We start from the raw sequence: 72089 nt of genomic DNA, 5'->3' as shown, positions 1-72089 counted from the left end.
TTTGCTTCAAGTTCTTCAATTATGCATGATAGAAGTTTGGCTAGGAAAAATGTCATTCATCATATGCCTAGGAGAAATGTTGCTAATGTTCCTAGGAAAATTAATGAACCTTCTACAATTTATCATGCTTGCAATGCTTCCTTTGCAATTTGTAGAAAGGATAAGAAGGTGATTGCTAGGAAATTAGGGGCAAAATGCAAGGGAGATAAAACTTGCATTGGGTCCCTAAGGATATTGTCACTAACCTTGTAGGACCCAACAAGAGTTGGGTACCTAAGACCCAAGCCTAAATTTGCCCTGCAGGTTTATGCATCCGGGGGATCAAGCTAGATTATCGACAGCGGATGCACAAACCACATGACGGGGGAGAAGAAGATGTTCACCTCCTACGTCAAGAACAAAGATTCCCAAGACTCAATCGGTGACGGGAATCAAGGCAAGGTCAGAGGACTAGGGAAGATTGCCATTTCATCCGAGCACTCTATTTCTAATGTGTTTTTAGTTGAGTCGCTTGGATATAACTTATTGTCTGTGAGTCAATTATGTAATATGGGATATAATTGCTTATTCACAAATGTAGATGTGTCTGTCTTTAGAAGGAGTGATGGTTCATTAGCTTTTAAGGGTGTATTAGACGGCAAACTCTACTTAGTTGATTTTGCAAAAGAGGAGGCCGGTCTAGATGCATGCTTAATTGCTAAGACTAGCATGGGCTGGCTGTGGCATCATCGCTTAGCACATGTGGGGATGAAGAACCTTCACAAACTTCTAAAGGGAGAACACGTGATAGGTCTAACAAATGTAACCTTCGAAAAAGATAGACCTTGTGCAGCTTGTCAAGCAGGTAAACAGGTGGGAAGCTCTCATCATACCAAAAATGTGATGACCACATCAAGACCTTTGGAGTTGCTTCATATGGACCTCTTTGGACCCGTCGCCTATCTAAGCATAGGAGGAAGTAAGTATGGTCTTGTTATAGTTGATGATTTTTCTCGCTTCACTTGGGTATTCTTTTTGCAGGATAAATCTAAAACTCAAGGGACCCTCAAGCGCTTCCTAAGGAGAGCTCAAAATGAGTTTGAGCTCAAGGTGAAAAAGATAAGGAGCGACAACGGGTCCGAGTTCAAGAACCTTCAAGTGGAGGAGTACCTTGAGGAGGAAGGGATCAAGCACGAGTTCTCCGCTCCCTACACACCACAGCAAAACGGTGTGGTAGAGAGGAAGAACAGGACGCTCATAGACATGGCGAGGACAATGCTTGGAGAATTCAAGACACCCGAGCGGTTTTGGTCGGAAGCCGTGAACATGGCTTGCCACGCCATAAACCGGGTGTACCTTCATCGCCTCCTCAAGAAGACTTCGTATGAGCTTCTAACCGGTAACAAACCCAATGTGTCTTACTTTCGTGTATTTGGGAGCAAATGTTATATTCTAGTGAAGAAAGGTAGAAATTCTAAGTTTGCTCCCAAAGCTGTAGAAGGGTTTTTGTTAGGTTATGACTCAAATACAAAGGCGTATAGGGTCTTCAACAAATCATCGGGTTTGGTTGAAGTCTCTAGCGACGTTGTATTTGATGAGACTAATGGCTCTCTAAGAGAGCAAGTTGTTGATCTTGATGATGTAGATGAAGAAGACGTTCCAACAGCCGCAATACGCACCATGGCGATTGGAGATGTGCGACCACAGGAACAAAAGGAGCAAGATCAACCTTCTTCCTCAACAATGGTGCATCCCCCAACTCAAGATGATGAACAGGTTCATCAAGAGGAGGCGTGTGATCAAGGGGGAGCACAAGATGATCATGTAATGGAGGAAGAAGCACAACCGACACCTCCAACTCTAGTTCGAGCGACGATTCAAAGGAATCATCCCAAATTTTGGGGGATATTAGCAAGGGAGTAACTACTCTCTCTAGATTAGTTAATTTTTGTGAGCATTACTCTTTTGTCTCTTCTATTGAGCCTTTCAGGGTAGAAGAGGCCTTGCTAGATCCGGACTGGGTGTTGGCCATGCAGGAAGAGCTCAACAACTTCAAGAGAAATGAAGTTTGGACACTGGTGCCTCGTCCCAAGCAAAACGTTGTGGGAACCAAGTGGGTGTTCCGCAACAAACAAGACGAGCACGGAGTGGTGACAAGGAACAAGGCTCGACTTGTGGCAAAAGGTTATGCCCAAGTCGCAGGTTTGGACTTTGAGGAGACTTTTGCTCCTGTGGCTAGGCTAGAGTCAATTCGCATATTGTTAGCCTATGCTGCTCACCATTCTTTCAGGTTGTTCCAAATGGATGTGAAGAGCGCTTTCCTCAACGGACCAATCAAGGAGGAGGTATACGTGGAGCAACCCCCTGGCTTTGAGGATGAACGGTACCCCGACCACGTGTGTAAGCTCTCTAAGGCGCTCTATGGACTTAAGCAAGCCCCAAGAGCATGGTATGAATGCCTTAGAGACTTTTTAATTGCTAATGCTTTCAAGGTTGGGAAAGCCGATCCAACTTTATTCACTAAGACTTGTGACGGTGACTTATTTGTGTGCCAAATTTATGTCGATGACATAATTTTTGGTTCTACTAACCAAAAGTCTTGTGAAGAGTTTAGCAGGGTGATGACTCAGAAATTCGAGATGTCGATGATGGGCGAGTTGAATGTAGCATCCCAAAAATTCAAATCTTGGAATTTTCTCAAACTCGCTCTAAATTCAAAATGAATTTCAAATTTCATTTCAAAATGTTTGTTTAAAAGTTGATATCAACAAATAAATTATAGTGGTCTATATTTTCTCCAAAATTCTCCTCAAAATATCCTATAAATATTTCCTCAGTGACCCCCTCAAATTCTTTCTAGAAATACTGCCCAGATATTTCCCGAGTAATCCCCTTCAAGTTCTTTCCAGAAATATTGTCCAAATATTCCACCGATATATCTCCAAGTATTTTTCTTCTTGAGAATACCTTCAGAATGATTTTTCAAGTCCCTACAAATATTTTCTTCAAAACTTTCCTCATGCTCATACGTATACGTATGCCTCCGGTGTCATACGGTGAGCTCTACAAGCTAATCTCACTTATACAAGACAAATACATGCTAATCTCCCACTAATCCTCTCATCCTCCCACTAATCCTCTCATCCCTCCCCTAATCCCCCCACCATGGCTATAAATAGAGGGGCAAGGGCCTCCTCTCATCCCACCCCAAGCCATTTCATGGCAACTCTCTTCCCCCCCACACACCCACTCCATGTTCCACACAAGCACACACTAGCACAAGGATCGTTCGATCGTTCTTCGATCGTTCGTCCCCTGTTCTTAGTTTGTTCGTTCGTTCGTCCGATCGTTCATGGTTCGTTCGTCCGTTCGTCCGATCGTTCGATCGTTCGTCCGTTCGTTCGTCCAAATAATCTTTTTCCTACCGTTATGCTGCCAAAATTCCGATCGTTCGTTCGTTCGATCATTCGATCGTTCATCGTTCGTTCATAGTTCCTATTCATCGTTCGTTCATAGTCCCTATTCATCGTTCTTCCAGATAATCTTTGTCCTGCCGTTATGCTGCCGGAATTCCGACCGTTCGTTCGTCCGATCACTCGATCGTTCGTCCGTTCGTTCATCCAAATAATCTTTGTCCTGCCGTTATGCTGCCGAAATTCCGATAGTTCGTTCGTTCGATCATTCGATCGTTTATCGTTCGTTCATAGTTCCTATTCATCGTTCATTGTTCGTTCATGGTCCCTATTCATCGTTCTTCCAGATAATCTTTGTCCTGCCGTTATGCTGCCAAAATTCCGATCGTTCGTTCGTCCGATCATTCGATCGTTCGTCCGTTCGTTCATAATTCCTATTCATCGTTCATCGTTCATCATTCGTTCATACGACTATTCACCATCACTGTTCACCATTACTATTCATCAGTACTATTCACTGACACTATTCACCATCGTTACTATTCAGTGTTACTATTCATCATCGTTACTATTCATCATCGTTACTACTCATCGATGATATCTAGTAACTTTTTCGTCGTCACTATTCACCGTTACTATTCATCGATCATCCGATCACCCCAAATTTCAACTACTCATCCATCATGTTGTCCAGTCCACCTAAGACCAGCCAGACCCATATTTCAGTTATACAAACTCCGGTGACTGTGATTTTCCTTCCAGTGGGAACTTCCCATCTGGTCACCCATCCTAGGTTTCTCCAAGTTGAGCACGCTTAACTTGAGATTCCTTCGAACCAGGCTTCCAAACTCAGATTCCAATAATTCTCGTTTCTAAATTCTTATCAAACTATTCCCTATCCAACCATGTCATCCCTTGAGCATGGTTCATATTCCAGAAAACTCCCAAAATACTCTCGTCCCATATTCTGCCTATAACTCTCCTGTTCATACTAAGTCAGACGATTCATTCGTCACTATTCTCACCAACAGTGAACTTCATTGTGCTACACCACCCACACTCAGCTATAAATACACCCAGCTACCCTCTCCCTCTCCACACACACTCAACACCCTCAGCCAAGGCAAACACCCCACCCACTCAATTACTCCGCTCTGCCGGCTACACGCATAGTGTCGCTTTGCCTCCAGTCCACCCTCCTGGTAAGCACCTCCGCTCCACCACCAGTAATATCACAACACCACATGACACAGATTCTACTCAGGACTCTACCCATCCATATATCGCTATTTTGACCACTATACTAAATATTTGTTGGTATACTTGCTTGTTTCTATGTTTGCTTATTCATGTTGCATAGTTATCGGAGCGTTCGTGCCGTCTCGTGGAGGCCAGATCTGCAAGTCTACACCAGGCAGTGGAGCTAGAAGCCAGTTCCGCGAGCTCCCCTTCCCCCTTCGCCGAATAAGCACGGCAAGCTCACTGGATCCCTTTGATGCATAAATTACCTATGATTTTTCAACCACAACCCTCAGCCTGTTATTTTATGCATGATATGATTTTAAGACAAGTTATTATGGCCACCCAGCCGCTTGCCTCAATCAATCCCTGATATATATGTTCCAAATGATTTGAGAACAGGTGTGAGTTTTCAAAAGAAAATGCTTTTCAAAATGTGTGTGATGAAGGGTTTTCACCCTTATCACCTTGTGAGTGGGATAATCAGGGACTCCCTGGTTTAGGGGAGGGCCTAAGGTGATGGCTCAGCTGGTTTAAGCGTTAGCAGAAGGATTGTCCCCTCGTATAAGGACCGGTTTGTCATATTTCACTACCTGTACTCATGATAAGTACAACCACTCGAGACTGTGTGGGCAGTCACTCAATCTGAACTCGTACGGTCCAACCCCAGGGTTATGAAGGCTGGGGAGCACCAGGAGGATAAGGAGGGGGAAAGTTTTGTCCGGTTTCGACATGGTGGTGGCCTGACTCCTTCCGGATAACCGTTAAGGTTAGGACGTGCGGGGAAAGAAAGAGAGTCAGATTCGGGTCTCATTGGCCATGGGATCGCAGAGCCGAACTAGTGGGTAAAGTGTACCCCTCTGCATAGAGTTCAAACCTATTCGAATAGTCTGTGTCCACAGGAATGGACGAGTCTGGTATGGTATGGCAATTAATGTTTTGTTTTCCAAAAAAAAAGGTGCGTTTGAGAAAAGTGGTTTTTAAAAGGTTCGGCGGTTGTGCCGTGAGCTATGGTGGACGGGAAGTCCAGTAGCTGTTTTTGAAAATGAAAACCAGTGGGAACTGCTGAGATACCTAGATGGTTTAGTCCAGGGGATTTTGTTATAATACTGAAAAACTTCCTGCTCCTTTTGGAGAGGATGCGCTTTGCAAAAATACAAAATGTTTTTCAAAATAACTCTGCATAAAATATTGTTGTTTCTGCAAAATATCCAGAGCTCCACATATTCCATGCATTATATCTGATTTCCCCATTCCGCGGGTGAAGGTGGGCTGCTGAGTACGTTTGTACTCACCCTTGCTTATTTGTTGTTTTTCAGAAAAAGGAGATCGGGTAAGAGTTACGACTGTTCCCAACCTTGCCTGTGGCTGTTGGACCGCTGAATTGCTTCACTGCGTATATCGGGCTGCTTCAGCCCCACTCTGATGATATGTCTCGAGTTCTGGACCAACTCTTAATGTTGTTTGCCACCTTTATAGGTTTGTCTCGTTTAAGCAGATCTGGAATCATCTGATGTATAAATGTGTTTACTAGCCTCCTGGGACTAGTAATTGTATCACATTTGAGTCCCAGAGGATTGGGACGCTTCAGGTGGTATCAGAGCTGTTAGGTTGGCCGCAGGACGTAACCCTTAGCCTGATCCAAAAGTTTTGGAGTCAAAACTATTTTTCTTAAAAAAATCTTGCTCTCATCCCTTCATTTCAAAAATGCTTTCCCCCTTTCCTTCTCTCAGAAGTCAGATGGAGGTTCAGTGCCAAACCAGCTTCTGCCAGAATGAAGATGGTTTCCCCAAGTTGCTGAGAGCATGCACAGTCCGCCTCGGAATCAGGAGCCAGCCAGAGTATGATGGTCGTGAATTCATCGAGCATGGCACAAAGAAGTGTGTCGTGACTGTATACATTGGATCCAGACCGCACCATGTGGAATGGAGTGTCACTACTGGTGGGCACAGATTCAAAGACACCTGCCAAGTCGTCGCTCGCAAGGCATTGAGGGCCCTGTGTCAGATCTATGAAGAAGAAGTGGCCGACACCCCGCTCAGATTCTTTCCACCCTTTCAGAGAGACCGTCCAGTTTGGATGGCCAGGATGCGTGCATTGGAAGAGCAGAAGCTGCTTGAGGATGACCCCACAGTCATGTACCTCACTGCATACCTGCTCACCCTGGATGCCCAGTATGATTTCTTGGCCCGGCACCACCGTTAGATGATTGCCCGAGCAGAAGATGCAGAGAAGCTAAACCGTAAGCTCCATGTGGATCTCACCACAGCTCAAGCCCGTGTAGCTGCCTTAGAAAGTCGTGAAGTCATTGCTGTTGAAGCCCTGAAGCAAGCCAAGGATGAGCATGTCCAGAAGCTGATGGAGGCCTACTTGGTAACCCATAACCAACGTAGAGCCCTGCGGATCCAAGAGCCCGCTCCATCCAACCTAGTTCAACCTAGGAGAGCTGAAGACCCCCGGATTCTTGAAGGTCACCCGGTCTCTATCAGAGGAGAGAAGAAGGCTTGGGAACTCCTGGAAGGAGCCATAGTCTTGGAAGGAATTCCAGTCTCCCCTAAGGCTATGGATAAGCAAGAGCACCCTGAATCCTCCCAAGATCCCCCGCCAGAGTTGTTTGAGCCCCTCGCCATGAAGAAGATTCCAGCACCCTCCCTTGAGGTCAAAGAAGAAGCTGCAAGCACCCCGCCAGCACCGCCGCCCTCAGAGGAGCTACAAGAGCCAGTCCCGCTTGAAGAAGAGTTCGACCCTGTTCTGCCATCTCAGTCGCCGCCAGAAGAAGTCATCAACATCAGCTCCATGTTGACGCATCCAGGAGATATCTCAGATTGAAGTTGTGTGTCAGCCTTGCCAGAAGAGAAGTTGCCTGGTCTGAAGTTAGTATGCCCAGTCCTCTGCATGCATTGGGTAGTGAAGTTTTTCTTCACTTTGGCTAGAGCCCTGCATGTATGAGAGGTAATCGTGTAGTCCCGTGCCTTGAAAAACTCTGTTTGTGTGGCCCCCTAGGGCATTTCAAAATGAATTTTGCTTGATGTTTTCTCCCCTTTTGAGTGCATATGTGATGCTTTAACGTTAGTACTCATAAGTTGCATTTAGCATAGTTCTCAATTCAGGAGCCAAGCAATAGTAGTTATGCTTAGCCCCCGAATCTGAGTAGCCCGTGCTTTGGAAAAACTCTATTCTTCCCTTATTCAAAACATTTGATTTGTTTGTGCTTACCATTGCTGAGCTTGTGTGTTTTCTTTTCGATTTTCTTAAAAAGGTTTTCTCTAAAAACATAGATCACAAATTAGAGCTAATCCTTACCTTATGTTTCCATTCTCATCTTAACCCATCTGAAGAGAAAAGTGCCTTACCAAAGAAGATACCGGGAAGCTTACCCTTGAAGCCTGGATTAAGCTACAGAAGGAACCTGTCCAGCCGCTCAGTCAAAAGGACCGACCGTGAGAATCAAAGCACTGCCCCTGAGTCAAAGTAAACAGGAAAAGAGGACAGAAGGAGTTATTACCATACAGAGAGGCAAAGATTCTTGGAACCAGAGACCACAAACATCAGGGTCATTGACCCCACCACTCACCCGTGCCCCCCGCACGCGTGCCCGCCTCCATGCGCACTACCACCACCCCACGCCCCCTTTGCAGCGCACTACCGCCACCCACACCCCCTTTGCAGCGCACTACCGCCACCCACGCCCCCTCTTGCAGCACACCCACCGCCATCGTCGCCAGCAACAGGCCCCCCTTCCCCTTGTCGCACCTGCTGCCTTGTGTCGCCTCCTCCATCACTACCACTCCACACCCCCCCGAGCACCCCCGCTCGCCTATAACCCCCCCCATCGGCTCCCTCAACTCCCATCTCGCTCAAAGCAAAGCACACTCCAGATAAACCTCCCTGCCAAATAGCAAGCAACTCCATTTTCCACTCCCTCGCCCCTAAGATCACAATGCTCGGTGATTCTTGGGTTGAAGACTGTTGCACATGGTTCATAGTCTTTGGTTTCCTCCTCTGTATGATGGTAATACTCATCGATAGAATCCTCCAGTGGGAAGAGCAAAGAGAAAGAAAGAGGCAGTGAAAAGTGAAAAGTGAGAAGAGAAAAGAAGATAGTGAAGAGAAGATAAGAAGAAGGTTCTCCCAGAATCAACCCTGTGCCAGTCATCTCTCCGCAGCCTGGTCAAGCAGCAACATCAGAAGGAGGCCCCGTAACACCCTTGTTATGAGGTACTTCAAGGAGTTCAAATCCCCAAGATTCAGGAGATCTACCCTCATTCATTTTAAGTGGGGTAGTGTTCCAATAAGGTTCCTGTCATGGAGAAAAATAAGAAGGCCTGTAGCAAGCTTGTGGAGGACCAGATCACCGAAGCTTATAAGTTTCTGGATGAGAAGTGGTCACCCAAGTTCCGTTGATGAAGCACCAGAAGAACAATCAAGGAAGGAATCCATGTGGGAGTTCGCAAGAGAAAGGTTTGTGTGTTGGCATCGATGCTTCTTCAATAAGCTAGCTGCCAAGCAAAAGCTAGAAGCCTGAAGATGATTCTTGAGTAGCCAGAACCAGCATTTGCAATCAGCAACCGGATGCCCCTCAAAGGCCAGATTTTGTTGAAGTTCCATCTCCTCGAAGAGTCTGCAAAGTGAAGATATGTAGCCGAAGTAAAGCTATACCCATAACCCTTCTAAACCGAATCTCGAGGACGAGATTCCTTTTAAGTGGGGTAGATTTGTAGCATCCCAAAAATTCAAATCTTGGAATTTTCTCAAACTCGCTCTAAATTCAAATGAATTTCAAATTTCATTTCAAAATGTTTGTTTGCAAGTTGATATCAACAAATAAATTATAGTGGTCTATATTTTCTCCAAAATTCTCCTCAAAATATCCTACAAATATTTCCTCAGTGACCCCCTCAAATTCTTTCCAGAAATACTGCCCAGATATTTCCCGAGTAATCCCCTTCAAGTTCTTTCCAGAAATATTGTCCAAATATTCCACCGATATATCTCCAAGTATTTTTCTTCTTGAGAATACCTTCAGAATGATTTTTCAAGTCCCTACAAATATTTTCTTCAAAACTTTCCTCATGCTCATACGTATACGTATGCCTCCGGTGTCATACGGTGAGCTCTACAAGCTAATCTCACTTATACAAGACAAATACATGCTAATCTCCCACTAATCCTCTCATCCTCCCACTAATCCTCTCATCCCTCCCCCTAATCCCCCCACCATGGCTATAAATAGAGGGGCAAGGGCCTCCTCTCATCCCACCCCAAGCCATTTCATGGCAACTCTCTCCCCCCCACACACACCCACTCCATGTTCCACACAAGCACACACTAGCACAAGGATCGTTCGATCGTTCTTCGATCGTTCGTCCCCTGTTCTTAGTTTGTTCGTTCGTTCGTCCGATCGTTCATGGTTCGTTCGTCCATTCGTCCGATCGTTCGATCGTTCGTCCGTTCGTTCATCCAAATAATCTTTTTCCTACCGTTATGCTGCCGAAATTCCGATCGTTCGTTCGTTCGATCATTCGATCGTTCATCGTTCGTTCATAGTTCCTATTCATCGTTCGTTCATAGTCCCTATTCATCGTTCTTCCAGATAATCTTTGTCCTACCGTTATGCTGCCGGAATTCCGATCGTTCGTTCGTCCAATCACTCGATCGTTCGTCCGTTCGTTCATCCAAATAATCTTTGTCCTGCCGTTATGCTGCCAAAATTCCGATCGTTCGTTCGATCATTCGATCGTTCATCGTTCGTTCATAGTTCCTATTCATCGTTCATCGTTCGTTCATGGTCCCTATTCATCGTTCTTCCAGATAATCTTTGTCCTGCCGTTATGCTGCCGAAATTCCGATCGTTCGTTCGTCCGATCATTCGATCGTTCGTCCGTTCGTTCATAGTTCCTATTCATCGTTCATCATTCGTTCATACGACTATTCACCATCACTATTCACCATTACTATTCATCATTACTATTCACTGACACTATTTACCATCGTTACTATTCAGTGTTACTATTCATCATCGTTACTACTCATCGATGATATCTAGTAACTTTTTCGTCGTCACTATTCACCGTTACTATTCATCGATCATCCGATCACCCCAAATTTCAACTACTCATCCATCATGTTGTCCAGTCCACCTAAGACCAGCCAGACCCATATTTCAGTTATACAAACTCCGGTGACTGTGATTTTCCTTCCAGTGGGAACTTCCCATCTGGTCACCCATCCTAGGTTTCTCCAAGTTGAGCACGCTTAACTTGAGATTCCTTCGAACCAGGCTTCCAAACTCAGATTCCAATAATTCTCGTTTCTAAATTCTTATCAAACTATTCCCTATCCAACCATGTCATCCCTTGAGCATGGTTCATATTCCAGAAAACTCCCAAAATACTCTCGTCCCATATTCTGCCTATAACTCTCCTATTCATACTAAGTCAGACGATTCATTCGTCACTATTCTCACCAACAGTGAACTTCACTGTGCTACACCACCCACACTCAGCTATAAATACACCCAGCTACCCTCTCCCTCTCCACACACACTCAACACCCTCAGCCAAGGCAAACACCCCACCCACTCAGTTACTCTGCTCTGCCGGCTACACGCATAGTGTCGCTTCGCCTCCAGTCCACCCTCCTGGTAAGCACCTCCGCTCCACCACCAGTAATATCACAACACCACATGACACAGATTCTACTCAGGACTCTACCCATCCATATATCGCTATTTTGACCACTATACTAAATATTTGTTGGTATACTTGCTTGTTTGTATGTTTGCTTATTCATGTTGCATAGTTATCGGAGCGTTCGTGCCGTCTCGTGGAGGCCAGATCTACAAGTCTACACCAGGAGTGGAGCTAGAAGCCAGTTCCGCGAGCTCCCCTTCCCCCTTCACCGAATAAGCACGACAAGCTCACTGGATCCCTTTGATGCATAAATTACCTATGATTTTTCAACCACAACCCTCAGCCTGTTATTTTATGCATGATATGATTTTAAGACAAGTTATTATGGCCACCCAGCCGCTTGCCGCAATCAATCCCTGATATATATGTTCCAAATGATTTGAGAACAGGTGTGAGTTTTCAAAAGAAAATGCTTTTCAAAATGTGTGTGATGAAGGGTTTTCACCCTTATCACCTTGTGAGTGGGATAATCAGGGACTCCCTGGTTTAGGGGAGGGCCTAAGGTGATGGCTCAGCTGGTTTAGGCGTGAGCAGAAGGATTATCCCCTCGTATAAGGACTGATTTGTCATATTTCACTACATGTACTCATGATAAGTACAACCACTCGAGACTGTGTGGGCAGTCACTCAATCTGAACTCGTACGGTCCAACCCCAGGGTTATGAAGGCTGGGGAGCACCGGGAGGATAAGGAGGGGGAAAGTTTTGTCCGGTTTGGACATGGTGGTGGCCTGACTCCTTCCGGATAACCGTTAAGGTTAGGACGTACGGGGAAAGAAAGAGAGTCGGATTCGGGTCTCATTGGCCATGGGATCGCAGAGCCGAACTAGTGGGTAAAGTGTACCCCTCTGCGCAGAGTTCAAACCTATTCGAATAGTCTGTGTCCATAGGAATGGATGAGTCTGGTATGGTATGGCAATTAATGTTTTGTTTTCCAAAAAAAGGTGCGTTTGAGAAAAGTGGTTTTTAAAAGGTTCGGCGGTTGTGCCGTGAGCTATGGTGGACGGGAAGTCCAGTAGCTGTTTTTGAAAATGAAAACTAGTGGGAACTGCTGAGATACCTGGATGGTTTAGTCCAGGGGATTTTGTTATAATACTGAAAAACTTTCTGCTCCTTTTGGAGAGGATGCGCTTTGCAAAAATACAAAATGTTTTTCAAAATAACTCTGCATAAAATATTGTTGTTTCTGCAAAATATCCAGAGCTCCACATATTCCATGCATTATATCTGATTTCCCCATTTCGCGGGTGAAGGTGGGCTGCTGAGTACGTTTGTACTCACCCTTGCTTATTTGTTGTTTTTCAGAAAAAGGAGATCGGGTAAGAGTTACGACTGTTCCCAACCTTGCCTGTGGTTGTTGGACCGCTGAATTGCTTCACTGCGTATATCGGGCTGCTTCAGCCCCACTCTGATGATATGTCTCGAGTTGTGGACCAACTCTTAAAGTTGTTCGCCACCTTTATAGGTTTGTCTCGTTTAAGCAGATCTGGAATCATCTGATGTATAAATGTGTTTACTAGCCTCCTGGGACTAGTAATTGTATCACATTTGAGTCGCAGAGGATTGGGACGCTTCATTGAACTACTTCCTTGGGTTCCAAGTGAAGCAACTCAAGGATGGCACCTTCATCTCACAAACGAAGTATACGCAAGACTTGCTAAAGCGGTTTGGGATGAAGGACGCCAAGCCCGCAAAGACTCCAATGGGAACCGACGGACATGTCGACCTCAACAAAGGAGGTAAGTCCGTTGATCAAAAGGCATACTGGTCTATGATAGGGTCTTTACTTTATTTATGTGCTAGTAGACCGGATATTATGCTTAGTGTATGCATGTGTGCTAGATTTCAAGCTGATCCAAGGGAGTGTCACTTAGTGGCTGTGAAGCGAATCCTTAGATATTTAGTCGCTACGCCTTGCTTCGGGATCTGGTATCCAAAGGGGTCTACCTTTGACTTAATTGGATATTCAGACTCCGATTATGCTGGATGTAAGGTCGATAGGAAGAGTACATCAGGGACGTGCCAATTCTTAAGAAGGTCCCTGGTGTCGTGGAGTTCTAAGAAACAAACTTCCGTTGCCCTATCCACCGTTGAGGCCGAGTATGTTGCCGCAGGACAGTGTTGCGCGCAACTACTTTGGATGAGGCAAACCCTCCGGGACTTTGGCTACAATCTGAGCAAAGTCCCACTCCTATGTGATAATGAGTAGGGATGGCAGTGGGTAAGGTACCCAGTGGGCACACGAAGCCATACCCATACCCACTAGGAAAAAATTGACTTATACCCATACCCACTATCCATCATTGGTACAAAATTACGCTATACCCATACCCACCATGGGTAGCGGGTACCCATCGGGTACCCATACCCATTAACATTACAATAGATATGATCATTTGAATTGCAAAAATAAGTACCACCATAACAAATGTATCGAACCCAACATAATTTATCACAAGTTCAACAATATTCAACATTAAATGGCAACATCATGCCTTCAAATCACACAAAACATAGCACTGATTCTACAAAACTGTGGACAAATCATGCCTTCAAATCTAATTGTTCAATACACAATACTTAATATTTGAATATATTAGCGGGTTCCCCATCGGGTAGCGGGTATGGGGCAACAGAGAACATACCCATGCCCACCGTACCCGATGGGCATAACAAATGACCCAATAAAATACCATAGGTATCAAAATCCGCTATACCCATGCCCTAATAGGGTTTTTACCCATCGGGTTTCGGGTTTCGGGTACCCATTGCCATCCCTAATAATGAGAGTGCTATCCGCATGGTGGATAATCCTGTTGAACAAAGCCGCACAAAGCACATAGACATCCGGCATCACTTTTTGAGAGACTACCAGCAAAAGGGAGATATCGAAGTGTTTTATGTTAGCACCGAGAACCAGCTAGCTGATATCTTTACCAAGCCTCTAGATGAGAAGACCTTTTGTAGGCTGCGTAGTGAGCTAAATGTCTTAGATTCGCGGAACTTGGATTGATTTATAGCATACATGTGTTTTATGCCTTGATCATGTTCCTTATGCATTTTGTTGTTCATGTATGGTGCTCAAGTTGTACAAGCACTCCCCGGACCTCTCAAGTCCATTTCCAAGTGATGCACACATTTAGGGGGAGTTGTGCTACAACTTGACCCTTTGAGACTAACCATGTGCTTGAGTGTTCTTAATTTAGTCTCAAAGGAGGTTTGAAAGGGAAAAGGTGGACTTGGACCATGCAAGACTTCCACTGCACTCCGATGAGAGGGTAACTTATTCCAAGTTCATCTCCATGCTCTTATTGCCTTTTTATTCTTAATTGAAGATTTTGGTGAGGCAATGGGGTTCTAGGGCCAAGATTGATCCCGGTTTGGTGCTTGATGCCAAAGGGGGAGAAAATAAGGCCAAAGCAACAAATGGATCAGCTACCACTTGAGAATTTTGAAAATAGTAGAATAGAGCTTTTGGTTTGTCAAAAATCTCTTGTTGTCTCTTTTGTCAAAAGTTGGCCTCTTGTGGGGAGAATGGTTGATTATGGGAAAAAGGGGGAGTTTTTGAAATCTTTGATCAATTTCTCTTGGAACAACTCTCTTTATGTCTCAACAAGTGTGTTTGACTTAGAGATAGGAAATTGAGGCTGAATTGCAAAAACAAAACCAAGTGGTGGGCAAAGAATGATCTAAATATGCCAAATTTGATTCAAAACAAATTTGTGTTCTTATTTGCATTGATGTTGCACTTCTTTTAGTTGCTTTTTGTTGTGTTGGCATTAATAACCAAAAAGGGGGAGATTGAAAGGGAAATGTACCCTTGGGACATTTCTATAAGATTTTGGTGATTAAGTGCTCCACACAAATGCTTTGAGTAATATTTGTGCCAAAGACTTAAGAAGTGCAAATCAAGAGTAAAGATATGTTTCTAAGACTTAGTACATTGTTTTGGAGACTAATGTATTGTGTCTAAGTGCTAGAAACAGGAAAAGACCAATTTAGAAAAGACTTGGGTGAGCAGCCAAGACTCTGCGCAGTCTAGATGCACCGGACAGTGTCCGGTGCGCCAGGCTGGCTCTGTCGAACTGGCTGCTCTCGGGTTTCGTCGGCGGCGTATGGCTATAAATCACCGGACTGTCCGGTGGTGCACCGGACTGTCCGGTGAGCCAGCAGTCAGCCGGGCCAACGGTCGGTCGCGTAATCCGCACGCAGCGCGTGGCAGAGCCAACGGTCAGAAGGGGGCACCGGACTGTCCGGTGTGCACCGGACAGTGTCCGGTGCGCCAACGGCTCTGAATCTTCAACGGTCGGCTGCGCCAAAATAGGAAAGAAATCCACACCGGACAGTGTCCGGTGGTGCACCGGACTGTCCGGTGCGCCAGACGACAGAAGGCAAGAATTGCCTTCCTGGAATGCTCTCAATGGCTCCTAGCTGCCTTGGGGCTATAAAAGGGACCTCTAGGCGCATGGAGGAGTACACCAAGCATTCTCTAAGTATTCCTAAGCACCAAGACTCCAATTCCGCCATTCGATTCTTTGTGATAGCAAATAGAGCTCCATTTGAGTAGAGAACTCTTTGGGTTGTGTTGTGAGCTCGAGTTGTGACTTGTGTGCGTGTTTGTGCTCTGATTTTGTGTCTTGTGTGTGTTGCTCATCCCAGCCTTACTTCCGTGCTTCTTTGTGAACATCAAATTGTAAGGGCGAGAGGCTCCAAGTTGTGGAGATTCCTCGCAAGCGGGATATAGTAAACAAAGCAAAACACCGTGGTATTCAAGTGGGTCTTTGGACCGCTTGAGAGGGGTTGATTGCAACCCTCGTCCATTGGGACGCCACAACGTAGAGTAGGCAAGTGTTGGACTTGGCCGAACCACGGGATAAATCACTGTGTCTAGCTGTGTTGATCTTCTTGTGGTTATCGTGTCTTGCAAGAACTCCTCTCTAGCCACTTGGCTTTATTGTGCTAACTCCTAATCAAGTTTTGAGGCATTAAGTTTCAAGTTTTTACAGGATCACCTATTCACCCCCCCTCTAGGTGCTCTCAGGTTTTAAAAGGTCCGGCGGTTGAGCCATGAGCTATGGTGGACGGGAAGTCCAGTAGCTGTTTTTGAAAAAGAAAACCAGTGGGAAACTGTTGAGATACCTGGATGGTTTAGTCCAGGGGATTTTGTTCTATACTGAAAAACTTCCTGCTCCTTTGGGAGAGGATGCGCTTTGAAAAATACAAAATGTTTTACGAAACAACCCTACATCAAATATTGTTGTTTCTGCAAAATATCCTGAGCTCCACATATTCCATGCATTATATCTGATTTCCCCATTCCGCGAGTGAAGGTGGGCTGCTGAGTACATAAGTACTCACCCTTGCTTATTTGTTGTTTTTCAGAGAAGGAGATCGCTGATCCGGTAAGAGTTACGCCTGTTCCCAACCTTGCCTGTGGCTGTTGGACCGCTGATTTGCTTCGCTGCGTATATCGGGCTGCTTCAGCCCCACTCTGATGTTATGTCCCGAGTTATAGACCAACTCTTAAAGTTGATCGCCACCTTTATAGGTTTGTCTCATTTAAGCAGATTTGAAACTATCTGATGTATAAATGTGTTTACTAGCCTCCTGGGACTAGTAATTGTATCACATTTGAGTCCCAGAGGATTGGGGCGCTTCATACACAAGGTGACGAGTTGATGGGGGCGCGACCTCCATTGATTTCTCTTCCACATGATCAGGTTGGAGCCACACATTCTTATAATGAGAGTTTGCTGAATGGTGAGAGTGGCAATCATAGGCCATGCATGCCTGAGAGAATGGATTTTCCTCAGCTTGATGGGTTGGATGTGAGAGCACCTAGAGGGGATGAATAGGTGATCCTGTAAAAAACAACTCAACAAAAGAAACTTGGACTAATATTGGATTAGTGAAAGCTAAGGCCAAGTTCGAGTGAGGAGTATGAGCGGAGTAAACTTCTTCACTTAATTGCTCTTCACAAGGTGAGTATTGAACTTAGAGCAATAATGTAACTGAAGTAGATAGAGAGAGAAAATCGCACAGGAATAAAGACATGTGACACAGAGATTTTTATCCCGTGGTTCGTTCAAGTAGAATACTTGCCTACTCCACGTTGTGGCATCCCAATGGATGAGGGTTGCACTCAACCCCTTTCAAGTGATCCAAAGATCAACTTGAATACCACAGTTATCTTTATCTCAATAATATCCCGTTGTGCGGAATCTCCATAATTTGGAGTCTCTCACGCCTTACACAATTGATCTCAAGTGAATACAAGACTAAGGGGGGAAATAGAATCACACACATGAGACAAACTTGCAACAACAATACGCACACAAGACAAGAAACGAGCACACAAACAACACAACAGAGTAACAGCTCAAAGAAGTGTTCGTATCTCTATCATAATGAATCAAATGTGTGTTTGTGAAGTCTCGGCGTTGTAGAATGTTCAATGGGTGCTTGGTGTACTACTACATGCGCCTAGGGGTCCCTTTTATAGACCCAAGGGAGCTAGGAGTCGTTGGAGCTTCATTTGACATGCTTTGATTGCGTTCTGTCCGTCGGCGCACCAGACAGTGAACAATGCCCGATTTCCTTTTTCTAGCAAAGCTGACCGTTGCCAGCCACTGGTCTCATGGCACACCGAACAGTTCGGTGTTGCCTGCTCACCGTTAGCTGAGCCGCATGTCGCCCGCTGATCGCGCGGTCGACCGTTGGCTGGGCGTGTGCCTGGCACACCGGACAGTCCGGTGGATTATAGCTGTGGCACACTGTCCTTTTTTCCGAGAGCGGCATGTTCACCGAGCGCGCTATCCTGGGCACCAGACACTGTCTGGTGCACATTGGATAGTCCGGTGCACCGCAAGCTGGTGCAAGTCTGCCTTTCCTTAGCCAAACTTCTTCAATTTGGTTTCTCTCACTTTGAGAAGTTTCCTAGCACTTAGTAGAATAATGTTAGTACCAAAAACAATTTACTAAGGCCAGAATCATAGCTTGCTTTTCCATTTTCATCTCTTAGACTCTTGGCTCAATATAGTCATAACTCTATGTGTTGAGCATCTAATCACCAAAACAATATAGAAATGGCCCAAGGGCACATTTCCCTTTCAGGATGCCTCGTGTGTGGTTGGACAAATGTGAAGCTTATTTTGCCTTGTACCAAATTCCTGACACCTTTCAGGTGACGTTTGCATATCTGAGTCTGTCTAGACAAGCAACCCACTAGTTTCAGTCATACAAAGAGGTGGTGGATGTGATGGCATGGAATCATTTCAAGACAACAATCATCAATGAATTTGAGGTTTCTACACATCGAGATAAGATGTTTGAATTGCTTACATTGAAACAAACATCATCTGTCGTGGAATATCGCCATTAGTTTGAGCATTTGGTTTAGGACTAATTATGTGTATGCCATCAAAAATTATTTTCATCCCTTGTGTGCCATGGAGTGGCATGTAGGGATTTTTTGTGTGTATGACATGTGGGACCAGTGGCACACAAGGGATGAAAATAATTCTCGATGGCATACATGGAATTGCCCATTATGACATTTGCCTGTATGACAAATCTATTAGTGATACTTTGCTGGTTACTCAGTTCCTTTTAGGACTTAAGCAATAATTCAGGGTGTTAGTGGAGCCTCATTTCCCGAAATCTATCGTGAAAGCGGTTGGATTAGCAGTAATGCATGAGAAACTGATGAGAACATGTAACACCCAAAATTCTACATGAATAATGGTGTGGGATCATTAATATGAGATGTGTGATTTTATTTATTCAACATATAATCCCACATGTTTAAGAGATCAACCCAATTAAATAAAGAATAAAGAAGTAAACTTATGCATCCATGGTTGGCTCTTTGTTTGTTGCATCTAACTGGAAGTGGTAACTAAACCCAAGTGTGAATATAAATTCAATTGGAAATTGAAAATAGAAAACAGAAAAATTAAAAAGTAAATATGGCGCTTGGGCCGTATCTCCTCATCGCGGCCTAGCCACCGCCAAACCTGCACCGGGTCTCTTCGGCCCGACTCGCAGCCATGCTCCCAGGTGGCGCGCCGACAGGTGAGCCCGCACCACTAGCCAGACATCACGCACCGAATGGCGCCGACAAGTGGGCTTGGACAGTCAACTACACCATGCACTCGCGCCACCCCGCTCGATGTGAAGCTATTAGATGGGGCCCTTCTTGTCAGAACCTTTTTTGCCGTGTCAAGGCCTCGTTCCTTAAACCACCGTTGTGTGACCTTCGCGAACGCCTGTTGGCACAACGGACTCCCTCCACCGACTTTGCCCTCGGGTATATAAGCCCATCCGTGCATCAGCACTGCCTCGACGTTTACCTCGTGCCACCACAGGCCACTGTTAGGGGATTTCGATGTCGTGGGAAGGAGAGCATGGGGAATTCGAGCTGCCTCCATCAAACCATGCTCGCACCACCGTAGGGGTCTCAGAGTTAGGGCCAGACGCTTCATCATTGTGTGAGGAGCACATTCGCGGTGTTGGCAGGCTGCGGGGAACAGGGTCACGAGATAATTCCTCGCCAGAGTAGATACAACATCGAAGATCCACCCCACACCGTGCCCAGTCTCGTCCCTGTCATCGCCCTCGGTGAGAATTCTCCCCTAGCTTTGCCATGTTCCTCCTTACGTGTAGCATCTTTCGAGACATCGTTTTGGTAACCAGCACGCTGGGTCATCGCGCACTGGTGATGACACCGCCATTGGCTGAACAGGCGCCGTCGCGGTCTGACTTTGGATGGGGGAGAGTTTGAAGCGCCCCAATCCTCTGGGACTCAAATGTGATACAATTACTAGTCCCAGGAGGCTAGTAAACACATTTATACAACAGATGATTCTAGATCTACTTAAACAAGACAAACCTATAAAGGTGGCGATCAACTTTAAGAGTTGGTCCACAACTCGGGCCATATCATCAGAGTGGGGCTGGAGCAGCCTGATATACGCAGCGAAGCAAATCAGTGGTCCAACAGCCACAGGCAAGGTTGGGAACAGGCGTAACTCTTACCCGATCAGCGATCTCCTTCTTTGAAAAACAACAAATAAGCAAGGGTGAGTACTTACGTACTCAGCAGCCCACCTTCACCCGCGGAATGGGGAAATAAGATATAATGCATGGAATATGTGGAGCTTAGGATATTTTGCAGAAACAGCAATATTTGATGCAGGGTTGTTTTGTAAAACATTTTCTATTTTTTAAAGCGCATCCTCTCCCAAAGGAGCAGGAAGTTTTTCAATATAGAACAAAATCCCTTGGACTAAACCATGCAGGTATCTCAGCAGTTTCCCACTGGTTTTCATTTTCAAAAAAGCTACTAGACTTCTCGTCCACCATAGCTCACGGCTCAACAGCCGGACCTTTTAAAACCACTTTTCAAAAACATTTTTGGAAAACAAAACACTAATTGTCATACCACACCAGACTCGTCCATTCTAGTGGACACGTACTATTCGAATAGGTTTGAACTCTGCGTAGAGGTGTACACTTTACCCACTAGTCTAGTTTCTGCAATCTCACCGTCGTGAGATCCGAATGTCGAATCTCTCTCTTTGCTTGCACGTCCTTACCTTAACGATTATACCGGAAGGAGTCAGGCCACCACCATGTCCAAACCGGACAAAACATTCCCCTCCTTATCCTCCCAGTGCTCCCCAGCCATCATAACCATGGGGTTCGGACCGTACAAGTTTAGATTGAGTGACCGCCCATACAGTCTCGAGTGGTTGTACTTGTCATGAGTACAGGTAGTGAAGGATGACAAATCAGTCCTTATATGAGGGAACAATCCTTCTGCTCACACCTAACCTGGCTGAGCCAACACCTGAGCCCCCCCTAAACCAGGGAGTCTGTGATCATCCCATTCAAAATGTGATAAGGGTGACAACCCTTCATCATACCCATTTTGAAAAGCATTTTCTTTTGAAAACTCACACCTTTTCTCAAATCATTTGTAACAAAGGTATCAAGGAGTATAAAGATTAATTACGACAAGCAGTTGGGTGGCCATCATAACTTGTCTCAAAATCATATCATGCATAAAATAACAGGCTGAGGGTTGTGGTTGAAAAATCATAGGTAATTTATGCATCAAAGGGATCCTGTGAGCTTGTCGTGCTTATCCGGCGAAAGGGGCGAGAGCTCGTGGAATTAGCTTCTGGCTCCACCGCGTGGCGTAGACGTGTAGATATGGCCTCCATGAGACGGCACGAACGCTCCGATAACTATGCAACATGAATAAGCAAACATACAAAGCATCAAGTATATCAACAAATATTTAGTATAATGGTCAGAATGGCGATATATGAATGGGTAGAGTCTTGAGCAGAATCTGTGTCATGTAGTGTTATGATATTACTGGTGGTGGAGTGGAGGCGCTTACCAGGAGGGTGGATTGGAGGCGAAGGGACACTATGCGCGTAGCAGTTAGAGCGGAGTAACTGAGTGGATGGGGTGTTTGCCTTGGCTGAGGGTGTTGAGTGTGTGTGGAGATGGAGAGGGTAGCTAGGTGTATTTATAGCTGGGTGTATGTGGTGTAGCACAGTGAAGTTCACTGTTGGTGAGAATAGTGACGAATGAATCGTCTGACTTAGTATGAAGAGGAGAGTTATAAGCAGAATATGGGACAAGAGTATTTTGAGAGTTTTCTGGAATATGAACCATGCTTAAGGGATGACATGGTTGGATAGGGAATAGTTTGATAAGAATTTATAAACAAGAGTATTGGAATCTAAGTTTGGAAGCCTGGTTCGAAGGAATCTCAAAGTTAAGCGTGCTCAACTTGGAGAAACCTGGGATGGGTGACCAGATGGGAAGTTCCTACTGGAAGGAAAATCACAGTCACCGGAGTTCGTATGACAGGAATATTGGTCTAGCAGGTCTTAGGTGGACTGGATAGCATGATGGATGAGTAGTTGAAATTTGGGGTGATCGGAGGATCGATGAATAGTAACGATGAATAGTAACGACGAAAAAGTAGTTATAGATATCATTGATGAATAGTAATGATGATGAATAGTAACGATGATGAATAGTGATGGTGAATAGCAGTATGAACGATTGATGAATAGTGACTATGAAAGAACGATGAACGATGAATAGGAACTATGAACGAACGGACGAACGATCGAATGATCGGACGAATGAACGATCGGAATTTCGGCAGCATAACGGCCTGTCGGAGAGGGAATTCTCCGGCTGGGTGGCGGAATGCACCCGCCCTAAATCCTAAGATGAGGAAGGGGCTTAAGCGCTTTGCCTGTCTTGCTAAGCAATCACCGAGCACATGAACACGCGAGGATTTAGAGTGGTTCGGGCCGCCGGAGCGTAACACCCTACTCCACTGTGTGTTGGATTGCTGTGGAAGCTTGAGAGCTGAGAGTCTCAGTTGGGTCTAAGTTTGGTCTCCCCGAGCCTGTGTTGTAACGTTGCATGCCTCCCCTTTCATAGCTAAGGGGGGCATGCACAAGGGTACTGAGCCCCGACATGTGGGCCCAGGAACATAACGGATGTAGTACTTGGAGCTACTAATGTTCGCCGCTCGAGCAATCTTCTTGCGCCCTGACATCTGAGATCTGCGTAGTATCGGCGTGCAGGGGAAGCTTCTCGTATAAGGGATGATGGACACAGTGCGCCGCGCAGCACGGGCGCACTGTTTGACAATGGACTGGACAGGCACGCCATCTGTAGGATGGCCCTCGCGCCACCTGCCAGCGGAGTGGACAGGACGCATTAAATGCTGAGGGGGCACATCGCTTGTCAGCAGGGTGGACATGCAGCGCATCCTCTCCACAATAAATGCAAAGACCGCGTGGCCTAGAGGCCTTACGTCAGGCTCTGCCCGCTGGCTTATGTCAGGGGCAACAAGCCACGCGGCAGCAGCGGGTCTTCGCCTGAGCGGGGAGCGCAAGCGCATAGGATAAGGCCTGACACGTGTCAGCACCGGACCTTTGCTTATGCCAGAGTATCCCCTGTCCCGGGACCTCGTTGTGGCCCGGACCTTACTCGGAGGGATCTGGACCCCATCCAAGGGACCCGACATGCTTTCTTGGGAGTCCCGAACCGTAATCGGGGGTCCGGGTTGCGCGTATAGGGGTCCGGTGCTTCCTCGCGGAGGTCCGGTCCAACTGATACATACTGGGATATACCATCTTTTCTTGCCACGTGGTGCCCCTCGAGCCGTTCACGTGGCGGGGTCGGGTGCTGTTCTCCGTGCGGCTAGAGATCGTCGTACGGGCACCGTGTCTTCACACTGTAGTAAGGGGTACCCCTGATTCAGGGTACCGACAGTGGCCCCCGGGCCCGCCTCAGGGGAGGATACGAGCCTTCAGGTGGGGCCAAAGTTTGACTGATTGGCTCGCTGCTTCTGCGCGCCCGTTTGGTGCAATTACTGCCGGTCTGCCCTTGGTCACGCTGATTGCCACGCCTGTCCCCGCGGCTGACTGACCCGTGACCTCCGCACTTAATGGCTTTGTTGGGCCATGTGCGGGGTGCTCGAGTCGCTGCATTGATTTTGAAAATTTAACTTCTCCGTCTTCTGCGGCGGCCCCGAGGAGGCGTGGTACTGGCGCGAGCGGCGGTGCGACTTCTCTGTACGCAGAAACCGGCGTGCCAGGTACATGACATGTGGGCCGGGGCCCTCATGCCAGAGGTTGGACCGCTGGTTGCGGCGAAGCCGAGGGGGCGCACAACCGTGGGGCGGTTGCACGCTCCTTGTGTGGCAGTTCGCCTTCTTGACCGTTGGTTGCGGCGAAGTCGAGGGGGCGCACAACCGTGGGGCGGTTGCACGCTCCTTGTGCAGCAGTTCGCCTTCCTGACCGTTGGTTGCGGCGAAGATGAAGGGGCGCACAACCGCGGGGAGGTTGCATGCTCCTTGTGCGGCAGTTCGCCTTCTTCGCGCTTCGGGCCAGCTTGTATGACACGTGAGGCGGCCCCCGTGTCATAGGATGGGAACCCTGGTGCGCATCGGGGGAGACCTTGCCCGTGACGCTTCGGGGCGCGAGCGAGGAAATCTGCTTTTAAAAAGGGGTTCATCCCTTGAGTAGCAGCCATGCCTTGCTTCTCTCCTACTTGCGGTGCCCTTTCGCCTTCGAGCTCTCTGCGCCCCTTTGCCTTCAAGGTTTCTGCTTTGTGTCGCCATAGTTTATCATGGCCTTGTAAGTTCATCTCGAGCATGCCCAGACTGAGTGGGTGCTCGACATGGTGTGCCGCCTACTTGGATGGGATGTGCCGGCACTTGGCGGAAGGATTTGCGCCGGCGCCATCCTCCCCGACGAACTTGTCTCTAGAGAGTTCGTGCCTTTTGTCCTCCCCAGCAGGTTGGTGTTGCCGGTCTTGTCTTTCCTCTACTGGCGGTGCGCGACCCTATGGGAGCGGCGCTCTTCCACTGGTGCTTGGCTTCAAGGATGTTCATCAGCCTCGCGGTGGTGGAGAGTGAGCTGAGCCGCGGCTTCGCCTCCTACATGGGTTGGTGGCCCGCCTCTTCCTCCAACATTCAGAGGAAAAGGATGATCACCAGCCTTGTGAAGGAGGCGAACTTCGGCTACACGGTCTCGGCCAGATCGCAAGAACTGCCTTCCGCCGTGCTCCTAGCTCCATGGATTGGATGGTCTTGTCCTCACCCCCGTAGGAGGACGGGGGCGAGGACCTCTTCTCCATGGCGCGCACGCTGAGGTGGTCCCGGCGCAGAGGTGGTCGCCGCCGCTGGTGAGGCTGCACGGTGCAGAGGTGGTTGCCTCTACTGGGGAGGCTACCCGATGCAGAGGTGGTTGCCTCTGATGGCGAGCCGCTCGAAGCTGAGGTAGTCGTTGCCGCTGGTGAGCCGTTGGTGCAGAGGTGGTCGCCTCCGCTGGTGAGCCGTCCGGAGCTAGCTTCCCACGCGGCCCTACTAGTGTGGAGGTAGTTCATACCTGTAGAGTAGAGATGGAGCTAGGACTCCACTTGAAGGCGGATGTAATACTTTTGCTTTTTGTAAGGTACTTTTGAGTACTATTTATCAAGCAGTATTAGCAGTATTAGCACTTATCTGTGTACCACTTGTCCCTGTTGTGTGTGGTGTAACCGATTCCTCCTTGGTGCTTGGCCCCCCTGGGATGTAGGCTCGATTTGTCGAGGCTGCAGACCAGCGTACCTAAGAAAGAGTTAGCAATGGCCCCCTGGGCCTGCACACAGCTTCGACTAGCGAGCATTAGTAGTACACCCACAGGACCCACCATCTGACACTAGCCATCCTTTGATACATGCTCGGGACCTGCAGGGTCTAGTCTGGGAGGCCAAATTGTGCGTCTAGACCCCCTGGGATGTAGTTCTAGGTACTAGGACACCCGTTGCAGAGTGGTGGAGCGTGCAGGCCCACGGTACAGAACCCGGCTGAGCGACTACATGGGCTCCGGACCACCCCAGGAGACAAGTGTCCATTCTCTAGTTCCGGACCCCATGTTGCCAGACCCACAGGACTTATAGCTCCAAATACTAGGGTACCCGTCACGGAGTGGTGGAGTGTGCAGGATTTTAGGTACGGGACCAGGCTAAGCGGCCACACAGGCTCCGGACCACCCCATGGAACAGGCTCCCGTTCTTTAGAACCGACCCCCAGGCTGTCGGGCCCTCCTGCTTTCGCAGAGAGGTCCTAAACTGCAAGCCTGGCTGTTCAATTCGGATGTCATTATGTCTAATGGAATGGGAACTGTTTGGGTGGGTTAGATAAAACAACATCCGGAAAACTGCAAGGTAAGACCATGGAGCAGTAGGATAAAACTATCATAGATGCACATCTAAGGGGGTAAATCTTTTCTTTATAACTTGTCATGCATGGGTGCAGACCAACAGGCCGGGCTTATGAGGGCGGACCTCACCAGGTTGGCGTACACGTATGCGTTACCTAGTTACAAAAGGGAGAAATTCGACCCCTCAGACTTGCTCCTATGGATAGAACTTACAGAGATGCTCCAGTGGTCAGGAAGAGGTACTCCTTCAGTCATAGCAAGATAGTCACCCCGGGTTGGCGTATTCTCGTCACCTTAAAGGACCCTTCTCAGCTGGGGAGAGTTGCATAGCCCTTCTTGGTTTGGTTCTTGCCGTAGGACTAGGTCCCGACCCTGGGTTCCCTTCTGCGTTTGATGAGGGAGCCCTCGTCCTCGTGCTGTAGCCATTTCTGCATGGACTTGTCAGAAGCCTGGACCTGTGGGGAGTCCAGAAGGGGTCCGGGGGAAGGCAGGCTTCGGCCCCGTAGACCGGGGAGTACGGGATCCCTCTGGGGGTCCATCTAGTTGTTGCCACCAGAGTAGGAATCTCCGGCGAAGACATCCTTCAGGTCCCCCTCGGGTGACTGATACCCGAGGTCCCGTTTAGCCGCGACTAGGGCTGGATCTCGAGCCAGCTCGGCTCGGCTCGGCTCGGTTTGGCTCGTTTCGCTAACGAGCTAGCTCGACTCGAATCGTTAGTAAAACGAGCAAAAAAGCCAGCTCGGCTCGGCTCGTTAAGAGCTCGAGCTAGCTCGTAAGGCTCATGAGCCATGCATTCAAAATATAGTTATCAATGAAATATTTAGTCACAGATTCATAATTCACGAATTTTAGATGACTGCACTACATGCCAGCATCACAAATTCACAATACAAATGCCTCAGGCTCACAGTCATGAGTTCAACACAAGTCCACAAATAAGAACTGAACTAGAAGTCTAGAACTAACATTAGACAACTCACAACTAGCTGCAACAGAGCTTAATTTGTCCAGTCAAACTCCACAAAGCATTTATAGATATATAATATATTACATGTCCCTAGAATAAAATTTAGATTACAAGCATTTTTTATATTACATAACTTGGATGTGAGCATTCAGGTTTCAAAAGTGAACAAAGGCCCTTGCATGCAGCTTGTTCAAAGAGTGAGAAGTCCTGCAATGGATAAGTAATTTTAGAAAGATATTTGTAAGACAAAAATGGTGTTAGGCATCAGACATCACATTGCCATGATAAAAGAAGTAGGGCAGAAGCACATACTTAGAATTAGTTGCTTGCTACAATACATTTTGGAAATTCGATGAACCCAAACTCAACACTATCATCATTCTCTTCTTCCTGAAAATACAATGCAAATTGAAGATTATTCACTTAGACATATCACATATGCAATTACAACAAAGGGAAAATTTGAGTAGTTGTACCATGTGAATAGGAGGATTCATTTCATTTGCAGCACCTTGTATCCAGCTTGAAGAACACACAAGTGCCTGAACCATTTCTGGATTCAGAGAACTACGATAATCATCTAGAATTCTTCCTCCAGTACTGAAGGTACATTCTGAAGATACACTACTAGCAGGGACTGCCAAGAAGTTCTTTGCCATCTTTGACACTACCGGAAACCTATGTGAATTTACCTTCCAAAAATTAACTAAATTGAACTCCTTGTCATTGCATTTCACATTAGCTTCATCTAGGTAGATGAGTAATTCTGATTTGGAACATTCTGTTGAACTTTCTTCTAAATAATCTTGAAATCCACTAGGTACAAAAGAGGCTACCGAGCTGCTTGTTGTGACTTTTGAAGATGACGATGAATCAGCATTGCTCATCTTCTTTTGGCGATAGTCACTTTCAAACACTCTGTACAACCCTTCCAACTCTTCAGTGATCTCTTCCATCTCTCGAGCAGCCCTTAAGGAGTCATACATCTGCCCAAAACACCATTTAATATACCTCATCTTGAATCTAGGGTCAAGGATGGTAGCAATGACCATAAGGTTGTTCTTCTTCTCCCAATACTTGCTGAACTTTAGCATCATTGCATCAGCCATACACTTCAATTGTCTGTCTTGTGATTTTTGTGCTGCTACTAGTGAAAGCTTAACATTCACGATATAGGGATAGAACATATTAGCAGTGGGGTAGGTGGATCCTGAAAATGCAGTGGTAATTTTTGCAAATGCCTTCAATATTGGTTGCAATTTTTCATACATGATCCACTCAGATGGTGAAGGTTGCCATGCATACTTAGTGTCCTTATCAGCATAGTAACTGAATGCATGCCTATATGCAATGCATGAATCCAACATTTTGTAGGTAGAATTCCATCTTGTTTTGCAATCAAGGCATAACCCTTTTCCAATTGTGATATCATATTCATTACAAACTGCCATGAACTTGTGCAAACGGGATGGAGAATTTTTGAAGTATTTCACAGTATTTCTAAGCTTGTCTATTAAAGAGTCCACTTCATGCAATCCATCTTGAACAACCAAATTCACTATATGGGAAGAGCAATGGACATGAAAGTATGTTGGATTGAACAGTGAATTCTTCCTAGCAACAAACTTGGCCACCAATGAATTAACAACAGTATCATTGTTATTAGCATTGTCAAGGGTTATTGTCATGATCTTGTCTTCTATTTTCCACTCAACCAAACAGTCAAAGATAACTTGAGCTATGACAAGCCCGGTATGTGGAGGATCCAAATCAACAAAATTTAGTACACGACATTGCATCACCCAATTAGGATCTATGTAATGTGCGACCAGACACATGTAACCAATGTTTTGATTTGAAGTCCACAAATTGCAAGTTAAACTTATTGAGTCAACATCTTTAAGTGCCTTCTTCAAGATTTCTTTTTCAGATTCATATACCTTCATGCATTCTTTTCTTCTACCCTTCCTACCAATGTACTGATAATGGTATTCAACCAATTCATCAAGACATTGAACCAAGTATGCTCTACCATTCTAAATGGATACTCATGGGCAATGATCATCTTTGCAATTAATAGACGAGTGTGGTCATGATTGTATTCATTGGGGTTGACAACAAGAGAACCAACCTTGTTGGGAGCAAAGTTGAGTGTACCTTGAGCTTTAAGCTTTGCCAATTTGTTTAGCAATGGTGTGCACTTTCCTATGTGGTGGTTCAGCTGTGAAGTTGGGCCTCCTAGAGTATAAGCATAAGTAGTATGGCAAAATCTACACTTGGCCTTTGTCACCATAACCCCTCTCTCCTTTGATGAAGCAACCTCAATCTCCTTAAAATACTTCCAGCAATAAGCTCTCCTTCCTCTCTTAGTTGCAGGAGCTATGGCATCCTTCTAACTTTTTGATACTTCATCTCCATCCTTGCCCGCCCCTTCAAGTGAATCACATGAAGGCATGCTTACTGATAAATCATCATTCATGTCAATCCTGTTAATTTCCTCTTCATCCTCATCAACCTCCTGGATGGCCTACATAAACCACATATAAGAGTTAATTTGTAAATCTCTATAATGCACTTGCATATGATTTACCATGTGTTGAGTAAAAACTAAGTACTAACCATGTCTATGGAGGGAGTGAAAGGGAAATGTGCCCTTGGGCCATTTCTAAGTATTTTGGTGATTGAGTGCCAACACAAGTGCTTAAATGTGAATTCATGTTTATGGATGAATAAAGTGAAAATCAAGAGCAAAGGTATGTTTCTAAGTCTTAGTACATTGGTTTTGTGTACTAATATACTTGTCTAAGTATTGGAAATAGGAAGAAAAAGAAAAGAAAAGAGTTGACTGTGTACAGCCAAGAGGCTGTTTCGGTCTGGGGCACCGGACTGTCCGGTGGTGCACCGGACAGTGTCCGGTGGTGCACCGGACAGTGTCCGGTGCGCCAGGCGGCCTCGGCCGAAGTAGCCGCTCTCGGGAATTCACTGCCGGCGTACAGCTAAAATTCACCGGACTGTCCGGTGTGCACCGGACTGTCCGGTGAGCCAACGGTCGGCCGCGGATTCTGCGCACGACACGTGGCCAAGCCAACGGTCGGAAGGGGGCACCGGACTGTCCGGTGTGCACCGGACATGTCCGGTGCACCAACGGCTCCCAGATCTGCAACGGTCGGCTTCGCCATTTAAGGAAAGGAATCGGGCACCGGACAGTGTCCGGTGTGCACCGGACTGTCCGGTGCGCCCGATGACAGAAGGCAAGATCAGCCTACCAGAATTGCTCTCAACGGCTCCTAGCTGCCTTGGGGCTATAAAAGGGACCCCTAGGCGCATGGAGGAGCACACCAAGCATTCCTACAACATTCCTAAGCACCAAGACATCGATCTCACGCATTCGTTTCATTGTGATAGCATCTAGAGCTATTGTTGAGTTGCGAACTCTTTGAGTTGTGTTGCGAGCTCTTGTTGCGACTTGTGTGCGTGTTGTTGCTTTGATCTTTTGAAGTCTTGTGTGCGTTGCTCATTCCCCCTTTGCTCTGTGTTCTTTGTGAACTTCAATTGTAAGGGCGAGAGGCTCCAAGTTGTGGAGATTCCTCGCAAACAGGATTGAGAAAAAGCAAGCAAAACACCGTGGTATTCAAGTGGGTCTTTGGACCGCTTGAGAGGGGTTGATTGCAACCCTCGTCCGTTGGGACGCCACAACGTGGAGTAGGCAAGCGTTGGTCTTGGCCGAACCACGGGGTAAACCACTGTGTCGTCTCTGTGATTGATCTCTTGTGGTATTGTGTTTTGTTGAGACTCCTTTCTAGCCACTTGGCATTTATTGTGCTAACACTTAACAAGTTTTTGTGGCTATAAGTTTAAGTTTTACAGGATCACCTATTCACCCCCCCTCTAGGTGTTCTCAATTGGTATCAAAGCCGTTCTCTTCAAGAAAGGGACTAACCGCCCGAAGAGATGGATCCTAAGGGGAAGGGAATCGTGATCAACGACAAGGAAAAGGAGTCCTTCGTCAACGAGCCAAAAGATGACAAATCCAACGACTCTGGCTCGGGCCACAGACATAAAGATGGGAAGAAGAAGAAGACAAGACGTATCAAGGAGATCGTCTACTACGACAGCGACGAGTCTACTTCTTCCCACAAGGACGACGACTACGACAAACAAAAGACGGTTAACTCAAACTTTTCTTTTGATTATTCGCGCATTCCGCACAGCTCAAATGCTCATTTGCTCCCCATTCCACTTGGCAAGCCTCCTCACTTTGATGGAGAGGACTACGGATTTTGGAGTCACAAAATGCGTACACACCTATTTTCTCTCCATCCAAGCATTTGGGAGATTGTGGAAAGTGGAATGAAATTTGATAGCTCGGATAGTCCTTCGTTTATTAATGAACAGATCCATAAAAATGCACAAGCAACTACTGTGTTGCTAGCCTCTTTGTGCAGGGACGAGTATCACAAGGTGAGCGGCTTGGACAATGCCAAGCAAATTTGGGACACCCTCAAGATCTCTCATGAGGGGAATGATGTCACCTTACTCACCAAGATGGAGTTGGTGGAGGGCGAGCTCGGACGATTCGCGATGATAAGGGGCGAGGAGCCGACGCAAACATACAACTGGCTCAAGATCCTTATCAACAAAATAAGGAGCTACGGAAGCACGCGATGGACGGACCACGACGTCGTCCGCCTAATGCTAAGGTCATTTACCGTTCTTGATTCTCATCTCGTGAACAATATTCGTGAGAATCCCAGGTACACGAAGATGACGCCCGAGGAGGTACTCGGAAAATTCGTAAGCGGGCGGATGATGATCAAGGAGGCAAGATACGTGGACGACGCCTTGAATGGACCGATCAACGAGCCTCAACCCCTTGCTCTCAAGGCAACAAGAAGCAAGGAGGCGCTACCTAGCAGGGTGGCACAAATTGAGGCGGCCGGACATAATGATGAAGAGATGGCCCTCATCATCAAAAGATTCAAGACGGCGCTTAAAGGTCGCAAGGGACAGCCAAGCAAGACCAAAGCCAAGGGAAAGCGTTCGTGCTTCAAATGCGGTAAGCTTGGTCATTTTATTGCTAACTGTCCCGACAATGATAGTGATCAGGACCAAGGGAACAAGAGGGAGAAGAAGAAGAATTATAAGAAGGCAAAGGGTGAGGCTCATCTTGGCAAGGAGTGGGATTCGGACTGCTCCTCGTCTGACTCCGACAATGAGGGACTCGCCGCCACTGCATTCAACAAGTCATCCCTCTTCCCCAACGAGCGTCACACTTGCCTCATGGCAAGAGAGAAGAAGGTAATCACTCGTAATGATATCACTTATGATTCTTCTAGTGACGATGAGTCTAGTGATGATGAAATAGATTACTCTAGTTTGTTCAAGGGATTGGATAGAAATAAAATTGATAAAATCAATGAATTGATTGATGCCTTGAATGAAAAGGATAGGCTTTTAGAAAAGCAAGAGGATTTGTTGTATGATGAACATGATAAGTTTATAGAGGCACAAAAATCCTATGCTTTAGAAGTTAAAAGAAATGAAGTGCTTTCTAGTGAATTATCTTCTTGTCATGAAAACATTGCTACTTTAAAGAGTGTTAATGATGACTTAAATGCTAAACTAGAAGTAGCTAGTAAATCAACATCTTGTGTAGAAATTGTTGAAACGTGCACTAGGTGTAAAGATCTTAATGTTGATGCTTGTAATAAACATCTAGTTTCAATTTCTAAATTGAATGATGAAGTGGCTAGTCTTAATGCTCAACTTAAGGCTAGCAAAAGCGAATTTGATAAGCTAAAATTTGCAAGGGATGCCTACACGATTGGTAGACACCCCTCAATTAAGGATGGACTTGGCTTCAAAAGGGAAGCCAAGAACTTAACAAGCCATAAGGCTCTCATTCCCGCTAAGGAGAAAGGGAAGGCCCCTATGGCTACTAGTGCTAAAAAGAACCATGCCTTTTTGTATCATGATAGGAAAAATTCTAGAAATGCTTCTAGAAGTTATGATGCTTTTGATTCACATGCTTATGATTCTTATGCTATGACTGCTTCTAGTTCTCATGTTGTGCATGATAGAAAGGTTGGTAGAAGAAATGTTAATCACAATATGCCTAGGAGAAATGTTGTTAATGTTCCTAGGAAAGTCAATGAACCTTCTACAATATATCATGCTTTGAATGCTTCTTTTGCAATTTGTAGAAAGGATAGAAAGGTGATTGCTAGGAAGTTAGGGGCAAAATGCAAGGGTGATAAAACTTGCATTTGGATCCCTAAGGAAATTGTGACTAACCTTGTAGGACCCAACAAGAGTTGGGTACCTAAGTCCCAAGCCTAAATTTGCCTTGCAGGTTTATGCATCCGGGGGTTCAAGCTGGATTATTGATAGCGGATGCACAAACCATATGACGGGGGAGAAGAAGATGTTCACCTCCTATGTCAAGAATAAGGATTCCCAAGATTCAATTATATTCGGTGATGGGAATCAAGGCAAGGTAAAAGGGTTAGGTAAAATTGCAATTTCTAATGAGCACTCCATATCTAATGTGTTTTTAGTAGAGTCTCTCGGATATAATTTGCTATCTGTTAGTCAATTATGCAACATGGGGTATAACTGTCTATTTACCAATGTAGATGTGTCTGTCTTTAGAAGAAGTGATGGTTCACTAGCTTTTAAGGGTGTATTAGACGGCAAACTTTATTTAGTTGATTTTGCAAAAGAAGAGGCCGGTCTAGATGCATGCTTAATAGCTAAGACTAGCATGGGCTGGCTGTGGCATCGCCGCTTAGCACATGTGGGGATGAAGAACCTTCACAAGCTTCTAAAGGGAGAACACGTGATAGGTTTGACTAATGTGCAATTCGAAAAAGATAGACCTTGTGCAGCTTGTCAAGTAGGGAAACAGGTGGGAAACTCTCATCACACCAAAAATGTGATGACAACATCAAGACCCCTGGAGCTGCTACATATGGACCTCTTCGGACCCGTCGCCTATCTGAGCATAGGAGGAAGTAAGTATGGTCTAGTTATCGTTGATGACTTTTCCTGCTTCACTTGGGTGTTCTTTTTGCAGGATAAATCTGAAACCCAAGGGACCCTCAAGCGCTTCCTCAGGAGAGCTCAAAATGAGTTTGAGCTCAAGGTGAAGAAGATAAGGAGCGACAACGGGTCCGAGTTCAAGAACCTTCAAGTGGAGGAGTTCCTTGAGGAGGAAGGGATCAAGCACGAGTTCTCCGCTCCCTACACACCACAGCAAAATGGTGTGGTAGAGAGGAAGAACAGGACGCTAATCGATATGGCGAGAATGATGCTTGGAGAATTCAAGACCCCCGAGTGTTTCTGGTCGGAAGCCGTGAACACGGCTTGCCACGCCATCAACAGGGTCTACCTTCACCGCCTCCTCAAGAAGACGTCGTATGAGCTTCTAACCGGTAACAAGCCCAATGTATCTTACTTTCGTGTATTTGGGAGCAAATGCTACATTCTAGTGAAGAAGGGTAGAAATTCTAAGTTTGCTCCCAAAGCTGTAGAAGGGTTTTTGTTAGGTTATGACTCAAATACAAAGGCGTATAGAGTCTTCAACAAATCATCGGGTTTGGTTGAAGTCTCTAGCGACGTTGTATTTGATGAGACTAATGGCTCTCCAAGAGAGCAAGTTGTTGATTGTGATGATGTAGATGAAGAAGATGTTCCGACGGCTGCTATACGAACCATGGCGATTGGAGAAGTGCGGCCACAGAAACAAGATGAACGAGATCAACCTTCTTCCTCAACAACGGTGCATCCCCCAACTCAAGACGATGAACAGGTTCATCAACAGGAGGCATGTGATCAAGGGGGAGCACAAGATGATCATGTGATGGAGGAAGAAGCGCAACCGGTACCTCCAATCCAAGTTCGAGCGATGATTCAAAGGGATCATCCCGTCGATCAAATTCTGGGTGATATTAGCAAGGGAGTAACTACTCGATCTCGATTAGTTAATTTTTGTGAGCATTACTCTTTTGTCTCTTCTATTGAGCCTTTCAGGGTAGAAGAGGCCTTGCTAGATCCGGACTGGGTGTTAGCCATGCAGGAGGAACTCAACAACTTCAAGCGAAATGAAGTTTGGACACTAGTGCCTCGTCCCAAGCAAAACGTTGTGGGAACCAAGTGGGTATTCCGCAACAAACAGGACGAGCACGGGGTGGTGACGAGGAACAAGGCTCGACTTGTGGCAAAAGGTTATGCCCAAGTCGCAGGTTTGGACTTTGAGGAGACTTTTGCTCCTGTGGCTAGGCTAGAATCAATTCGTATCTTGCTAGCATATGCCGCTCACCATTCTTTCAGGTTGTACCAAATGGATGTGAAGAGCGCGTTCCTCAACGGGCCGATCAAGGAGGAGGTGTACGTAGAGCAACCCCCTGGCTTCGAGGATGAACGGTACCCCGACCACGTGTGTAAGCTCTCTAAGGCGCTCTATGGACTTAAGCAAGCCCCAAGAGCATGGTATGAATGCCTTAGAGACTTTCTAATTGTTAATTCTTTCAAGGTTGGGAAAGCCGATCCAACTCTTTTTACTAAGACATGTGATGGTGATTTGTTTGTGTGCCAAATTTATGTCGATGACATAATATTTGGTTCTACTAACCAAAAGTCTTGTGAAGAGTTTAGCAGGGTGATGACGCAGAAATTCGAGATGTCGATGATGGGCGAGTTGAACTACTTCCTTGGGTTCCAAGTGAAGCAACTCAAGGACGGCACCTTCATCTCCCAAACGAAGTACACGCAAGATCTGCTAAAGCGGTTTGGGATGAAGGACGCCAAGCCCGCAAAGACTCCGATGGGGACCGACGGACACACTGACCTCAACAAAGGAGGTAAGTCCGTTGATCAAAAAGCATACCGGTCAATGATAGGGTCTCTACTTTATTTATGTGCTAGTAGACCGGATATTATGCTTAGCGTATGCATGTGTGCTAGATTTCAATCCGATCCTAAGGAGTGTCACTTAGTGGCGGTAAAGCGAATTCTAAGATATTTGGTTGCTACGCCTTGCCTCGGGCTCTGGTATCCAAAAGGGTCTACCTTTGACTTGGTTGGATACTCAGATTCCGACTATGCTGGATGTAAGGTCGATAGGAAGAGTACATCAGGGACGTGCCAATTCTTAGGAAGGTCCCTGGTGTCGTGGAACTCTAAGAAACAAACCTCCGTTGCCCTATCCACCGCTGAGGCCGAGTATGTTGCCGCAGGACAGTGTTGCGCGCAACTACTCTGGATGAGGCAAACCCTCCGGGACTTTGGCTACAATCTGAGCAAAGTCCCACTCCTATGTGATAATGAGAGTGCTATCCGCATGGCGGAAAATCCTGTTGAACACAGCCGCACAAAGCACATAGACATCCGGCATCACTTTTTGAGAGACCACCAGCAAAAGGGAGATATCGAAGTGTTTCATGTTAGCACCGAGAACCAGCTAGCCGATATCTTTACCAAGCCTCTAGATGAGAAGACCTTTTGCAGGTTGCGTAGTGAGCTAAATGTCTTAGATTCGCGGAACTTGGATTGAATTGTAGCATACATGTGTTTATGCCTTTGATCATATTTCTTATGCATTTTGTTGCTTAATATTGGTGCTCAAGTTGTACAAACACTCCCTAGACCTCACAAGTCCGTTGCAAAGTGATGCACATGTTTAGGGGGAGATATGTTACAACTTGACCCTTTGAGACTAACCCTGTGCTTGAGTTTGATGCTTTAGTCTTAAAGAAGGATTGAAAGGGAAAAGGTGGACTTGGACCATGCAAGACTTCCACTGCACTCCGATGGAAAGAGTAACTTTTCCAAGTTCATCTTTAAATTCTTATTGCCTATTTTGCTCTTAATTGAAGAATTTGGTGAGGCAATGGGGTTCTAGGGCCAAGATTGATTCCGTTTTGGTGCTTGATGCCAAAGGGGGAGAAAATAAAGGCCAAAGCGATAAATGGATCAGCTACCACTTGAGAGATTTTGAAAATAGAGATTTTGAAAATAGTAGAATAGAGCTTTTTTTTCAAAACTCTTTTGTTGTATCTCTTGTCAAAAGTTGACTTCTTGTGGGGAGAAGTATTGATTATAGGAAATAGGGGGAGTTTTTGAAATCTTTGATCAATCTCTTTTGGAATGACTCTCTTTATGCTTCAACATGTGTGTTTGACTTAGAGATAGAGATTTGAGTTTGATTTGCAAAAACAAACCAAGTGGTGGCAAAGGATGATCCATATATGCCAAATTGAATCAAAATAAATTTGAGTTTTTATTTGAAGTGATATTGCACTTGTTCTAGTTGATTTATGTAGTGTTGGCATAAATCACCAAAAAGGGGGAGATTGAAAGGGAAATGTGCCCTTGGGCCATTTCTAAGTATTTTGGTGATTGAGTGCCAACACAAGTGCTTAAATGTGAATTCATGTTTATGGATGAATAAAGTGAAAATCAAGAGCAAAGGTATGTTTCTAAGTCTTAGTACATTGGTTTTGTGTACTAATATACTTGTCTAAGTATTGGAAACAGGAAGAAAAAGAAAAGAAAAGAGTTGACTGTGTACAGCCAAGAGGCTGTTTCGGTCTGGGGCACCGGACTGTCCGGTGGTGCACCGGACAGTGTCCGGTGGTGCACCGGACAGTGTCCGGTGCGCCAGGCGGCCTCGGCCGAAGTAGCCGCTCTCGGGAATTCGCTGCCGGCGTACGGCTAAAATTCACCGGACTGTCCGGTGTGCACCGGACTGTCCGGTGAGCCAACGGTCGGCCGGGCCAACGGTCGGCCGCGGATTCTGCGCACGACACGTGGCCAAGCCAACGGTCGGAAGGGGGCACCGGACTGTCCGGTGTGCACCGGACATGTCCGGTGCGCCAACGGCTCCCAGATCTGCAACGGTCGGCTTCGCCATTTAAGGAAAGGAATCGGGCACCGGACAGTGTCCGGTGTGCACCGGACTGTCCGGTGCGCCCGATGACAGAAGGCAAGATCAGCCTACCAGAATTGCTCTCAACGGCTCCTAGCTGCCTTGGGGCTATAAAAGGGACCCCTAGGCGCATGGAGGAGCACACCAAGCATTCCTACAACATTCCTAAGCACCAAGACATCGATCTCACGCATTCGTTTCATTGTGATAGCATCTAGAGCTCTTGTTGAGTTGCGAACTCTTTGAGTTGTGTTGCGAGCTCTTGTTGCGACTTGTGTGCGTGTTGTTGCTCTGATCTTTTGAAGTCTTGTGTGCGTTGCTCATTCCCCCTTTGCTCTGTGTTCTTTGTGAACTTCAATTGTAAGGGCGAGAGGCTCCAAGTTGTGGAGATTCCTCGCAAACGGGATTGAGAAAAAGCAAGCAAAACACCGTGGTATTCAAGTGGGTCTTTGGACCGCTTGAGAGGGGTTGATTGCAACCCTCGTCCGTTGGGACGCCACAACGTGGAGTAGGCAAGCGTTGGTCTTGGCCGAACCACGGGGTAAACCACTGTGTCGTCTCTGTGATTGATCTCTTGTGGTATTGTGTTTTGTTGAGACTCCTTTCTAGCCACTTGGCATTTATTGTGCTAACACTTAACAAGTTTTTGTGGCTATAAGTTTAAGTTTTACAGGATCACCTATTCACCCCCCCTCTAGGTGTTCTCAGGGAGGAGCTTCCGACGCACTGTTGCAATGGTTACTAACCTTTGCAGATTGACAACGGCCACACGTTGTTGGTCTTTTGCTAGGTGGCAACATAGGCCCCACCTTGCGCTTGTTCCTTGATTCCTCACTTGATTGCTGACCCATGGATTGTATTTTTTATAATATATATATATATATATATATATATCTGTTAATCACAAGAGAAACAAGATTAGAAGACAACAAAACACCACAAGAGGATAAAAAGTAATATATACGATCATACGAATTACACATTATTAGATTATATAGTGTGACTGGTTGTGTGTTGTCATGTCAACCTAATAGGAAACAAAGAAGCAAATAAAATATGATAATCTCAATAGCAAATTGTTAATTACATCACATGAGTTGTGTGTTGCAGACTTGCATGTCTGCAGCTAGCCTAACAGCCACAAAATGCGAACAACAAATAGTAAAGCTAGCTAGGGGACCTTTAAGCAACTACCAAGCTGATAAAAAAAGAAAGAAAAGAAAAGGGAATTGATCAGGCGCTTGCATGCATGTGTCCTGGCCGGACCTCTTTCTTCTTTATCAGATGGATAAGTGCTAAGCCTAGAGCATACCAGGACGACATTCGTCGGGTGTTGATGATGGCGCGATGATGTAGGCTGCAGCTGCAGGCGTCTGGTGTTGATGCAGGATTTGTCGCCCAGCTGTTTATCGCCAAACCCTAATCGCCGTCGGTCGTCGCCATGGGTTTGGATGCGGCGGAGTGGCGGACTGTGGAGCCTGGAATCGAGTGGACTGTAGAGTGGCCTAGGAAATCGGCAGAGACCAGAAAAATGACCACTTGGGCCTTAGGCTTTTGAGTTCGGCTTTAAAGTGGTCGGCTGATATATTTTGGCCTCTAGCTCGGTCAGCTCATGAGCAGCTTGCGAGCTAGCTCGAGCTAGCTCGTTAACACAACGAGCAAAAAAACCTGCTCAACTTGTTAAAATATTCGTCGAGCCGAGCCGAGTAGAGCCGAGCTGAAATCGAGCTGAGCTAGCTCACGAGTTTCGATCTTTTGGTCCAGCCCTAGCCGCGGCCAACTCGCCGTCGTCGACCTTTTCTTTGCCAGGTCGGCGACGAGGTGGGGAGTCGTCCTAGGAAGACTACTCGCGCCGCTCGCTGACCCGTTTCGCGAGGTCAATGATCTCGCGACACTCCGCGACGCTGTGGCGACCATTGGGGTGCACAGGGCATGAGTCGCTGTTACCCCTCTACGGCCGTGCGAGTTTGTTGTGGTCGCCCTGGCCCTCGGTCGCAGCTGCAACGACCAGAGCGGTGGACCGCGGCTTCTGGTGGCCGCGGTCCTTCTTCTTTTTCTTCTTACCGTCCCGGGGGACGGCACCCGAGCCACTCGACTGGGCAGCCCCAGTTTGTGGGGCCAAGTGCCATGCATGGCCCTCGGCGGCTCTGGCGCATTTGTTGGCCAGGGCGAAGAGTGTGGGGACAGTCTCCACATCATGCGTGGCCAACTTCTCTAACATTTTCTCATCACGTACTCTCTGGCGGAAGGCCGTAATGATGGAAGCATCGGAAATACGAGGTATAGTACCTCGCACCTTGGTGAAGCGGGAGATGAACGTCCGAAGAGTCTCCCCAGGCTCCTGCCTTACCGCGTGGAGGTGGACCTCCACACTGTGCTGCTGGTAAGCGCTAGCGAAGTTCGCAATGAACCGCGCGCAGAGCTCTTCCCAGCAGTAGATTGACCCTGGGGCGAGGTTCATGAGCCAAGTCCGGGCGGGTCCAGACAAGGCGACATGAAAACATGTCACCATCACAGCGGTGTTTCCACATGCTGTTGTGATAGCGGTGACGTACACCTGCAGGAATTCCGACGGGTTTGACGTACCGTCGTACTTTTCCGGCAGGTGTGGCCGAAACTTGGACGGCTATGATGCCGAGCGGAGATGATCCGCGAGAGCGGCGTAGCCTACACCGGCCAAGGGGACACCCGCTTGGGACCGGGTGCCCATTGGGGCCTGTGGTGCTACCGCAGCGAAGTCTTGATCGAGGTTGCGACCCTCGATGTTTTGGCAGCGCTCACGCGCCCTCTCTAAGGAGACCCGGGCGTCCTCTCCTGCACGCCTGCGGTTGAGTTCTGCCCGGAGGTCATTGGTCTGTGCACCCCTCACTGAGGGTGAGCGCACAGACGCCTACGCCTCATGTTGGCGCCAGGATGACCGTGGCCTTGACCTGGTCGAGGTAGAATGTGCCATGCCGAGCAGTCGGTCGACGTCATCCCACCACTGCTTCATGGCCCTCGGTGAGGCCGTGGAGCTTGGAGGGTGACACAGCAATTCCCTGGCTGCTGACAATACTCCTAGAGCCACCCTCGACGGAGTCCGGGATGTCTGCGCAGTTGTATGCTGCCGTGCAGCGTGCACAGCAGCAGTGCCCGGCACTGGGCAGTTGGGAACCTGTGGCATGGAAAAAACAACTTCTTCCTCCACCAGGAAATCCATTGAAGTCTCAGCGCGGTGCTCCACGATTTGCACCATCATGCTGAGCGAGGAAACAAGCAAAAACCTAATGCCTAGGCCCCTACCTGGCGCGCCAAATGTCGAAGAGGGAATTCTCCGGCCGGGTGGCGGAATGCACCCGCCCTAAATCCTAAGATGAGGAAGGGGCTTAAGTGCTTTGCCTGTCTTGCTAAGCAATCACCGAGCACATGAACACGCGAGGATTTAGAGTGGTTCGGGCCGCCGAAGCGTAATACCCTACTCCACTGTGTGTTGGATTGTTGTGGAAGCTTGAGAGCTGAGAGTCTCAGTTGGGTCTAAGTTTGGTCTCCCCGAGCCTGTGTTGTAACGTTGCATGCCTCCCCTTTTATAGCTAAGGGGGCATGCACAAGGGTACTGAGCCCCGACATGTGGGCCCAGGAACATAACGGATGTAGTACTTGGAGCTACTAATGTTCGCCGCTCGAGCAATCTTCTTGCGCCTTGACATCTGAGATCTGCGTAGTATCATATAAGGGATGATGGACGCAGTGCGCCGCGCAGCACGGGCGCACTGTTTGATAATGGACTGGACAGGCGCGCCGTCTGTAGGATGGCCCTGGCGCCACCTACCAGCGGAGTGGACAGGACGCATTAAATGCTGAGGGGGCACATCACCCGTCAGCAGGGTGGACAGGCGGCACGTCCTCTCCTCAATAAATGCAGAGACCACGCGGCCTAGAGGCCTTACATCAGGCTCCGCCCACTGGCTTATGTCACGGGCAACAAGCCACGCGACAGCAGCGGGTCTCCGTCTGAGCGGGGAGCGCAAGAGCATAGGATAAGGCCTGACACGTGTCAGCACTGGACCATTGCTTATGCCAGGGTATCCCCTGTCCCGGGACCTCGTTGTGGCCCGGACCTTACTCGAAGGGATCTGGACCCCATCCAAGGGACCCGGCATGCTTTCTTGGGAGTCCCGGACCGTAATCGGGGGTCCGGGTTGCGCGTATAGGGGTCCGGTGCTTCCTCGCGGAGGTCCAGTCCAACTGATACATCCTGGGATATATCATCTTTTCTTGCCACGTGGTGCCCCTCGAGCCGTTCACGTGGCGGGGTCGGGTGCTGTTCTCCGTGCGGCTAGAGATCGGCGTACGGGCACCGTGTCTTCACACTGTAGTAAGGGGTACCCCTGATTCAGGGTACCGACACGGCCGGACAAAGATTATTTGGACGAACGATGAATATGGACTATGAACGAACGATGAACGATCGAATGATCGAATGAACGAACGATCGGAATTTCGGTAGCATAACGATTGAACAAAGATTATTTGGACGAACGAACAGACGAACGATCGGACGAACGAACGAACGAACCATGAACGATCGGACGAACGATCGAACGATCGGACGAACGAACGAACAAACTAAGAACAGGTGGACGAACGATCGAAGAACGACCGAACGATCCTTGTGCTAGTGTATGCTTGTGTGGGAAGTGGAGTGGGCGTGTGGGAGGGGAGGGAGAGAGTTGCCATGAAATGGCTTGGGGGTGGTTGAGAGGAGGCCCTTGCCCCTCTATTTATAGGCTCAGTGGGGGGATTAGGGGGGAGGATGAGAGGATTAGTGGGAGGATGCGAGGATTAGTGAGATTAGCATGTATTTGTCTTGTATAAGTGTAATTAGGTTGTAGAGCTCAGTGTATGACACCAGAGGTGTACGTATACGTATGAGCATGAGGAAAATTATGGAGAAAATATTTGTAGGGACTTTAAAAATGATTCTGAAGGTATTTCTCAGGTGGAAAATATTTGGAGAATTATCGAAGGAATATTTGAGCAGTATTTCTGGAAAGAATTTGAGGGAATCACTAGGGAAATATTTGTAGGATATTTTTGAGGAGGATTTTGGAGAGAATATAGACCGCTATATTTTATTTGTTGATATCAACTCGCAAACAAACATTTTGAAATGAAATTTAAAATTCATTTTGAATTTAGAGCGAGTTTGAGAAAATTTCAAGATTTGAATTTTTGGGATGCTACAGAGTTCATGGTCCATTGATATCGCATCGGACTCACTAGATTAGAGAGGTGTATCCATTTGCTTGGATTAAACTCGGGTCGTTGAGATTCGATTAGAGGGTTGAAGTTAGATCGAGCTTCATAACACCAGAACCGTCCGATTAGGATCCTGAGGTGGGCGTAGCGTTCGCAAAAACTACGAACTAATCATGACCACCGGCTTTTGATCGGATGGCCAGAAACCACTCATACCCCCTTCACGGGTGCATTTTTCGTTTAGGAGCCCTTGCATTTTCACAAAATCAACCTACCATTTGTGCTAGTTTAAAGATCATTGCAAGCAAGTCCGGTACTTTGCGGAACCGACCCTAGAGTTTAAAAATATTTAAACTGTTGCCCAAAGAAATACCAGTAGAAGATAAATAGTAATAGAAAATTGTTTTCAATATAAAATCAATTCAATAAACTTAGAAAATTCATATCTCTCTCAATTTAACTCCGATTTTAGTGGTTCTGGAGCCTATGTTTCATTTCGACGTGTAGAATATTACTATGCAGTTTGTTTTCATGTTTGGTGTGATGATAATTATGTCCCTACATTGTTTGCTTGTATTGTTGTGAGTCGACGAACAAGTGATCGAGGAACCCGAAGCACCACAAGCTGAAGACTCTGAGCAGGAGCTCGTTGAAGGCAAGGTGTGCCCTTGATCACATTCTTTTACCTAATAATGTTCCTGTTGATCACCATGACATGCTTAGGCTAAAGCTGATGGGCCCTAATAGGTTACCTAATTTTGCATACCCCACACCTTGCAAACAAATAAATTATTGGGTAGTCTTGCTAATGCTCTACCTGGTTTCGGGATTAATGATATTTATTATTCATGACCATGTTCCATTATGGTGTATTATTGTTGGTTATCTATCATTATTCATGATAAGATCATTGTGCTAATTAGAACATAGAGCGACCACCCGAGAAAACAGTGGTACCACAAGGGTGGTATGGGACACCCTTGGCTAACTAATTAGGAAAGTTGTAGAGGACTACCTTACCCGAAAGGAGCAAGCGCGGTGTGTGGAGCTACCGATATAGGGAGGTTCTTGGATCGATCATGCTACGATGGCTTTTCGGATGAGGGATTCCTATATCGCCCCTTTCTCACAGAAACCATAGCGGGTTTTCTGAAGCTATTGGAACTTTGTGAAGGCCTCGTAATGCTACCCTGCCTTGTCTCCTCGGTAGAAATGAATGTGATTTCTAGACCCCTTGGCAGATGGGTAACACGGCTTGTGGGTAAAGATGTGCAACCTCTGCAAAGTGTAAAACCGATATATCATCCGTGCTCACGGTCATGAGCGGCTCAGGCCCTCACATTTGTAATTTATGGAATTAAACTTAACTCGTCATTTTCATTGCATTGTGGGATTTATTATTAATTATGATCAGTTATTTAATTGGGTTGGTATTCACTTATACTTAGTAACTACTAATAAAATTTTGACCAACTTTAAAAGCAATACTCAACCTTAACCATTTTTTGTTGATAAGCCTTACACTACACATGAGCCTCCACCGCAAGTGAGTTCATGCACATTATTTTCTACACTTACTGAGCGATGAACGTATGTGAGCTCGCCCTTACTATAATCACACCAGGAGAAGAGTAGGTACTGCCGGAGGAGGATTACTACAACGAGTTCAATGAGATCTAGGCGTCGTCTCCTAGTCAACTATTGGCGCCGAGGAGATAGTTATCTTATTTCGATTTATTTATTATCACGTATTCTGTAAGACATTCTTGTTATATAATAAATTTGTGACATTTGTCTATATAGACTAAGTCATTATATGTGTGGATCTCGATTTGGCACACATATGAGACGCACCCGGGTTTGCCCTTAAATTCGGGTGTGACAGAAGTGGTATTAGAACAATGTTGACTGTAGTGCGTAACCTAGATAGAATTGAATAAACCATTACCTACTTACCTTTACTCTGGTTTCATCTTTTTGCTGCTTTACTCTGACTACTCTTACATTTTCTATTCTAAAGACGAAAGGATTTCACACCTTGTAATTTTACACTTATGATTCATTAAAAGATAGGAGACCTAACCCTAAAAAAGAAAAATGGACTATTTTTGTATATACGCGCTTGAATGTTTATTCTTATGATACCTGTTTGATTTGGTTCTTTGGTTGAGTGATATATTTGTGGAGTTAAGTCCACAATGAAACCTAGTATAGTAGGTACATTCTAGCATGTACCAACCTAGATGTAGTATAGTAATGATAGGTAGGTGGCACTCTAATTTACTGAGCTATTTTGACCCAAAAAGACCATGTGTTCCTCACATAGCTATCAACCTTATCTACAAATCTATCTTACGTTATGTCTCTAACCCAGATGGTCGATGCTAGGACAGGAGGATGTGTGGATCTGCCTGCACGCATCCATCGAAGAAGGACAATAATTAATTCAGAACCGCAGATGAATCCTTCAAACCCTCCACCTGCTAGGTTGGAAGTTTTCTTCATGACCCAGACACAACTACTACAACAAATGGCCAATGCAATGGCCAATATGCAAGCCCAACTTAACAATAACCATCAACACCCTGACCCACACCAACCACCACCTAGAGATAAACACCGTGAGTTCACGAACCACAAACCACCCACCTTTTCCATCTACCTAGATCCAATGCAAGCTAACGGCTAGTTGAAATTTGTGGAGAAGATGCTCAATATTGCCCAATGCACCGACAGGGAGAAAGTGCTATATGCATCAGGTCGCCTTACTGGCCCTACTGTGGATTGGTGGGATGCCTATTGTGCATCACATGCTACCGCCGACACCATCACTTGGACAAAATTCTCAACCAACTTCTGAAACTACCACATTCATGTCGGGCTGATGAAGATTAAGAAGGAGTTTCTTTCACTTAAACATAGAGGGATGGCAGAGAGCGAGTACATAGACAAATTCATCCAATTATCCAGATATGCTCCCGAGGAAGTTGCAGACGACGAGAAGAAGCAGGAACTATTTCTGGAGTGACTGATCGGGCCACTTGCTATGCTCCACCACAGGGAACCCCAGTCCGCCCAAGTAGTGGGCAACACTCATATCCGTGCCCTACTCCGCAAACAGTGCAAACCACACCCCAAACACCACAAACTCGTGAAGCTAGCACCCAACCAAAACATAGCCACCCTAGCTACCCCAACAACCAGTACATGCTTCAAATGTGGTGAAGCAGGTCATTATGCTATCGTTTGTCCCAAAAAGGTTGCATACACCACTCCAGCCTGAGGCAGTAATCTGAACAGGTGGAATCAGTCTTCTAGTAATGGGAAGCAGGCTCCACCCAACAGTCACGACCAAAGAGGGTATAACATCGCCAGGGTTAATCAGATCAGTGTTGAAGCTACTGTTGATGGTTCTGACATAGTCATTGTTACGTTCTTTATTAATTCCATATCAGCATCAATACTGTTTGATTCAGGAGCCTCACATTCATTCATCTCTGCTCACTATGTTAATTCGCATGATCTGCCCCTCGTAAATATGTGTAAACCCATGGTAGTTATCAAACCTAAGGAACTAATTGAAGCAAATTTTATATGTCACCAATTAGACATAACAATTTTGGGGAGAAATTTTTGGGCCACACCCATTGTGCTAGAAAGAAGTAGTATAGATTTGATCCTTGGTATGACATGGTTGACAAAGTGCAAAGCAATTATACACTTTGTGAAAGGGACTGTAGAGCTCACTAGTCCGGACGGAGATAGATTTGAAGTTACAGTCACATTATCCCCATCCATAAAGTCTGCTATCTATCTGCTAAAAGACAAATTCGTGGGCAAAATATCCGTGTAATTAGGGACTACCTAGATGTCTTTCCAAATGAATTACCCGGTATGCCACCAAATCGTGATGTAGAGCTCATTATAGACCTTATACCTGGAGCTGCCCCTATTTCCAAAAGACCATATAGAATGTCCGTGAAATAATTAAAAGAACTTAAGAAACAATTGAAAGAGTTACAAGGTATGTGGTTTATTCGTCCTAGTTCCTCACCATGGGGAGACCCTATCTTGTTTGTTCAGAAGAAGGATGGTTCTCAGAGAATGTGTGTCGATTACCCATCTCTCAATGATGTGACCATTAAAAATAAATACCCCTTACCAGTTACCATGTATTGAGGATTTGTTTGACCATATGAGAAGTGCTAGAGTCTTTTTCAAGATTGATCTTAGGTCTGGTTATCATCAGATGAAGATCAGACCATTTCGATATTACCAAAATGACTTTCTCTGTCTGTTATAGACTATATGAGTTCACAGTAATGTAGTTTGGCTTGACTAATGCACCAGCCTATTTTATGAATCTAATGAATAAAGTGTTCATGGAATATCTATGATGAATAAGCTGGTACCTAAACTTGAGATGGAGTCTTTGCATCGGTTGACAGGGCGTGCAGTGCAGTGCAACCCGGTCTTGAGCTCCTCCTGCAGGAGATCGTATAGACAGCCCCGTGCCTCTTGAGCAAGCTCTTCCCCCTCAAACTCCTTGGACACCAGAGCACGGCCCTTGTGGATAGGGATGGCAATTTAATCCGTGGATTTGGATATCCGGCGGATATCCGACCCGACGGATTAGGATATGGATATGTTTTTTGACCCACGGGTTAGACCCGTATCCGATCCGAGATAAAGTGGGCATGGATTTGGATATTAAATCTCATCCGCGGATAATCCGTTGGATATCCGAAATTAACCATTAGTTCATTATTGAGCCCAGGCGCTAGCCCACCAAAGTAACATTCAGCGCACCAAAGCACCAAGCCACCAGCCCACCATAATCCCTAATTTCCCAATCCCCATCCGACCATCCCCTAGCCTCAATCGTTCAATCCCAGCCTCCCAGTCATCCTGCAGCCTCAAGCGCAAAAGCCACCCGTGCCGCCCAGGCAAGCCGCAACTCGCAAGCCACTCGCGTCGCCCCGGCCCCCCGCGCAGACGCAGCTCCAAGCTCCTCCCTACTCTAAGCGCCGCCGGCCCCCGCGTAGACGCAGCTCTGAAAATCTGAAATCCACCCTGCTCTGAGCTCCACCCTGCGCAGCTGCGCTGAGCACTTGAGCTCAGCTCCGCTCTGCGCGGGAGCACGGCGTGCCGCCCTTCAGGTTCGCCCCTGCCAGCCCCTCAATTCCTCCTCCACTGAAGTCGATCTCTCCCTCTCACTGATTGAGTGGCCGATGCAGTCACACTAATCTGAGTCTGTCTTTAGTACTGGGGGAGAGTAATTAGCCCACATCGTAGTAGACTTGCTCCAAAAACAATAGAAGGGTTGATGTGTATGCAAGCTTGGGCCTGAGCTGACATGTTAGGCGACCAATCCTGTTTTATAAATGCACTAATGACTTGTTTGGAGGATGAAGAGGAAGAAATGGTAACATGATTCAACTCTTTAGTATGTTCTTATATTTTGGTTATCGAATCTGATCATTTATTTAACCATTTATCTATTTTGTTGTTTACCAGGATGAACATGATTCTACTATCATTGACTAAAAAATTCAAATACAGCTACTATATCAAAATCAAAAGGCAAAAGGCAAAAGGCTTAAGGCCAAAAGCAGACATGTATTTGTTTTCATGTTGAGACATGTAGATATGTATTTTTGTCATGTTGAGAATATTTCTTATTGAAGGACATGTATATTTAAATTTTTATTCAATTTTAAGTTGTGTATGATGTTGACTTGGAAAGAAATTTGATTAATTATGCTATTCAATTGCTGAAAATGGTTTTATCATATCCGATGGATATTCGAAACCCGATGGGCATGAATATGGATATGAATTTCTACCCGTGGATATAGTCGCGGGCGAATATTATCTATGACCGTGGATATGACTGCGGGTGGATATTTTCAATATCCGATCCGAATCCGACCCGTTGTCATCCCTACTTGTGGAGGAGGTGTGACATGTCTTCAATCTCCAAAACTCCAGTGGAGAAAGTGCTCTCTCCAAACCCCTCCCTTATCTATCGTCTCCTTCCTCCCGCCGCTCACAGTCGGTGTTTCACCCCCAGCCGTCCATCCTCGTCAATCGTCATGCCTCTCCGTCTCCTCTGCCCTTTCCTCTTGTTCCACGCACGGAATTTCGCTTCAGTTTGATTCCAGGGGCGGAGAGAAAACGGCGGTACGAAAACCCTTCAGCACGTATACCTATATCTCAACATAGCAGCAAAATTGGCTTCAAACATCAAAGTGGCGCAGCGGAAGCGTGGTGGGCCCATAACCCACAGGTCCCAGGATCGAAACCTGGCTTTGATATTTTTTCTTTTTTATTTTCTGATCTGTGCAATCTTGCTGGTCGCTGAACACTTGAACAGGCGGCGTAATTTTTTTTTGGGATCGATTGATTAGATCTGTGCAGCAGTCCTGCTGGTCGCTGGAGAGAAGACACACGTTGAGCAGCCGGGCCTATTTTGTTTTGGATCAATCGATTAGAGGTAACATGTTAACTACGGCATGTGAGTGTCTACGCTATGTCTCAACAAGAGAAGAGTGAATTGAGGTATCTCGGGCGTCGTTATGGAAAGCTTCAAATCTAGCGATGTCTAAGTAATCCAGGAGATCAAGCAACGAGACCATTTTCTTTCAAGAATTAAGATTCACTCACGAAGATCGGCGGCACAACATATATGATACATGCACTTATGCTACAGGCAAAAAAAACCCCGGTTCATTGGACCACCTAAAGTAAGGTGCTTGCATTATAGATATTACTATAACTTAATAGAGTCTGAACTTTTGCTAAGAAATTTATCCTGCGAGTGAGTGAAAAAAAAACAAGTTAATAATTAAACAATCACACAGCTCGTATTTAGAGAATTTTGTTTGGACTATATACTAAGAAAAAAGGAGAAAATGGAAGCGGGCCAGCGGAGTGCGGAGGAGGTCAGCAGACGGGCCACGCAACCGCTGAGGCTCGTGGGCCTGGGATATAGTCGAATGCATATGGATATAGTAGAATGCAGATGGTAGTAAAAGCCTACTTCATGGGCGGACAGCCCAGGCCCGGGAAGGGTGGGCTGTTGCCCAGGCTTCGCACTAAAAGCCTACTACTATCCTTGGTAGTAATTCCCCCCCTTTTCCAGTAGATGCAAGCTTAACTCACAAAACATTAAATTTATTTTGTCTGTACGCAATCTACGCAGCCGCCGATCGATCTTTGTTTCGTCTCCATGGAGTCGGCGATGAGAAGAATTTAGTCTCGTCGGATTCACAGACGGAGACGAACGAAGAAAAAAAAGAAATCCTACTAAAGACTTAACACGCAGATGGTATAAACAAAAAAAAGCAAACTCAAACCAGATGTTTCTTGTAATATAAATTTTTTTTTGTTCAGTTTAAGTTTTGGCGAGGATGGGGGACATGGATGTCTTTATCCTTGCAGCACCCGTGACGGAGAATTGTCTGCTGACACGTATAGGAGAAGCACGAGAAAACACGGGACGCATCGCACACTGGACAAAAAATACTCCTCGAATCTAACTGTCTACAAATAAACAAGATTGAGAAATTGTACAATAAACATCAAAGTGGCGCAGCGGAAGCGTGGTGGGCCCATAACCCACAGGTCCCAAGATCGAAACTTGGCTTTGATATTCTTTTTTTTCTTCTTTTTTGATATTTTTTCGCTGTAATTTAAATTAGCTTTCCTTTTTTAAAAAAAAACTTTTATCATGGTGCTCGGCTCCTCCAACGGGCTCTAGCTAGAGGCATTATTAGATAATTTCAGGGTGGGTAAAAAGTTTAATGAAGGCCCATTAGAAAATGGAAATCCATGTCTAAGTAATCCATCCAGGTGATCAAGCAAGAACAATGGGTGACATATTTTCTTTGAGCAATTATGGTTCACTCATGAAGATCGCTCGATCGGCAACACAATATATATGCACATGCCCTAGCCAGGACAGTACTTATGCTAGTGTGCATGGGTAAGGAAAAAAAATGGTTCATTGGAAACCAATATAAATTCATAGCCAGCGTCACAACAGTAAAAAAAAGAAGTTTCCGACGGCCGTAAGAACAATCTATCAGACATAAGCTTATATCTGACAGCCGCTGAGCCAACGACTGCTAGACCATACCGTCGAACTTTTATCTATTTCCTGTTGCGCGTTCAGTATATATGCTGCATTAGCAGTAGGCCAGTAGCGCACACGCGTGATTGGGATCTACGGCATGAACTGTCGAGAGGGACGACATCAGACGGACTACGTGGCTTGGTCACAAGATACATGCATGTACGCATGTACCCGTGTACAGCATGCATGGGTGATCTGCACCTTATATATATCCTGTGGCGGCAAATAAAATCCTCGAAACAATTCTTATTTCTTTTTTATAGAAAAGACATAAAAAAAGAATAGGCGTGACAAATCGGTCAAAGAAACAAACAAAGAGAAGAAATCAGCATGTGTGACGGATTGGCAAAGGATGTCAACTTTGCGTTCGTACGCACGTATATCCGCCGCGCCGCACCGCACCGCATACAAGACCACCCACCCACACACCAACCTCGAGTCCGGCGAGAAAAAGGACGGCCGGGAAGCCAGCATATGGTCCGGCCCGCAATGCGAGTTGGGCGCAGGCGCAACACAAATATATATATATATATATATATATATATATATATATATATATATATATATATATATATATATATATATATATATATATATATATATATACTGTATTTATATATTACACCTGGGTGCATTCAATATAGAGAATGCACCCAGGCCGAACCTATGTGTCAGGTCCGAGCCAACCGTTCCACCCAGGCCGGTTTCGTCCCTCCCGCACGCTCCGGACAGAACCTTTTCATTTTCCCGCCCCCGCCCCTCTTTCTCCGTGAACGGCTCCTCCGCGAACGGCTCAACCTCTTCACATAAGTTGCAATCACACCAGACTTACAGTTGCAATTATGCCAGACAGCAGTTGCAATCATTGTTTTGTTTAACAGATTTTTGGACATAGTTATATAGAAGTTGCAATCACACCAGATCAGCAGTTGCAATTACACCAGACACAGTTGCAATCATTGTTTTGTTTAACAGATTTTTGGACATAGTTATATAGGAGTTGCAATCACACCAGACCAGCAGTTGCAATTACATCAGACAGCAGTTGCAATCATTGTTTGTTTAACAGATTTTTGGACATAGTTATATAGAAGTTGCAATCACACCAGATCAGAAGTTGCAAATACACCAGACAGCAGTTGCAATTATTGTTTGTTTAACATATTTTTGGACATAGTTATATAGAAGTTGCAATCACAACAGACCCACAGTTGTAATTACACCAGACTAGTAGTTGCAATCTTGTTTGTTTAACAGATTTTTGGACATAGTTATATAGAAGTTGCAATCACACCAGACCAGCAGTTGCAATTACACCAGACCAGCAGTTGCAATCATATTTTTTAACAAAATTTCTCAGAGTTATTCAGTACTTGCAATCACATAAGAGCAACTCAGCAGTTGCATCCACACTACACCAGCAGTTGCAATTACAACACAACATCGGTTGCAATCATTTTGTTTACATTTTTTAACAGATATTTGAGTAAAATTATACAACAGTTGCAATCACACATAATGCGGGCTTGCAATCCCACCTAATGCGGGGGATGGAGAGGCACGCAGACAGAGAGGCGCGCGGCGGCGCGGGGACAGGGAGGCGCGCGACGGCGCGAGGACAGGGAGGCGCTCGACGGCGGTGTGATCTAGGTTTAGAGGATCGGAGGAAGAAGGAGGAGACGGCGGCGGCGCGGGGATAGGGATGCGCGCGGCGGCGGCGGGAGCGGGGAGGCGCGCGAAACAGGACTTACGCCTGGGTGCATTCAATATAGAGAATGCACCCAGGTGCATTTTAGCAGCGCCGTATATATATATATATATATATATACTACTAATTAAGTGAGTAGTGTAGGCGTCCAACACCGCATGGCGCACGGTTCTGCCATATCGCGTCGCGGACCCTCTTCCCTTCTGCTCCCCGTCATCACCGTCGATCCGCCCTCGCCCCCCATCCCCCGCCAATCTCGGCGTCTGCGCCCTCTCGTCCGTGGCCCACATGCTCCGTCCTCGCCCCCATCCCCCGCCAATCTCGCCGTTGGCGCGCCGCTCGCCATCCCCGCATGCCATCATTGTGTGCGCGCCCATGCCCCGCCTCCGTAGCCCCTGTCATCGACGCCAGATCCGCATTCGCCTCCGCCTCAGATCCCTACGGCGCGATGCGAGGGAACGGCCCATGCCCCACGCCCCGCCCCGTCCACACGAACGCCCCTGCGTGCCCCCGCCTTCCCCCGACCGCGATTGCAGCAGTAACGTGCCCCCCATCCTCTCCCCGCGTGCACCGCACCCATCCCCGACCGTGATTCCAAGCTCGGTGTTGACTACCATTGATGGCGCCCAGCCTGCCCTCGCCCCTGCCTCGGCGTCCCCCTCCGTGCCATCCTCGCCCACACGCCTCAACGCAGGTCTTCGACCACCGCTACTTCTTCCCCCCACACCCAGTCTTCGGATCTGTGCGCGGACAGGAAGGGCATGTGGGTGTCGCCGCCACCGCCATTCTAGGGATGGCAGGGCGGGTAGAGGCGACAAGCAAGGTCAGTTGTGTCGGAAAGGAGCGCCTCGTGGTTCCCTGCACGAACTCGCTGGAGTCACGCTCGACAGCCTGGGCCAAGTTCATGGCGATGTGGGTAGAGTACTTACTTTGTGTTGTATTCTCCACTTTTGTGCCCTTGCCGAGACAGCCGCCACGAAGACTGCCCCGGCAAGCACTGCGGCTACTGCGTGGGCCTCATTGAGATTATGTTGCCTTTGTGTTTACCTGCAGGTAATTTGTAATCTGCAAACTGCATTTGCTGATCGACCTGAAGTGCTGATAATGGTTGTTGCACTGTCTGAGAGTTTTGAGTCATTGTATAAGACAGAGGTTCGTTATTTCTGTCTGTCCCTGTAGGATCTTGCATTTTATTTCATAAGAACCTTTCATTATGGTATTGTTAATGTGTCTTAAAGCTTAGTTTTGCACCAGGAGTCCAGCCTCTGCTATGCCCTCAAGGTGGCCCTCTTCCTCGATAGGTAATTTGCTGTCATGGCTTCACCCCTCTTCTCGTCAATCTGCTCCTTGTGTCCTCTTCTTTGATGAGCTTGACTCAATTGCTTCCCAGGTCTATACACGTCTCACCTTGGCTCTTTATTTATTTGTGGTGTCATGTTTTTTGTCTAACAGATATTAACACATGTTGCAGAGAGGAAGCAGTGTGGCTGATGTTGGAGGTGCGGCTGATAGAGTGCTTAATCAGCTACTGACAGAAATGGATGGCATGAATGCCAAGAAAACAGGTTTGGTGCATGACACTGAACTGCGCTCTTACATTTTTATTCCATCGTTGTGCAATTGTTTGGTAAGCTGCGTAACCATTTAATTATATGCATATATTTTCTATCTAAAAATAAATTATACATTTATTTGGTTAGCTGACACCATCAGCTTTGCATTTTTCATTAGTAGGTTCTGTTGAATGTATTCAAAGAATAGCTTGTAGTAATATAGGGTCTTTTAGTGTTAGTTTCGGATGCCACCTAAAGCTAGGACTAGAGGCGTCCTTCTCCAATCCATGAACTGTCAATTGGTCTGCACTGCACCAATGATGAGGTCGAAGCAAATCATGCATGGTAGTTGCTAAGATAAGCGGAGTAGAGTTGGTGCTGATGGCGAACATCTGGGCCCTTTTCTCATCATTAGCGGAGTGGGGGGAATCTTTCATCAGTTGGATCGCACTTGCATTCTTCACAAGTTCGTCAGGTATTTGACAGGACATGGAAAGATCAACTTAATTTTTAGACGTATATAATTCAGGGAACCTTTTAGGCAACTTCACACTCAACGAGGCCGATCCACCGCCAACAGCCCGCCACCACCCGCCTCCACGCCATCTCGCCGTCTCGTCCCTGCCCTCCCCCATGGGCTCGTTCGGCTTCAACGTGCGCTCAAGGAGACCTTCTCCGTGGACGTGTCGGCGGCCGGCGCGCGCCCGCTCCGCGTCCCACTCACCGCGCCCTTCACCATCGCGGCCTCGCGCCTCGCCGCGCTCTCCAACGTCGCCGTGCGCGTCGAGCTCTGCAGCGGCGCCGTCGGCTGGGGCGAGGCGCCCGTGCTGCCCTCCGTCACCACGACGGGTGCAACCCGCCACATGACGCCATCGCTCGGCATGCTGTGATTCTTCGCTTGTTTTCGCTCCAGATTTCTGGTGAGAAATTTCACTCCGAAGATGGTTCAACTCTTTTTGCAAGTGCCGACAGAATGCGACAGTGTTAATACAGTTGCCGTGGAAGGGAGGAGATCTCTTTGTCACAATGTTGAGTCCATAATCAAGTCATTGACAAAATCAGCAGGCATGTATGAAGCTCGGCTGTGGCTCTGTGCCACTGTCTCGTTGGTCCATTCGCTCAGTGACTGTGGCCAGAGGGACCTGTTTCTTGATCTCTTAGAGAGGAAGAATTCCAGGCGTGATGTCGCTGCTCGCTTGCTGCGTATGATTTTCGATAAGAAACCCAGAATGGTTGGGTCTATTCTAGCAAGAAAAGGCCATATACTGGAGGATTTCTTCCGAGGTAATTTTCCTAAGAGCTAAAAACTGATTGTATTTTTATCTGTTACTTAAATACATCTTGTTTTGCTTTACTTATACGCCCAAATAATTGCTTATTTGAAACATGTTTGCAAAAAAACCTGTATAAAATAGGCTCCTAACTCAATAGTCTCAATTTGAACTTGTGCTGTCTGTAAGGACTATTATGTTGTAAATGGCATACCACATATAGCCTATCTCAGTGACTATGTCATGGTAATTTGCTAACATAGTATTATGGAAATGAGTAACACACTGCTGTGTACAAGAAGGAAACTGAAATGGTGTTTCAGTGACAACTACATCATATCTGTCTCTTGGCCTATTTTTAAGTGTATCTAGGTATGGCCTACATCTCTGAGTATGGTGTAGGCGTGTACTCGTGTAGTGCTGGAGCTTGGCATGAAACTTCTTGTCATTATTTACAGATGCCTATCAGCCTATGTTATGCCTGCTTACTTAAGTCTCCAGCAAAATCAGTAATGTCCCGTTTGGATCCTTGGAATTGAATTCCATTCTAATAAGGCCCCGTTTGTTTCGTGGGAATTGAATTCCATTCTAATAATTATAATTTAGACAAAAATAATTAAGTTAATATATTTGTCTATGTAATATATTTGTATATTATCCTAAATTATATGAGAGAGATAGTTATACGCTACATTTATGCAATAGAGAAGCAAGTAGAAGAGTGTGCTATAAGTTGTACATTAGAAAAGTAGCATGTAAATCTATATAATCAATCTCTATCTCTCACCCCATGAATTTGAGATAGGCTTATATATAAACTTTGGAAAGTTATGGAATGTCACATTCATAGTTATTAAGGCGAGTTAAGTCGAGCACCCCTTTTTACCTTTTAAGCGAAAAGGAGTAAGGCGAAGCGACGCCTTAACTATATATATAAATATTAAAAATTAGACCAAATATTATATATATTACTAATCTGAAAGTAATATTAAGCAATCTAATACAACTGTAAGGCCTTTTGTCCTGAGCACGATTCATTGCCCCTTTGTCCTAACTGCTTTAGTAGTCCCTTAGTCAAATAATTAGGTGTGATATTTTATATTTCCTGTTGAATTGTTGCCATGTAACAGGAATGGTTGAGATGCTATTTGGGGTGGCTTTCATCGCTTACAATTTACATGCCCCTATGACTATCTGCAGGAAATCCAAACAGGATAATGCAGTGGTTTGGCCACTTTGCTGTTACTGGGGAATCCACACATAGAAAGGGAGCTAAGGCACTTTTGCAGTTTGCATTTGTAAATTGTGACAGGTGCTGGGAAGAACTTGAGTGGAAAGGCAAACATGGGCAATCTCCGGCTGTAGTTGCTACCAAGCCTCACTATTTCGTGATCTTGATGTTCTCGAGACAGTGGAGAATTTCTTAGAGTATGTCCCAGATTTCTGGTCTTCTGATGAGCTTGCTAATTCTATCAAAGATGGTGAAATACTGCAAATCGATGAAGAATATTTTGTAGATAAATTTTTATACTTAATGTATGAGGAGAATTCCAAAGATGTATGGCATGTGGTTGAAGATTTTTTGATGGACGAGCAGTTCTCTTCTCTTTGCCAGCATCTTCTTATCCATCTGGATGAGGAAAGGCTTCTTGGTTTCTTAAATTCTTTAGGCAAGCTCATCAATCCTACTATGCAGTGCAAGGAATTGACATTCCCGTGTTGTTGGCTTGAAGTTCTTTTATCAGGACATTATGATCACATATCTCTTGATGATCTTGTCTTTTTGAACTGTGTCACTGCCAAGGGTAGACAACTTTGGCGGCTCATGAACGATGAAGAACAACACGAAGAATGGGGGCAAATGGAAGAACTTTTGAAGGGCGTAAACCATTTGACTGATGCTGATCATTTTGCTCTCATGAAGGAACTTGTGGAGACAGAATTACCTGGTGTGCTTAAGTGGGTAGGCATTCAGTCCTGGATAATTTTCTGTGAATTGTCGAAAGAATGCAAATCAGGAGATTCTTGTGAATCTTTTTTTCTCTCATAACAAAATAGAATTTCACAAGGCTGATGATTACTCATTGGTTCGGAATTATGGGTTCTCAATTTCACATATGCCTGATATTGATGTTGACTGGAAGCAGCCATAAAAGGAGAAAGAGGAATAGGAGAAAGCGCCATAGGTACGAGTCTGATGAGGACAAGTGATGAACTGCTTGAACTTGGATCATCTGATGGAAAGAATGGTGTTGAGTCACAGCGTGGAAGCTGGCGCCTTTCAACTGATGGTTTCTCTGCTTCTTGGGACATTGTATGTGAGGTAATTCAGCTACTTATTTGATTCATTCTTCTACTTAATTTTAATTCATGAGAGATGGTTTAAAGGGGCTACCATAATGTGAGCATTTTATCTTCCTTCTTAACATAACTACCTCACATGCCTGATCTATTAATATGTGCATTGTATATGTTTGGTTTTTCTTTGCTTTGTCCACATTCAATTTTTTTTAAAAAAAATTCTCATGAAATGAGACAATTAGTGTGGACATAGGATTGTATTTTGTTGGTTCTTGTTCTGATCTCCAGATATATTCTTGAACAACTTTTCCCCCTTGTTAATAATTTCTATTTAGAGTCATTAATCTGGGACACCTGTAACATTATAAAGTTACTCCTTGTGCTAATGACTTTCTGTATTTTGATTTTTGCATGCTTAATGATATTGGTGTTACTCTAATGACTACAGAAAATGGCATCGAATTTCCTGGGTACTTCTAGATTTGGGTTGATGCGACTTGGTTTGTCTGTATAATTTTGATCTGGCAGGGTGTTTTTGATGATAGAGCTGCCTGACGCCAAGGGTGTGAAGCAGAACTTAAAGCCTAAAGGCCATTTCAACTTGTCAGCTAAGGGCTCAGATGACTCGCCCTGCGAGTTTGATCTCGAGTTGTTTGATGTTGTCTATTTAATACATGTTGAATGAAGCATTTCAGATTTTGATTGTATTGGCCTTCCTATTTGCAGGAGTGCAAAGCAATTGTTGTCCCAAGAACCATATGCTACCAGAACAAGAAAGATGAGAGCAGTTGGTGACCAAGGCTCCTGAAAAAGGACCTGTGTTCTTGAAGGTTGACTAGACAAATGGTAGGATGAGGATGGTGAAGATGTTGGATGTTAGTATTTCACTTTTGGTTGATTATGTTTTTCTTATGCGCTTGACAAATCTAGATATGCAACCAGACATGCTTTATTCTTGTTCCTATTTTGTTTTCCTTATATATTAATTCCTTAACTTGTAATGCACATGATATTTTTCTTATGTATTAATTCCTTAACTTGTAATGCACATGATGTTTTTCTTATGTATTAATTCCTTAACTTTTAAAGCACATGATGAAGGTTGGTTGTTGAGTAAGTTACCTTAAACTTTGGTAAGCTTGCGTACTTTTGCTATGGATCTTTTGAATCAATTACAAGGTAATTCATTTAAAAATCGTAGTAACACACGTGTACCTAAATATCATATATAAAAGTATGAATGGTACTGATGGTTGGAATATAGTGGTGAAACAACTAGATTAAAATAACAAAATTTATGTATGAATAGGATCACAAATGTATTAAGAAACCTTTTCTCATAGCAGTACCGTGGGTATTATGTGTTTCCGTTGCAACGCACGGGCACTCACCTAGTATATATATATGCCGGGAGAACGACAGCCGCAATATGTATGCGTATGGATGGCTGCCTACTCTGCGGTGGTCTCACAGTACTATCGCCCCGTCCCCCACGATTAGAGTTGGGTATTTTAAACCTAAACCTGAACCGAACGTAAATATAATATAGATTGAATTGTCGGTTTATTCAGATTTTCGGATTTGATTCCTATACGTGCTATATTTCGAAGTATGAGTTCGGTTTCGTTTCCTAATCTTTAAAACTCGAATAGACCGAATAACCCGAAATATAAAAAAACCTCTTAATATGTGATGATTTTATTATATGATGTATAAACTTATTAGCTAAAAATTATGATATCATCTTAACGATAGTATATATATCTTAATATGGTATTTTTATAGTCACTTGTTGTAATAATATTACTTCCAATAAATTATTCATTGTATATATTTTAACAAAAAAATACTAGTCTCTCTACTATTCGGGTCTATTCGGTGACCAAACCGAAATTGTGGGTCTATTCGGGTTCGGTTTCTAAAACTATTTTGAAAATTTTGGTTATCATTTTCCAAAACCCGAAATTTAAAAAAAACGAATAGATCGAAACGAATTACCCTAATAGATCGAATGCTCAGCCCTACTTAAGATCGCAGCTAGGGATGACAATGGGGAATTCCCCGTCGGCGAATAGCTCCTCATACTCGTTTCCGCGACGAAAAAAATTCCCCCGAGAGGATCCCCACGAACGCTCATGGGGGATATTTCTTTCACATCCCCATTCGCCGCGAGGATAAATCCACGACGGTGATCCCCGTCTTCGTTTAAATTAAAATTAGGACATACATCAAACATTTTCAATCATACATATTGTTAGATGTAAGAAAACATTATATGTACGTCAAATAAACAAATTTATACATTGATTGATCTCTTGATAAAGTAATTGTTTATTTTTGTCATTAACTAGTACATGAAAACATAGTCACGTGCAGGTTTAATGGGTCCCCACAGGGAACGGGGATGGGAATGCTTCCCCGTCCCCGTCATCGTCTCCGTCCACATCCCCTTTTACTCGTCGGGAGAAGAATTTTCCCCGTTTACATCCCCGTGGGAGAATAAACTTATCTGCCCCCGTCCTTAATGGAGGAATTCCCCGCGGAGAATCGAGGATCGGGTCTCTAATCGCAGCAGACGGGGCCCGGACGGACAACGGTACGTAGTAGTAGTAAGTCGATCGTCTTCGTCGCGGTGTCCGTTAGTGTTAACTGCATGGCATGCCGGGTGGAAAAAAATTTGTTGCAGTCCGACTGCAAACCAGAATGTTTGTAGCCCCTCACAAAAAAGAGGATAGATCTCGCCCGCAGGTTAATAACACAACTAAAACATTACCTAGTGGACCTACAGGTGGTGTGTATCCTTCTTTTTGTGAGGGGCTGCAGCAAAAATTTTCCATGCGCGGTTGACAGATGCATGCCAAGCTAGTGTTAACTGCATGCATGGCAATGGAGCGTGTGGTTTCAGGCGCGCGCGCGGCCTCACCTCGATCTCACAGGTCAAACTTGTTGTGCAATCTATTTCTATGGCACACGGCCGTGCAGTGCAGCGGGATGGAGGACACAATCATGGCGCCGTCGACCTGTAAGCAAGCCGTAATCATGTATGTACTACCAGATTCAGCTGATACACGTACACGGGCGTACGCATCTTAGCTCCCTCTCTTCTGTCTTCTCCGCAGTAATCATTAAGTCCATGTCGTCCATGGTGGATCAAGTAGCAGCAGCAGTGCGGAGCCCGGCCCAGGTCTGGTTTGTGCTCCTCTTGCTTGTTCCTTAATTAACCGACGCCCGTATATGTCATCAGATCCAAGTACATACGACACGTCGTACCTACCGTACGTACGTGATTTGGGTCGTACAGGGAACATGCACTCATCTCTTACTATTTATGGAGCGCGTACACTTTGCTTAAAGACAACAATTAAACATGCATCACGATGATACTACTGTATTATCTCTACTAACTATTAAGACCCTACTGTAGACTGCCCCCGCCTCCCGACGCCCGCCCGCCCGCCCATGCGCCCTCCGCGATCCCCGCGCCGCAATCCCCGCCGGCCGCCGCGATCCGCGCAATCCCCGCCCGCCATCCCGACATTGTCGCCTTCCTCCCCTGCGTGCCGCGCCCCGTCCTCCCGACGTCGCGTCCGCCCCGCTCGCGATGCCCGCTCCCCCAACCCTGCTCCGACACACACCTAAAAACCTACACGACGACGCCGCTGGCGGATAGCCCAGGAGCCATCCCCGCCGCCACCCCCGCTGCGGCTCTTACAACCACTGAAAAATATCGAGGACGGGAAACCCTAGGCCACCCTAGCCCGCCGCGTCTCGCCTTCCCCCTCCCCGCTGGTGTGGCGGTGACGACGAGCGATGAGCGAGCGAGAGCGAGGGTGGAGGCCTGGAGGAGGAAAGCGACGCACCCACTCCCCCAACCTGCTCCGACAGACACCGCGTCCATCCTCCACATCGTTGAGACGACCGTCGTCTCCCCCTGCCCCGCTCGCGCGTTACCCGGGCCCTCCCGCCCAAGATCGCCGCCAAGGTCCGCCCCCTCCCTTTAATCCCATCTCGATCTCGCCCCCTCCTCATCGCAAATGTGGTGTGAGTGGCACTCCTCATATCCAGTCGTTGCTCTTCCTCTACCATTACCGGCATTGTCAGTGAACTGGTGAGCAAGGAGGAGGCAGTTACTTGGTGTCCGGCGTCAGTGTGGCTGCGAGGGAAGGGGTAGCTCCAACAGTCTCGGCACGCGGGGGCATGGACGATTTGGACACCGTCCTAGATCCGGTCGTTCGATAGAAGGTTGGCACCAGCGATGGAGGAGCTTTCCTGAGTCACCGTCGTTGTTGGCGGGTGGAGGCTGCAGTCCAACCGTAGAAGAAGGCTTGAATCGTCGAAAGGTAGCTCTGCTTTTCATGTATTTTCCTAAAATGCCTAGATCTGTGATTTGGTTTAGTGATTTGCATGATTTCGCCCTATGTCATTGCTTACAAGAGCTGTGAAATAGTTATGTAAGCATGAAATTCAATCATGTTTTCTATCTGGCCGATACATTTGTTGTTGTACACTCAATTTTTTGTGTGCAGTCTGATGGAGTCTGTTTTAGACGTTGAGTGTTCAGTTAGAGTAATTTTATAGCTTTCTAGACTAGATATTCCAATTTAGTTAGATGGAGCTTTATAGATATGCCAATTCAGAGATGGATCTTCATTTACAAAAAAGAGTTTGTTGACTGGAGGGAAGTATGTTCCAGTGCATCTTCGCTTCGATCATGTTTCAAGTATCTTATTTATTCACAATTATGACATTTTTCATCCTACTAATACCATGTATGTTTTAGGATGTGATAGCCTTTTTGTGTTGTACATATGATGGTCGTTGGAGGGAGAAAACTGAAAGGGACCATGCTCGTGAAAAGAGCAGTAGAGGTAAGTTTCGTCAGCATGGTCGAGTGATAAACCCTGAGGTACGGTTAGCAAGTTGCATTTGCTGATAATAATACATAATGCCTAATATATTACTGAAAGGAACTGTGCAATATGATGAATTTGATAAAGAATGGCCATATTGAGTAAGGGGGTTATACCAAAGTACAATCAGAAGCAATCCAAGAACTAGACTAACATTAGTAATTTAGTATGGGCCCTAACAGAAATTGAGAATTTTGGACAATATAAAATATGACCACATACGCTCAAGTAAAACATCCTACTAGGAACCAATCGTTTTAAAAAATCTGAAATCAAGAATAATAGTGAACCTGCACCATCGTATGATGGCATATAGGTTAAAGACAGCTTCAAAATAAAGTTAGGCATAGAATGATTTATCACTGGAAGGAAGACTTCATAGATGGAAATGTCTAGAACTCAGAATGTCTAACTAGCAATACACACCTTAGCTCCAACTGCAGAAATCCAACCAAACATCCATCAACTTACCAGAAATATGGATCCAAAAAAAATGGCTAATATGAGCAGAAGTATTAGGTGAACTCTGGTTAGATTGAAGAATATTATAAGATGTGACTCTTCGACGTCGGCTGCACCTTGACGGACTTGGATTACGTGGTGTACCACGGCACGTTCGATACGGACGGCGATCATGCCCAGCAGGTGATGCTTTTTTTCTTTCTAGGCGTTTCTTTCTCGATTGATCCCCAAAATTTTCCCCCTCCCGGAGAAATAGGTCGGTGCTGCCTTGATTTTTGTCGCCATTACCGAATTCCCCGTCATCTGGAGTTCTCTCAAGTTTGAGTTTCCATAAGTTAACTGCCTGCGTTAGGCGCGTTGGACCTTTCTATCAAAATTGTTCTCTCGCTTTTACTCCACTTTTACCTTTTGAATTGCTTTGATTGTGATTCTCGTGTGTACGCTTGATGTTAACCCGACTTTTGTTCATGAAAATATCCATTCACTGAATCTGCTGCTGTGGTGCTCCAAATTGAATCGAGACACTACTGATGCACGCTTGTTATCACGACAGTATGATTAACTGGAGCTAAGCTGACATGCTGTTGCTTGGCTTGCCTGCAGGAGTTCTACATCAAGTCAAGGTTGCTCCTAAGAGATCCAGAAAAGGCATTGACACTATTTGGCAAGCAGGATGAGAGTGTACTGCAGGTACATCTGGATATTCAGCATTCCATCCCCCACCTGTTGTCTCCAAGAAAAAATGTACACCTATCGACCTATCGTGGATTATTTAATTTTATCTTTCATGTCAGGTTTACAAAGCGGACACGAGAAATCCTAATGATTTGGATCCATAAATGTTTGAGGTTGGTCCCTTCTTTTTCTATGAATTTATACAGTTCGTCTATTTTCTTGGGCTATCTATTTCTGCAATGATTGAATAAATCAAAATATAGGGGTCTCTTTTCTAGGGAGTTACACATGTGATATGTTGTACTGGAACTACAGCATTTCCATCTAAACGTTGGGATGGAGAGAATACTCCAGAACGTGTAGGTTTGTACTGCCTGTTATTCTACAGTCGAAGTTAAACTTTCATCCAAGGTGTCAGTCAATGATAAAGAAGAACATGCACTTCACCCTTATTTAGATAATCCAGACAAAAGAATTTTGGGCAAGGACAATCTTGATGGAACATAGGAACTTTCAATTCCAGAATGAACCAAATAAAAGGCTGAAATTTAGCTGATACAGAGGCCTAATGAGTTATTTATTGGTTTGAGCTCTAAACATCTATTTATGCGTTCATTATGTACATTCTTCTGGTCAAATCATGCACACCTGTATGCTTAGTCATTTTTTTCTTGAACGCGCAGGAGAGCTACGCATCATTATATAAGAAGAAAAAGTCCAAAATAAACCTGTTTAGTCATTTTAAGTCGATGCATATCAGTAGCCATAGATATCCATGTTTATCACCTACACAAGCTAACAATAACAGTTATGGGTGAGAAAGTGTCTTAGTTCACTGATCACACACATATTTTTGTGACAGATTGGAATGGCATCAGAAATCTTGTAAGTGCCTTGCCACAGACAATCAAGAGACTGGTTCTTGTGTCATCTATTGGTGTTACAAAATACAATGAGATACCATGGAGGTATAATACTATATGATTCTGAAGAGGGTATTTACAGCTGAACTTCACGACATCATATGCTAAAGGTTACCCTTCTAAAACAATATGCACGACATGTTTTACATGTAAATCTTTGTTTTATAAACATCGTATATTAGCCAATTTTCACAACCAACTTCTTGTCAGGCAGTATCTTTGCCTTTCATGTTGGTATTTGTATTACCACTCAGTTTTATGTTCCATAACTTTAACCTTGGTCCTTGAGCAATCATGCTATGTATTTTTCAGCATCATGAATCTGTTTGGTGTGCTCAAGTACAAGAAGATGGGAGAAGACTTTGTTCGCAATTCAGGAATACCATTCACGATTATCATGTATTCAGGTTTGTTCACAGAAAAGTTTTTTGGTGGGATCATAGATATATTATTCTGACATGATACAAGCTGTTTGCAGGCCTGGAAGATTAACAGATGGACCCTACACTTCATATGATCTTAATACACTTCTTAAAGCTACAACTGGGGAGCGACGAGCAGTAGTCATAGGCAAAGGTTATTTCTTTTGTTCACCTGCATTTTATGATGACATTTTTGTTTTGATAAGATTTTTGCTTCTTCTAACACCTCATACCTACTAGGCGACAAGCTTGTGGGGGAAGTTAGTAGACTTGTGGTGGCAGAAGCTTGTATCCAAGCTTTAGACATTGAATCTACTGAAGGACAAATATATGAGATTAATTCAATGAAGGTACTCATTTTTTTCTAGAACAGGTACACTTAGTTATTGGTAATTAGCTAATTATCATCAGGTCTCAATCGAGATATAATGTGATTTAGTCCCTTAAAAATTTTCAATCTCTTTATTTTTCTCGAACACACAACATAGTTGTGTATCATTTAGTTAATAGAGGAAGGTTGTTAGCATATAGGCCCTAACTGCCTTATCTGTACTACATTAAGGGCGGTCTGTAGACCGCCCCCGCCCCCGATAACCTCGCACCCGCCCCCGATAACCTCGCCACCTTCGTTTCTTCTTTCCGGCAGCCGTTTTCGTCGCAAAGCTCTACGCTCCACCCTCCCCCGCCGCAAAGCTCGCCGACAACCACACTCGCACGCCATCCCGCCTCCATCCCCCGGCAACCGTATTCGTCACAGTCCCGCCCGACCTCCGTTTCCGTCGCGGCCCCGCCCGACCTCCGTTTCCATCGCGACCGCGTCGCGCCGCACGCCTACGCTCGCCCTCCGCCCGCCCCCCCGCCGCAATGGTCGCCGAAAACCTCGCGCCGGGCTACGGCCTCGAACAACGCCTTCCGAATGGCAGCAGCAAGAAGGGAACGCCGCGGTCGGCGTCGCAGCGGTGGATGCCGGACAAGCCACGGACGCCGAGCAGTCGGAGGACGTACTCGATCGGCGAGCCGGGCAAGCTGACGACCGGCTTCTCGCGGTCCGCGCGGATGGGGAACCTAAACCCCAGGGATCGGGCGTTCGCGTCGCTGAGCAACATCGCTGACCTCAAGTCTGCGGCGGACGCGGCGACGGAGGACTTGGACAACGAGTTCGACCACATCGACGAGAGCCACTACGTTGACACGGAGGACTCCACGAAGTTTCTCTCCCCCCGATGGATACACGCTTGTAGTTCCGTTCTGTTCTTGTTCGTCTGAATACACGAGAAAATGAAAAGGTTGTTGAATCAGATCTGCTCCTTTCTCGTGTTGAACAGGTCGCGCGCAGGGCGTATCACTCACCTCTTTGCTCGAGCCAAGCTGTGAGCTTGGAAGTGGCGGCCACGGCCACGGGCACGGGCGCCAAGCCCAGCCGCGTGAGCGTGAGGGCGCCGGCTGCGGGCGCTCAGCAGAGTGGGGAGTAGTGGGCGCCGCGTGTACCGCCGTTGGGCTGAGGTCCCGCTCCCAGTCCGCGTCCACGTCCATGGGCTTCCTGGCGGGGGCGATGGCACTCTTTTCCGCGGCGCCCTGACCTTTTCTGCCACCCTGTAGCGCTGCACCGACTATGTCCCCAAGATGTGTAATCTTCTCAAGCTGAAAGATAGCAGATGATCATCGCCTCCAGGTTGTAGCTTTTTGTAATCTCCTTTTTTTCGACCGCCAGCGGCGGCGAGCTGTTGCGCCACGGCTAGGGAATTGCTGTGGCGGTGGTGGTGCTCGGAGGGCACGTAGGGCACCACAAGACCTACTGCGTCGTGGTGGTAGCAGGAAGCGAGGCGATGATCTTTGACTGAAGACAAGCTAGAGTCTGCCTCCGTGTCCGTGCGTCGACTGACGAGCTTTAGGAGCTAGAGCTAGCAGGAGGTGGGATTCACCATTCATCTTCCTTTCCTTTTTGTTCCATGTTCTTCTCGATTCAGCCAGCCATCATAGAACTGCCACCGTTCATTCCGTTCTTATTAGTAAGTTACATTTAACATAAGTGTCATATAGATGGATTGGAAGGTTATGGCTGCTAAAAAATACACATACCAATTAGTTGTGTTTGGTCCTGAATACCTGAGTTTCTGTTTCCCTCTGTAGTTTGTTGTAGAGTATAGGTACCGATTTTGGTGTGTGCGTGCAAAACTCAATGATGCCGTTGGATTTATGTTAGTAGGGTGTCCATTTTATTTTTCCTCTCTGTCTACCAGCTTTGGGCTTGAATAAGTAAATGCTCATACGCTCATGTAGCCTTTATTTGCCATTCTCATGTTTAGTAAATTAAGTCATGTTCCTTCTTTTTGTGTAGCATTTGTTTCGGCAAAACTCAATGATGCCTCTGTCTACAATGCACTAGGTTTCAGACTTTCAGTGTTTTTTAACCTCTGGTTGAGTTAGAGCTGCAAAAGTGATCTCCTGACTCTTGACTTCGGAATGATCAGCACTGTTTCATAGTACAGTTCATTGTATCTGCACATGTTGTAGCTTTCCAGTTTACAGGAATGATATATTGAATACCTGAGTTTGAACCAATCTGAATATTAAATGCTTCATTGCATATATTGCAGTTGCAGGCTTGCAGATACTACCCAGAATAAAATGCAGAAAGATCATTTTCAAAGATGCAGAATGGAGCGCCAATTGGCCAATTTGGAAAGGTATCCTTCAGCAGGACATGAATCACCTTTATGTTGTTATTCAGACTACTCTTTTCGTGGTACTGGTAGTATTTGAAGTCATGAGGTACACACATGGATTGACTGATCTTCATTGTTTAGGATGTTGGATAATTAATCAGGTGTTTTGTTGTTTGTGTTGGTCTTGCCTTGGTTTCTTGTACGGGACACAAATTTATAATGTTGTCTTGTACAATGTGTTTACATTTATATCTTCTTTCATCTATGCAGTAGGATATTTCTCTAGATCATCTGCTATCTTTGTTGCCAAATTCATACTGCACAATGAGCTCATTTAGGAATTTGTCCTGGTGGGCTGTCTTTTTATATTTATTATGCTAATTGTTGGACTGGGTTGTGTTCAATTGATCTCTGTAGGAGATTTTATACACTTGGAGAAATTGAAATACTTAGGTCTCAATACTTTGTTTTGGATATCATGAATGATGATATGTTTTATTGGTACATGCAAACATGTCGTAGATGGTGTTCATGACCAGAACTTAGACCAAACTGGGAGAAAATTAAAAAAATATCTTCTACAGATCCTTTAAACTGATATTTTTAGCGTTCTAGCAACGATGTGCATCTGTCCTTCCATTTTGTATTTTGGGATAAAATCTGAATTAAACAAATACTTTCAGCCATATCATGTACTTGTAAGATTTAAGGTGTTGCCCCTTCCTAGCATCATCAGGAAGCAGCGCCTTATGGGCACCAATGAATTGAGTTTGGATTGTTGTCTGTGTAGAAAACGGTAATATTTAGAGCTTTTTGTGGCACATGGATTTTATTTGTTGTAATAAAAGCAACTCAATTCCCATAGTAACAACTCAATTCTAAGTCACATCTGGGAACCTGGTATGTGGTAGCCTGGTAGGAGATACAATGTTGCTGATTGTTTATGTGTGTGTGACTATGTGCGGCCCTGTTTCCACTGGCCTATGTGTAGTCAGATGGGAACTCTTTATCATGCTACAAAACCTGTAGAGTAATCTTGCTATTTCTTAATGCCAACAAGCACAAACAGTTAGCCTAGGTTCTGAACTTTATCGCCCTCCAGTGCATGCAGTGCACCACCATGCAGCTGTGCAACTTTGTGCTGCTGTCGCCTTCTCTGCTCAAAACCCCATTCCAACTGATATGGTTTTGTTACTCGATTGTGCTTTGGTCCCAGGTGAAGCGGTAGAAGAAGAGCTTTTACAATAAACCCTAAACCCTTACAATGCTAATTTTGATGGAGATGAAATGAATTTGCATGTCCCTCAGACGGAGGAAACTCGCACTGAAGCGCTTATGCTCATTGGGGTAGCATTTGCTTTCCTTCTTTTTTAAGTTGAGCAAATTTACTTTTATGTACTAGCACCTTAGCACAACTTTGATAGCTGATATTTTTTATTTTTATTGCTTTTACAGGTTCAGAATAATTTATGTACTCCTAAGAATGGTGAGATATTGGTTGCTTCCACGCAAGACTTCTTGACCTCATCTTTCCTATATATGTTTTCGAATTAGATTGGGATGGAAATTCACATTTGTTTTCATATTTTCTGTTAGCAAGCACAACCATTGTGACATTATTTTGCATGCACTCAGCCTCCCACCATGGCTATGAGAATGAAATTCAACTTTTGGGTATACCAAAATGTTATAGAATCAATATAATTAGATATGTCAAGATGACAACACATATTTCCTTCAACTACTATGGATTTTTCATTAATAAAATACATGCTTGATGGCTGCTTGTCTAAAATTTATTTGTTTAATATTCTTTGTTTGTAAGCCCAAGAATTTGTAAAACTAGGAAATAATTCCAATGAAAGATCGGTAAATTTTTTCCTTGCTGCTACAGTTTCCTCTGGATCCTCTTGATGCAGGACCGAATGCATATTCTGGTGGCGGTGGCGTCTTTGTTGACGATGGCATCAAACAATCCAGTGAGACCAAACTTGCCCTTGCCGAGCACTAGGGCAAGAACATGGCCTCAACAGTGAAGAAGCTAGCTCAACATGCCTGAGCCAGCTGCTCCTATGTAGTAAAACGTCACACGGTAATCTTCTTCTAGCCCTAAGCATTTCACGTGTTTCTGGATACATCCTGCCTGTTGTATATGTGCACAATTTGCCTTATTGTTTGTCAAAGTAGCAACACCTATATTTAGGTTCTTTTGTACATTTTTGACAAAAACATATTGTTGTTGATTTGAACATTAGCAAATAACTGAAAGATGCATGTGAAGAATATATAGTTGTCACAACACTCAACTTCTTGTATTTTGTATATAAATGAGCAACCTATGTTACATCAATTATTGTGTGTCAGTTCTAAATATCACATTCCACTAATATGCATTGTCTTCTTTTAATTTTAGTGTTTCATAAGCAACCTATTTTGTGTTATTTACTAAATATAAGCATAGCTTTTGATTCTTAATCATGATTTGAAACATGTGTATTATAGGGAAAAAATCTGAGTTTGGAAGACATGATTATTTCTATGGTGTTTGCATTTTTAGATTACTGAAATTTATAGAAACATTGAAGTGTCAAGTTATTTCTATGTGTGCTTTCTCGTCCTCTAGCGGTAGAGTATAGTGTTTGGTTATTGGCTTATCATTTATCACCTTGCCGAGTGGGAAGTTTATATGAACTTCAATTTTGTAGCTTCTGGCAGACTTGCTCAGGTTCGTTGATCGCTTATCCTTACTTTCAAGCACCTGAATCTGACGTAGAAGAGGAACATGTCAAGCTATTCAAGCAGATAGAGTTCTACTTTAGGTCGATATATTGACCTACTTCTCTCTACTAAATCCTTCAATTGGTTAAGGTTGTTCTTTCGTTGATCATCATCCTTTTTATCCACAGCTAGGAGAACCTATGCTCAGAGTGCTAGCTCTGCTCATACGCTTGCTTGACAATCATGTGTTGTTAACTGCTTTATATAGTGTTACTAATTATTGTCCTTTATTCTCTGATGCTTCTTTTGTAGTTGAGGCTTACATTATTTTCTGATTTCCATCTGAATTTTGTATGTTATGTCGAAAGATCATATGCTTTTTGTAGTTTTCGAAAAAATCTACCTTCTCGTTTCCGTGATTGTGTGCCGTTGCAACGCACGGGCACTCACCTAGTTAAAAAAGAAGAAGGTAGCGCACGGTCGGGCCCCATGCAGATGCAGCATATCATCATCAGTTCCATGATCAGGTCACCATTATTCCAGTCGCACGCGGGGGAACGGTACGGTGGATGTGGATGATCCCGTCTGTGCCGGGCTGCCGGCCGTGGGGATGGAGCCAGGCCAGGCGAGAGAGAACAATAAACTCCCTTTTCTTGAGTGGGTGCAGAGTAGTGGGTGGAGGCGTGGAGCACTTGGAGGAGTTAGCGAGCCACTCACCGCCATCGTCACTTTTCTGTCTCCCGCGCGCGCGTCGGTCCCATATAAAAAATGTTATTCTAGCATCCACATTTTATCTATTTTTATTTTACAATATACTCCCTCATATCATTGACTTTATTTTTTTTGACCACTCGTCTTATTCAGAAAATAATAAATTCTTCTCATTTATTTTTTCGTGATTTATTTTATCATCTAAGTTAGTTTGTGTTTGGTTTAATTTTTTTACATTTTTAAATAAATATTTTGAATATAACAGGTTGTCGAAAGTTTTCGAAAAAAAGTTAACGATGTCTTATATTTATAAACGGAGGTAGTAGCTTTTTGCTCTCTCTTTCTTAAATATATCTCGTCTTTATATCCTTTCTTCTTGATTTCTGTGTAACGTACGTGCCTTTTTCCACCACGACATGTGAAATGCA

The 72089-nt window shown here is 45.5% G+C and overlaps 1 protein-coding gene, 1 non-coding gene and 1 pseudogene across 3 annotated transcripts; all 3 read left to right on the top strand.

Moving 5' to 3' along the window:
• The first annotated feature begins 49449 nt into the window (after positions 1–49449).
• On the top strand, positions 49450–49521 carry TRNAM-CAU (transfer RNA methionine (anticodon CAU)). Its single transcript has one exon. It is a non-coding gene; the product is annotated as a tRNA-Met (tRNA).
• Positions 49522–55538: 6017 nt separating this feature from the next.
• On the top strand, positions 55539–64385 carry LOC103651884 (uncharacterized; annotated as a pseudogene).
• Positions 64386–65083: 698 nt separating this feature from the next.
• On the top strand, positions 65084–69579 carry LOC103651883 (uncharacterized). Of its 2 annotated transcripts, none has more exons than XM_020550687.2 (6): positions 65084–65254; positions 65457–65551; positions 65623–65720; positions 65807–65916; positions 68164–68253; positions 69449–69579. In XM_020550687.2, exons 1-5 carry the CDS (start codon positions 65246–65248, stop codon positions 68191–68193), a joined length of 342 nt encoding a protein of 113 aa, XP_020406276.1. In that variant the 5' UTR covers positions 65084–65245; the 3' UTR covers positions 68194–68253; positions 69449–69579. The 2 variants fall into 2 exon arrangements, with proteins under 2 accessions (XP_020406276.1, XP_020406277.1); XM_020550688.2 differs by having other exon boundaries at positions 65090–65189.
• The last annotated feature ends 2510 nt before the right edge of the window (positions 69580–72089 follow it).

Source organism: Zea mays, chromosome 3, assembly GCF_902167145.1.
Source record: "Zea mays cultivar B73 chromosome 3, Zm-B73-REFERENCE-NAM-5.0, whole genome shotgun sequence".
Classification (NCBI taxonomy): Eukaryota; Viridiplantae; Streptophyta; class Magnoliopsida; order Poales; family Poaceae; genus Zea; species Zea mays.
Note: the sequence above shows the minus strand (reverse complement) of the source record. Positions and strands in the feature narration are given on the sequence as shown.

What these genes read in the sequence shown, in the direction of transcription:
- LOC103651883 (XM_020550687.2), top strand. An exon ending in CACGATTATCATGTATTCAG is followed by an intron (nt 65,552 to 65,622) that starts GTTTGTTCACAG and finishes AGCTGTTTGCAG; the next exon opens with GCCTGGAAGATTAACAGATG. An exon ending in ATGAGATTAATTCAATGAAG is followed by an intron (nt 65,917 to 68,163) that starts GTACTCATTTTT and finishes CATATATTGCAG; the next exon opens with TTGCAGGCTTGCAGATACTA.